Source organism: Ammodytes marinus, assembly GCF_949987685.1.
Source record: "Ammodytes marinus genome assembly, chromosome: 5".
NCBI classification, from domain to species: Eukaryota; Metazoa; Chordata; class Actinopteri; order Uranoscopiformes; family Ammodytidae; genus Ammodytes; species Ammodytes marinus.
Genome location: NC_137234.1, coordinates 29,529,037 through 29,586,493, shown reverse-complemented (window position 1 = coordinate 29,586,493; position 57,457 = coordinate 29,529,037). Strand labels below are relative to the sequence as shown.

General features: G+C 40.4%; 2 protein-coding genes across 2 annotated transcripts in view; one reads left to right on the top strand and one right to left on the bottom strand.

Moving 5' to 3' along the window:
- The first annotated feature begins 3,950 nt into the window (after positions 1 to 3,950).
- LOC307250905 (1-phosphatidylinositol 4,5-bisphosphate phosphodiesterase gamma-2-like) lies at positions 3,951 to 43,424 on the top strand. The gene is made up of 33 exons (XM_080028175.1): positions 3,951 to 4,090; positions 14,953 to 15,138; positions 16,159 to 16,308; positions 16,982 to 17,075; positions 17,227 to 17,274; positions 18,981 to 19,065; positions 19,340 to 19,420; positions 19,511 to 19,554; positions 20,065 to 20,137; positions 21,281 to 21,382; positions 21,707 to 21,825; positions 22,227 to 22,312; positions 22,508 to 22,625; positions 24,595 to 24,763; positions 25,078 to 25,173; positions 25,779 to 25,865; positions 26,465 to 26,634; positions 27,378 to 27,578; positions 29,142 to 29,264; positions 29,372 to 29,552; positions 30,470 to 30,538; positions 30,657 to 30,766; positions 31,105 to 31,201; positions 31,300 to 31,372; positions 33,315 to 33,487; positions 33,822 to 33,924; positions 36,141 to 36,344; positions 36,863 to 37,002; positions 37,948 to 38,056; positions 38,507 to 38,674; positions 39,798 to 39,886; positions 40,533 to 40,705; positions 42,797 to 43,424. The coding sequence occupies exons 2-33, from the start codon at positions 14,955 to 14,957 to the stop codon at positions 42,831 to 42,833; spliced, it is 3,756 nt and encodes a 1,251-aa protein (XP_079884301.1). The 5' UTR covers positions 3,951 to 4,090; positions 14,953 to 14,954; the 3' UTR covers positions 42,834 to 43,424.
- An 8,962-nt stretch (positions 43,425 to 52,386) lies between these two features.
- Positions 52,387 to 57,457, bottom strand: part of cmip (c-Maf inducing protein) — a gene marked incomplete at its 5' end in the record, with an annotated part of 47,476 nt that continues 42,405 nt past the window's right edge. Inside the window, one exon of the mRNA XM_080027724.1 lies at positions 52,387 to 57,457. This exon is cut by the window's right edge and continues 385 nt beyond it.

Below are 57,457 nucleotides of genomic sequence, written 5' to 3'. Positions count from 1 at the left end.
TTTGTTCAATAAAATGTGAATCATACTTTTAACGGTTGATGACTTAAATTATACTGACTGTCATTAGCATCGACTATTTAGGAAAATCTGAGAAAAATATCATATGCATAATAATTTGGAACGCACTGTATATTACAGATAAATATGTCCCGTAAAAGAAAAAGAGCACCAAGCCCAACCCAGAGGATGCATAATATCTTATTTTAAATTAATATTTTTTATGGAAAATTCTTTATTATCTTTCTTCAATAGCTTCTAATTCATCCGACCCAGTGTCTCCAAATTATTTGTTCACATAAAATTCCTCAGATTTAGCCTCTTAATTTTCCTCTCAAAGCACCAGATTCATAGCCTGGAAATCCAGACCCTGATATCTTGAACGATAGAGGGTCTGGCCACGATCAATAGTAATTTCCAACTCAAGGGGCGGCTCCTACTCGTGCATTTCAAATGCCACTGCACGCAGTTGGATAGCACTACAACCAATCAGAGCGATGCACAAGGCGACGTAAGCCCCTTTCGTTTAGCGAACAGCTGTTAAACTGTTAAATTAAACGTTTGCCGTTGTCGGTCGGCAAAACAGAACATTCCACTTACTTGCTAATGAAAGATTTGAGTGCCGTCTTCCAAATCGTTAAGGGTCGAGGCCAAAGCAGTCTCAAACTCACACAACATATCCGCAGCCATCGTTGATGTTTACTATCACGGCTTCGACGTCGCATGCACGACACTGTCGTCATCCGGTTACGTCCTCCCCAGAGTACCATATAAGGGGCTCTGGCGCGCCCGCCAGATTTCTGGCTTTCTTGATAAAGCTTCAACGGAGCGTGTCCAGACCAACACGCGCAGCAAATTTAATTTGCCAGCACCTAGTGGCAGGTCTGGGAATGCCAGGCTACCAGATTCATGCATTTCACTTTAAAAAGGTAAAAAATAATATCTCCGGGGGCATACCCCCTGACCACCCTAGGAGGGTCTGGTTTTGCGCTCAGTACTATTTTCACCCAGCAGGACATTGGAGGCACTAGTGAAAAAACACTGGGTGTGTGAAGGTCATTCAACAATAGTCAATAATTTGGGCAAGTCTGTCTGCCTATCTTTCTCACTCCACTGCACACTCAATCACTACTATCCATGCTTAAAGGAAGCAGAATTAAACCACTGGATTAAGATATTCAAATGTATTTCAAAAAAGAAAAACACAAAATATGTTTAAAATGTGTAGAATAGGAACAGGGCTGTTTAAAATGTGTATAATAATTAAAAGATATTTCAAAACACACAGGGATTTAGAACTTTTTTTTTGGGGGGGGGGCTCAGCTGAAATGTGTTCTCTGGGGGGGGGCTCACTCTCTCACACTTTGAAAACCCCTGACATGGAGGATTCTAAATACTTTATCTGTCCCTGTGGATAAACTTCAGGAATACCAGGTACAAAAACCTCTTCTCACTTCTCTATTCATCTATTAAATACAGACTACGCACATCAAGATCTGTGGCTATGTCACCCTCTGTAGCTTGGTTTGTCTCTGGTGAATGCAAAAGATGAAGGTGTATCATTTTAAAAGACCTGTACAGACGCACCACTGCATGTTATTGTGTTATTGTTTTAAGTCAATAATATTTATCAAGGACAATTGAGTCTGATGGACTAAATCAACTTGTCTGTGGAAGAACCATGGAATGGACAAATAAAGTCACAAGCTTGGAACATACTATATACTTGAAATACATCCATCCACCTATACCCATCTTCATCTGCTTATCAGGGGTCTGGGTCGTGGGGGGGCAACAGTTCCAGCAGGGGACCCCAAACTATACTATGTCACTGTATGTTCAACAGTTGAAAACCTAGTGAAACATCAGGTCAAGTGGCATTGTTTTAATTTTTTCTCAACCTCCATTTGAAAAGGGAATTTAAAAACAAAGTACCTGTTATTCAAGTAAAACAGTATCACTTAGTCATTATTACTGTGGTCATTTGGTAAAGTTTTTATGGCCTCTAACAATAATTTCAGTTGTCATGGAACATGGTTTTTGAGGTTGATTACAGATATTATGTGTGTATGTGGCCAATAAATGTTTTGCAGTGTTCCTTTTATCAAAGTAAGAGGGCGTATAAAGGGATGCTGTGTGTACATTTGATTGTGATCTGACTTTGCCAAACAGGGCGATAAAATGTTGCAAAAAAAGACAAGATCTTCACTCACTAATACAAACACCTGTTCAGAGGCTGAAAGGTAACTCTGTACTCACCCCCCCCCCCCCCCTCCTCCTCTACTGATATCATGCAAATGACCCAGGCAAGTCACACATGCAAATCTTCTATATAATCTTGCAGTAATTCACACAGTAGCGTCAAAGACATAGTTAAATACTTTTTGTATACCTTTTTATATTTGTGTATTAAAATGATTGTATTACTTTATTCAGAGATATGTGATAATATAGATAGAGCAATTGGATCACTATCATTATGGGCTCTTCGTTACTCTCAAAAGTGAGTTACTAAAGTGAGCCCATTCCATTTTTTCTCCTGTGATGATGTAATATAAGGTAATGAAATGTGTGATACGCTGTCTTACTACAAGTCTTACTGAAGTAGCCCCTCTGGTAACATAAAGTCATCCAGTTATTTGCTAGACAAATTCCTGTCCGTCTGAAATGAAATGGGGAATTAAATGCTATCTCTTCCACTGATACTCTCATCCACAGTATCAGCCTGTTATTTTTGTTCTCATTTTGTACACATGTTGTACTACATAACTGTCTGGCAAATACAGAGAGGGAAAGGAAGGAGTTAAAATGTATCTATAGAGCCTATAACAATACAGTTCAATTAGCCTAGGTAACAAGCTGTAGTTCGAATTTTATAGACTTAATCAATAATAATAACTACTGTAATGTGAACACTGAAATATCAAATAAATAAATAAAAATAATAGTTGTAGCCTAATAATAGCCTAGTAGCCTCATCCATAACATAATTAAAACAGATTAAAGCAATAATGTTGTGGAAACGGGCTAGACATAGACCATGGAGGTCATCCTTTATGGTCTCAGGACCAGGGGCACTTTTTAGGGCTAGGCCTCCCTAAACCTAGCACCGATAGAAATTAATTGTAAAAAAAAAGATGAAAGAAAGTCTGCGTTTGAGGAGCTCCCCCGAGTTCAGTTTATGAGCCACAGCAGAGATTTGGGTAAGACCTGAAAATACATATCCAGTCCAACAGGTGTGTCCAACAGGGTGTCAATCCTGTTATGATAACACGCTGGGAAGTGGGGGTAACATGCTAATCACAGCTCCTCATTAAACTCTAGACCTAGAATCAAGACACCTAGACCATTCAGAAATAAATTCTGAGCCATTTTCAGAAAGTAGTGCTCGTTAGTTAGTCAACATTGCACAAATCTCCAAAATCCGATTCATCAACCCCCCAGAACAGCCAGATTCAGATGAGAGAGTAAAGTAAAAAAAATATATATATTTCAAATGTTATTTATGTTTATCTAAAAAGGGTGCCAGGCACCTGTACATCTCAGATCCTAGAATCGCCCCTGTTCAGGACGATCTGGACCGGCGTGTCCCGGGGAGGAGACACCTGTCACACATCATGTTGATGTACTTTAATCTCTTTCACTCTTAACACAATCTTCAAAGCTCGGAAGCTTCAAACTATTCATATTAAAAGAAAATGAAGTCTTCATCATCATGGCAGTTCAAAGTGGCAGCTCCAAAACTCTCGTCTGATGCCACTTGCCTAGTTTGCATAGATAGCCTACCGTCCATGCTTCCGGCCTCTCTCTCTCTCTCTCTCTCTCTCTCTCTCTCTCTCTCTCTCTCTCTCTCTCTCTCTCTCTCTCTCTCTCTCTCTCTCTCTCTGCAACCTACAGCATATGCCTATAATGCAAGTTAACTTTTACTTCCTTGTACACACAGATAGAGGAACTGACCGTTTTGTGGCTGGCCTTTTTTTTGTCAACACTCCACATCCTCTCTTCGGCTTCATTTCATAACTTTCAAATCATGATCAGATAGAAAACGAGCGGCACCCTCGTCAAGCTGAACAGAGGCGATCACACTTGTAAGGTAAGAAGGGCTTTTTTCTTTATTAAGTTTGTTGATGCGGCTTAGAGGAGGAGGTAGTCGCCCTTTGAACGCTGTCATGTAGCCTACCACCGGCTGCGCACAGGCACACGCACACACGAACACAAACACACACACACACGCACGCACACACACACACACACACACACACACACACACACACACACACACACACACACACACACACACACACACACACACACACACACACACATTTGGTTCCATGTCCCTCTGAAAGCATAGGCTTGTGAAAAATAATGTAGGCCTATAGCATAAATAACGGTTGTTCGGTAATGAGGATATAGCTTTCGCGCGTGTCCCTCTGTGGGCTATATAAGAATTGTGTATTATTTCTAGGCAGAGGTATAATGTAACCAAGTAAGCATAGGTTACATTTTACTCAAGGACCCTACAGTAGGCTTCACCTTTGAGGTATAAAGTAGGCCTACTTTACTTGAATATGTTCTATTCATGCTACTTTATCCTCCACTCCACTACAATTAAGAGGGAAATATCCTACGTTTTACTCCACTACATGTATCTGAAAAGGTTTACTTTACCAATTAAGATGTTTGCACATGAAACATATGAAGATTGTATAAGATATTGTGCACTACCCAACAGTAAAAAGGCCTACAAGCCTAGATGAAACAAAAATGTATCGGCTTAGGCTAAAGTAGTTACTTTGATGATAGTCATTTTTCTATGCAATTATGCCAAAAATATCATGGTTCCAGTTTCTCTCAAACTAAGCTGCTGGTGTATGTGTGTGTGTGAATGGATTGGGGATGGGAACAGGTCTCCCTTGAAAAGAGTCTCCGGTCTCAATGGGATTTTACTGTATAATAAAGGTTACAAATCTTTAACAAAAAATATATATACAGTAACCTACATATTTCTACTTAGGTAACGTAGATGCAGGACTGTTACTTGTACCAGAGTATTTCTTGAGCATACATTTCATACAAGCTAAATACTCTGATACTTAAATACTTTTAAAATCAGATACTTTTGTACTTTCACTCAAGTGATATTGTAATAGGTGACTTGTAAGGAGTCATGTTTCTAGTAAGGGATCTCTACTCTTACTCAAGTATGGTTTCCATGTAGCCTACTCTTTTGTGTATGTAGAACACTTTTGCTTAATTTTTGTTTTACATTGTTTAATATTGTAGGCTAGTATGCTTTGCTGCTGAGCGGTGGTGTAAAGAATACCTGAAAATCATACATGAGTAAGAGAGATGAAAAGAAAAATTAATCCCTTACAAGTCTCCTACTGCAATAGGCTACCGCTTGAGTAAAGTACAAAAGTATTAGATGTTAAAGGGATTTAAGGATCAAGAGTATTTAGCTCATGATGTAGGCTCAAAGTGATGCAAAACTGTAAAAATACTCTGGTACAAGTAAATGTCCTGCATTTACATTCCCTAAGTAGAAGTAGGCTATGTAATTATAATCAGGAAAATGTACTTTAACTTAAGTATAAAAAGCCATTACATATTTGCATTAAAAATGACTGCCATCACTCATTAACAGATTAATTTTATTTCAGTGTTGGGTATTTTATAAACTCTGTTTGGTGTGCAAACATCTTAATTGTTAAAGTAACTAGTACCTTAAGTTATCTAATATAGGGGAGTAAAAAGTAGAATATGTCCCACTGAATTGTAGTGGAGTAGAAGTATTAAGTAGCATGTAAAGAAAATATTCAAGTCCCTCAATCGGGTACTATAGTACAGTCATCATCATCATCATCATCATCATCTTCAACCGCTTATTCAAAGCCAGGTCGCGGGGTCAGCAGCTCAAACATGGGACCCATTGACCAGTTCTGACTGGGGGATCCCGAGGCGTTCCCAGGCCAGCTTGCAGATATAATCTCTCCACCTACTGTAGTCCTGGGTCTTTCAGTACAGTAATTGAGTTAATGTACTCAGTTACACTACACCTCTACTGTTGAATGGTCTTGTGCTAAACTGATATGTATCGATTCATTGACATGTCTAGTTATTTAGTTGACCTCATGTGATTTCCACTACGGTTGAAGAAAAGGTTTTCCAGTCGGAATCACTTATGCAAGTATCAAGAGTCTTTTTTCTTCTTCCTTCAACACTTGAAGCCCTGTTCCCCATGGACAGGAGTGTGGTGGAGGGAGTGGAAAGTAGGTTGCTTACCAGAGGAACATAGTGGATGAACAGGTGTGAAAAGCTGTAGAAGGTTAGAAAGATAGTAGAAAGATAGGGAGGATCCAAGCCATGGAGAGATTGAAAAATTAGGCAAAGGACTTTAAAATCAATGTGGAATTTGACTGTGAGCCAGTGTAAATGATGAGTGATGTGTTTCTGGATGTGATGAAGGCATGTATAAATTAAGTTACTGTATCTGTTTTAGTCAATTTACACAAGGCACATTGATATTAAGGATGATTATCCCCTCTCAAGTTACCACACTTCGGAGGGGGTCAGAGCGCAGGGTCAGCCATAGTTCAGCGTCCCTGGAGCAGGTCGAGGTTAATTGTCTTGCTCAAGGGATGGCAGTGGGGCTATTGTTGGCACAAAGACTTTTAATACCTATAAAACAGTAAAACAAATCATCTTCATTTGACCTCTTTCCAACACATCGATGTTAAACAACTAACAAGCTCTCCCCTCACCTAGTCTCCTTCTAGCTTTATCTAATTTACCTAACCTCGTCCTCATGACCTGCTTCATCAATCAGTCTTACAGTGGGGCACAACATTGAGTGAATGAATAAATGGAGGGTATACACTGGGGGTAATAGCAGCCATTTTTAAACAGGTGGAGACACAGCCAGACATGAGAGATGCATTGATTATTTTTGTCAGTATCATGTTGTCATGATTGTAAGTTTATGTTATGAACGATGATTGAGATGTCATTGTCTCACATTATAATTTGAGTCAAATATGTGTTCACTTCTCAGTTTGAACCCTTTGTCTAGTTGTAACCCGAGTCCTACGTAAATACATTGCCTATAAATAGCAAAAATATACACTTTGTACTTATGAATACTTAAGTATTTTTAGAAGAATATGCTCTGGTACTTTAACTTGAGTAAAAATTTGAGGTGGTAACTGTCACTTGTATTTGAGTATTTGACCAGTAGTATCTATATAACGTTCTAAGTACTGCGGTTGAGTACGTGCAAAAAGAGTCTGCATACCCATAACCACTGTTAATTATTTTTAAAACGATTCATATAGCTTTAAGTTTTCATACGATCGTTTTTTTGTCATTAGGTTATTACAGCTGTTCTCATGTGCACATGTATTGTTAACACACAATAATGAATGAAATGAATATCTTAAACCTGTGTTACACACACACACAGCTTCATTTGAGCTTTCATCTAAAAACACATTGAGGAAGCGTGGACACTGCAGCACAGTGAACTGTGGTGAAACTATTACTTTTGGTTTAGCCCACAGAAATATAAAAAGAAGTCACTTTACGGACCAATCTGTTAACACTTTAACTTCTGTTACATCCATTCTTCTGACCTTCCCACACTGGTTTCATGAACAAGGGGGAAATAAAGATGTTTCGACCTGGCCATTTGTGTCATTTAACACGCAGTAGGGCTGTGTATCGGCAAGGACTTCACGATACGATACTCATCATGATGCATGGGTCACGATATGGTATATATTATGAAGCATTGCGATTCGATGCATATTGCGATATATTGCAATATTCCTCATATAGTTCCCTGAAAATGTAAACACAGAGCTGAAAAACAAGTTGCTTTGTAAGATCTGGGTGGTCTTAATACATCACATTATATTGATAACTCAGCGGACAAATTGAGTCAAAACTATTTAATTCAAAACTTTAATTCAAATTCAAAACCCGTACTCCGACATCTACAGGAGCGGAGGTGTACTTCCAACCTGTTAAAAACTTGAATTTTCTTTTTTTCAAAATATCGATTTTGGAGCTGATGTTACGCTACAGATATCACAAAAACAAATATCATGATATATTGCCATATCGATTCTGAGCACAGCCCTAACACCCAGTGCAACCAGAAAAGAGTTATTGTATTTGTGTAGAGCGCACATGTTGAAGTGCAGCATCATTGGTCCATACTCACACAGTATATGTGTGTAATGTATGTGGGCTGCACCAGTATGAATACATTTGTTTTTCCAAATACAGGCTGCATTGATCCCAGTAGGGACAGTCCCTACATAGGAGTGACAGTGTCAGCAAGGCAGTAGTTGTGTTATTTTGTCAGTTAGTCATTCATTTCACTTAACAACACAGAACATAAACAACCTAACATAAAGGGGGAGAGAGTGGAGAGACAGTATGCACAGTACAGCTTCTTTTAAATTCATTTTTCTTAACACAGTTTGGTTTCAACAGAAGTCCTCCTGTGGCAGTGTTTTGTTTTGGTATCTCTCCAGTCATTTGCAAGTTAAATATTAGGCATGGTGTCCTCCCACACCAACAATGACTGCTCTCAACTCCACCGGAATATGTGTACACTATCTAGAATCAACTTTTATTTCTTAATTACACTATGACATTGCACTGCACATTCCCAGTCTGTTTGCAGTGCACCATGTCATGGAAAACTAAATATCCTTGTTTAACCATTAACCCTAGCCCCTGATAAAATGCTGGCTAACTTTCTGCCACTGCTTTTTGAATCGACTGTTGTGTGCTATCCCCATCTCAAATCAAAACCACCCCCATCCTCGTTACCACCAACAGCTGTCTAACTCGTCTACCTCAACATCATGGATTTATTTCTTAATACAATGTGATCTGCAGGTATAACAAAACATTATTGACATAGGGAAGAGATTGTATTGAAACAAAGGCAAGAGACTGGGGCATAAAGAGAGCATGGCCAGATTATGATATGCATCTGAGCTGGAACATTTGCATGTGATATTAATACTGCTGTCATACGTGAGGAAAAGTGGGTGACAACTGGAGAGGACACACACAGACATACCGGTGGGCAGGAGAGCGGGAGTGTCAATCATTTTAAAGGGGATCTCCACAGATTTAGTTGAGTTTAAGGTGAGCCTGCAGGTAAATAGGGTCAAATGTAAACTTATTGATATCTATCATGAAACATTTTACAGTACATTAAAATGACAACTTTTCACAAATGTTTGAATAAATATGCAAATTTGGCAATATCTGACTGATTACTCGTATGTGTAAATTTGCAACTTTAATAAAAACCTAAAAATGTACATATTGGATTTGGAAAGTTTTAACTGAACAGATTTTGGACACTGCCTTTTTTCATTTCATAAATCAAAAAATACAAAGTACAGGTTTGAAATGTTTTCATTTTCAGCATGTTTTTATGAAGAGAATGTATGATAAATCATACAATTAACAACATATGAACTAGGGGTGTGAACGTTTACAAAAATGTCTAACCGTGTACACGACGGAATTTTTTTTATTTGAAAGGCCATGTATAGGTACTCAGACAAGTGACGCGGTCCGTTCGAGTGGCAAGTTCGGTATATGTGATAATCCAATCCAGTTGTCCCATGTAAACGCACCATCAGATACAGTATGTAAAGGAAACATGGAAGTAACAGCTTTGGCCTTCTAAATGTAAACTAAAGCTCAAAAAGTTGATGTGCTATGATATTTATAGTTACTTAATAGATAGTTAGGAAGTTTTTGGAGATTGACTCAAATTCAGGATATTTTTAACTCTTTTCACTTTCACTCCATTCTTTTTTGAAATCTGAAAGAAAGAAAGGAGAAGAAAAGGAGGGAACTGGTCGTGGTCAGGACTTTAGATGTGTCAGTCCATCATGTGTTAAAGGTGCTGTAAGCGGAATGGTTCTTTTAGCTAATGTGGTGGCCGAATCCCCCATGGCGACCAAGACAAAGGGTGAGGCCTGGACAGCATCATTGTGTTTCAGAGAGGTTTATTTCAGGAGATTCATCAGGACATTTACAGAGGATTTCATGGAGCATCGAAGCAGCGGGCTGGAGGCCGCAATGGCACTACTGATTAGTTACAGAACAGTGTCTTATATTCTCATGTGTGGGGGGTATCAAGTGTATCATATCTACAAATAGACAGATCGTTTCATCATTTGTGCAATACCAAGTCAAACACACGTCCATCTAGGGAGGTTCTACTTCTTCCTTGTGACCTTAACCTTTAAGACTATCTGCTCAGCAACTCTGGTGAATAGAAGCTATTCAAATATACCACATTCCTCCATTTTGATGACACTTCATCAACCAAAAACAAGATGTAACCAAACATATATGAATGGCCTAACAGAAACCTCCAACAAAACACAGAAACAGTCTTTATGAGTAATGTAGAATACAATGCATAGGTGTAACCAGGGCCGCCTTAATGCACGGGCTTACCTGGGCTGAAGCCCCAGGGCCTACAAGGATCAGGGGCCTCTAAAAAAAAAAAAAAAAAAAGAAAATGTATTTTTTTTTTTTTTTTTTACTGTCTCAATATAGGCCCCTGATCTAAGAAGGCCCCGCACATTGTCATTTAAATAAATTATTGACTGGCTCATGATAGGCCACTGATCTTAGGGGGGCGTAGAGAGATCAGGGGCCCATCATGAACCAGTAAAGAAAAAGGAAAAAAAATCACATTATTTTTGACCTACGAAGATCAAGGGGCCTATCATTCACCAGTACATTTTTGTTATTTTTGTTTAAATAACATTGTTCGGGGCAACGCAGATCAAGGGCCTATATTGAGATGAGCCATTAAAAACAAAATGAAGAATTCAAAGAGAGAAGTAGCTTTGGGATAAGGGATTATAAAAAAAAAATTGGAATGCTGACTGACTGGATTTATATATTTATATTTTTGTTTCTGCTTTTTGGTATTTCTGTGTCTCCAAATGATTTCAGAAAATAGCTCACATAGGACACAGTTGATTTAGCCTTAGTTTTCTTCTCAAAGTGCACCAGATTGATGCATTTTACTTTAAAAGGTTCACATTTTTCTTCCGGGGGGGCATGCCCCCGGACCCCCCTAGAAGGTCCTGGGTCCCCACCGCTGTCTCTTCAATAACTTGGAAAAACACTGTAACCAACCATGTGTGTTTGGTTATTAAAAGTCACTAGACCAGGACGGGTTTAAGTACATGTTACCTTAAGTGATTTTGTATTTCATCAATAGAGATATTGTGGTGTAGACTAACATGGCTTTAACGCATCTGTATTGTAAGACCGCCGCCCGGGGGGGCCTACAAAACCTCTCAGCCCCAGGGCCTAATGGCAGGTAAAAGCAGCCCTGGGTGTAACACATTACTGCAGCAAACTACAAATAAATAGGACCAACAAGGCAAAAAGTCAAACACTGAACGATGATAAATAGAGGCAGTAAGAAGAGAGTCTTCTTTTTGACGACAGCACATTAAAAACAGCTGTGTCACAGTCTCAAGTTCAGAAATATGAACACATGATCAGCTCGCATGGAGATGTAGTCCAACCAACTTTGGCACAGAGGATGTCCTCCATTTCATAATTGGCAGACTCCGCCAGACGTGGAATTTCGGTGGCCAGCGGCCCAGGAAAGTCCAAGCTGGTATGCGGTTGGTATGCGCGTGGCCTTCTCCTCTATCAGCATGATCACAGCCTTGCACTTGTGACTGCGCGGGGAGCAGTAACCCCGAACAGTCTGAACTAACGATGACACTGAAGTTGGTCTCCAAACTTGACACTCTTTCTAATGTCTTTATTCCCTTTTTCTTAGCGTACATAAAGCACAGAGCGACGCAACAAGCTTGAATCCAGTCCAGCCTTTTTCCCAAAGTCTTAGTCAATAAAACTGCACACGGTTCTTTGTTATAACAGTGGAACTACGTGGATACCTGGCCATAACGGAGCCTCTGTGCAGTCCCCCAGACCGGACACTCATGCCGTGACCTTGAACTTGGCACAGAGCACTATCAGCCGTTTACACATTATCTCCCATCGCAGTTCTCAGTTACTTTTAGATACTGGAACAGACAAGCACTTTTCAACAGCAACAGTCCATCTGATCTCATTCCAACAGATGTGTCCCGAAGTGTACAGGTAGTCTCTCATCATGTTCCTGTTATATCCGTCATCGTGACGCCAAATGTGGTGGCCGAATTGTTCCCCAGGCTGACAAAGACAAAGGCGGCAGACTGGACTTTTCATCAGTGATCAGGTTTATTCAGAGGAGATTTCATCATGGCATACAGAGGATTTCATGGAGCATCGAAGCAGCGGGCTGGAGGCCGCAATGGCACTACTCATTAGTTACAGAACAGTGTCTTATATTCTCATGTGTGGGGGGTATCAAGTGTATCATATCTACAAATAGACAGATCGTTTCATCATTTGTGCAATACCAAGTCAAACACACGTCCATCTAGGGAGGTTCTACTTCTTCCTCGTGACCTTAACCTTTAAGACTATCTGCTCAGCAACTCTGGTGAATAGAAGCTATTCAAATATACCACACTAACTTCCTGTCAGTTACTGCAGTTAGCAGTCCCCTCGCTCGTCCCTACGTCACCACATTAATGCACAGCAAGTTATCTAGCATCATCTCAGATCCATAAGTGTGATAAAACATGATAAAATCCATCAAAACAGACATTGGGAAGGATTTGTACCTGCTCCGCCATTGTAGGCGCATACACATTCACCCATCTGTTGCTCTGGCGTGCACCGGCAGTGAGACCATGGAGTGTATATAGTATATATGAGTGAGACGAGTGTTGGTTTGTAGCGTTCTCTCTTCTGATTGGATAAAAATTTCGGGATACTCCAATAAGTTTATTTGCCGATAACATGCAAAGCAGCTGACTGAGAGATCGGCTTTATGAAACGCGCACATTATGTAAGTGATCACTGTTTGAATAAAGAGCAATTTAACACTTATATTAACATAAATAAACCGCTTACTTCACCTTTAAGCTGATAATCAGTGACCCAATTCCAATAGTGATAACCCTAGATTCATCTTTGTTAATTTTCTTACAACCTTATTTAACTGTTGCCCAGAGCTCTGCTTGTCTCATTTTGCATTTTCAGTTTTCAGTCTTTTCAAACCATTGAACAGCATTTTGTATATTATTTACAATTTACTCTATGTCTTCAGTTGTTTTCAGTCATCACACTCTTTAAGGGTTAGACCTATAAAAGTCTGTGGCAAAGCAAAAACTAGAGCTCTGTGGATCTGGGGATTTGGTGTTAAGACTTTCACCAACTCATCAGAACATCAGTTAGTGACATCCTCTGCCTTCTTAAGGAGAAATACAGACACCGTGAAGAAATATGTAACGGTCATCACGGCTCAGTTTGTGAATTTCTGTAGAAGGAGTGGGATGTGAGCGACAGTGGTGTGGTGTGTGGAACATCATGGAGGTTGAACTTCTGAGTCAGCGGTTAGGTTTCTGTTGTTTCTCTCCTTTGCCAAAACCAGAATGTGTTGGGCACAACTGAAGTGACTCATTGATTGATTAATGATGATCACCTATTGTGCAAAATGCACTTTTCCATCTTTTATTAACATTACTGTGTCCCTAGTGGGACTAGAGATGCCCACAGTATTTAAAAAAGAACACAAATACACCAGGGCATGATAGGCCCCTGCGAAGGTCAGGGGCCTATGATGAGCCAGTCAATTATTATTTTTTTTTAATAGGCCCCTAATTCGCGGACGCTCTAGCGATGGCTCCCCACTTTGAGAACGCCTGTTTTAAAGAAGTCATCACATTATTTTGTAATAAATGGTGGGTTAGTGGTTGCTGAACAACCTGTTCCTCTGCTGTATAGGCTTGAGCTTGGAGTGTATGTAGTTTATCCCTGTAAAATGTGTTGGTATTTTGCACACTTGCACTGTAAGTCACACAGCAAATGGCTATGTATGTATTTGGCATTCAACTGTCAGAAACTTTGCCTGGGCTGGATTTCATTTGTTTTTCGAGTAATTTGATATTAGGGGCACTGATATAAAACACAATAATTATCAAAATAAAACAGAAAAGGCTGAGATATCATGAATTTTAGTCTCTATGACTATCTCCAAAAAATCTGGACTGTTCTCGATGGTTATTGTACTAGTGCGTAGTTAAAGGTGCTACGAGGAACTTTTAAATATTTCTGAAACGGCCTAATTTTTCCTCTGATGATCATAAATTACATGTAACAGCAAATAAGACCATCAATGCAAAGAATGCTATTTTAATTTGGTTTTTCTTGATGCTTTTGTCATGGGTCCCTCACCCTGGAACTATAGCTGGCGTAGTAAAAACACTACCGCTTTTGTCCAAAGGGGGTGCAAGAATGAACAAAAGCTTAAAGTTCCTCGGAGCCCCTTTAGGGGTGGAGTCAGTGATTCTGGAGAATGCTTGTTGTTGTCAAGATCGCTTTTGGTCAAAATCAGTGAATATCTCCTGGCGATCTGCTACCTGTATGTACTGTGTCTGCGCTGGGAAAACAAATCTGGTGTTAAAACACAGCCTAGACTCTGTAAAAGGGTATGTCAAAAAAGAGGGGGGCCCATTTAAAGCTATTTAAAGCTTCTAAGATCTCAAAATGTTTGACCCTTATAGCGCATATACTCAAAAAATAGTATTGAAGCATAACAAAAAAAACACTTCAGGTCACGTTAACGTGTGTGCAGACCAGCTGACGCCTGCGCCTCACGGGGCTGGTGGAGACAACGGCATAGATTAACGTCAGAGCGTTTTCCGCTCGTGTAAAAAAACGCCTCCGAAACGCTTTTGTTGGAGACTATAGGGGTAAGCCTGTTACACTGTCAGCTGCGCTGAGCCGCCTGCCGGTGACATGTCCGTCTGTGTGTCTGTCCTGTGTCAGAGATGGCGTGTGCGGGGCAGCAGGGGGAGATGACTGAGTACAAGAAGATCCTGATCAAACGGGAGCTGGAGATGGGCGTGGTGATGACAGTGTTCAGACAGAAAGCTGAGCGGCTCACTGTGCAGCTCATCATGGAGACCAGGCAGGTGGCATGGACTCGCACCGCCGACAAGAACGACGGTGTCTGTGAGTACATTACTCATAAAGAAAAACAATACTAACCATTTGTATTGTCTTCTAGGTTTATGTAGTATTGCAACCCTATTCATGATATTTTAAGGTTCCCTGTGGAGTGATGCTATTAAAGGTGAGTCAGCAATTCTGGAGAACGCTTGTTGTCAAAATCACTTTTTTGATAAAATCAGTGAATAGATCTTCATGATCCAATACCTGCCCTAACTGTGAGTACAGTGTTGTAGTAAGACAACAAGCTCTCTCCAGAATCGCTTACTCCACCTTTAAGCAATGATTTTATAAGTGGCCCCAGTTTTGTTTGTATATCGCACACAGACAACCACACTAACGTTTCACTCTCTTTCCACTGAAAGGAATGAAATGTACACAATACAATGTACACAGGTTGTGAGGTTTCAGGGATACACACAATTTGTTGGACAAACGTAAACAGAACTCTAGAAGAAAACTCAACAGGGCACCTATAATGTTAGTGAGCCCCTTTAAGGTTCAGCACTTTAAATCACAAACTATTTACCACAATCAAAATGATTATACATTGTTATAGTGGGAGAAGTCTCGTAGGGGATATACTGTAAATACCCTGCAAACTATTAGCATACCACTAGGGCTTTGTGGGATTTATTTTCTCCAAATTTGGGCTGAACAACCCTTGAAGTTGTGCATTGAGTTGTGCAGTCAAAAACTGCACAAGCCTCTGAGAAAGAATGAAAAAGAGTCAGAAAGTGTGATTCATGGATTCAGCAATGGCACTGTGAAAAATATAAAGGCACCAAACCATGACAACAGTTTCTAGTAAACCCAGTAGCAATTTTTAACCTGAAAATTAGCATAATATGTGACCTTTAATATATCCGCTTCATAGCATCGTAGTGTGTCAAACTATGAAAATGCTATGCCATGCTAGAATGCTAACCATAGCTACTAGTGACCATGGTATAAGTCTGTGTTGAAAATCGGACTACAGATGAGATGAAAACATGAACCTGTAGGATGTGTGCTGTGTTTCAGTGGACCTGTTTGAGATCAGAGAGGTTCGTCCAGGGAGGAACTCCAAGGACTTTGAGCGCTTTAAAGATGGCAAGGATAAACACAATGAAAACACCTGCTTCACAATCTTCTACGGCTCACAGTTTGTTCTCAACACCCTCAGCCTCGGTGGTGAGTTCTCTATAAACGTGTGTTTTAAGCCTTGTGTTAAAATCAGATGCAGTTTTTCTATTTACTTTTCATCAAAATATGTGTAGTATTCTGTTTAAAAATAGATAAATACATTCATTTGTAGGTCTCGGATATAGTCTATGTTTTGCAGGCCAATACCAAAACTGCTGATTTTTGGTATTTTTGTCAATTTTACCATTCTTTATCATTGAGAGGATTAGTTCAACATATCCTACACAGTATATTTTCATTATTAATTATGTTCTACTTTTAAGTTAATCATGTGCTTTGATACAATATACAGTACATTATGTTCACATCCTCTGTTCAGCGCGCCAGGAGATGCGTGTTCACAATTTCAGAAACTCTATGTGAACTTTCACACATGCACTGTGAGATGTATGTACACAAATGTCAAGGTAAATTGACCCTGACTAAAGGAGCTCGGGATGGGTGTAATATGTGAATGTGCCCTACACCCACAACCTCCTGCTTGAGTGCTGCATATGTGAAAGGGTTGATCCTGGCATTCTCCGGGTCAGATTCTATGGGTCCTTTCCGGGGTTCATGTGTGAAAGGGTGTGAAAGGGTGCCAAGTATGTCCTAGACAGCAGATCTCATGTCGATTATTTGTAAAGCAGCTGCTAAATGTTTGCGTTGCTCATTTTTCTAGCTGATTCTGAGGAAGAGGCACAGAAATGGCTCCTAGGACTAGAACTGCTGCGGGAAGAGACACTGGCTGCTCCCACTCCTGTTCTTATAGAGAGGTGGACACACACACACACACACACACACACACACACACACACACACACACACACACACACACACACACACACACACACATTCACCAAGGTATTTGTGATCAAGACACATCCAATCACTCATTGACCTCTGTTTGTTTTTTCTTCCCTCCAGTTGGCTGAGGAAGCAGATGTATTCTGTCAATCAGACCAAAACAAACAGGTATTAATGTGTGTGTGTGTGTGTGTGTGTGTGTGTGTGTGTGTGTGTGTGTGTGTGTGTGTGTGTACTAGGTATTAAGGCTGGGTATTAGCAAGTACTTCACAATAAGATGTGCATTATGATACATGTTTCACGATATGATACATCACGATCAGTGTTGCCACAGTTACTTTGAAAAAGTAATCCGATTACTGATTACTAGTTACTCCTTAAAATAGTAACTTAGTTACTTTACTGATTACTTGATGTTAAAAGTAACTAAGTTAGATTACAAGTTACTTTAAACGTTACTTTACAGGTTTTGAAACCCATCTCAGTTTAAAACATGCACATATTAAGGATCATTGAAAATATATAAAATAAAGCTTGTAGGCTAGTAGCCTATAGGCGTACTGTTTTCAATATAATAAAAATTATGGTTTGAAAAATGTAATAAAAAAAAAAAACTTTTTCCCCCATGAAAATAAATGCATTCCTCCAAAGTGCAAAGACAGTAGCAGTGTCATTAAACTTAACTTGCTTGGCCCTTCACTCTCATGCATTCATTTGACTTTTCTCTGCGATGTCTCATGTGTTGATAGACTGGGTGTGTCCACCGGTCGCCACGTGACTATACGTTTCCAAGTTTTAAACACTTCTATCTCTTCAACGTCACCGTAGCCGAATCCTAAATATCCCCATAGCAGATGCTATATTTCGGGGGGGGGGGGGGTAGGAACGTTTGTTTTGCGCCACAGTTCAGCTTAGACTCGGCCGTAATGCTGCTGCACACACACACACACACAGACAAACACCACACACACGCTGCATGTCCGAGAGACGAGGGGCGCTACCATAAAGACGAGAGGAGCGGTTGGAGCAGTTGGAGCGTTTAGAGACACATGCGCGCGCATTTATTTACATTAAATCGCAATCGCAGTCATTTGTGCAGTTATGTAAAATGTTTCACTAAGGAAAATGACAGAAAAAGTAACGCACAGTGACTTTGATGAGTAACTTTAATCTGATTACTGGTTTGGAGATAGTAACGCGTTAGATTACTCGTTACTGAAAAAAGAGGTCCGATGCCGGTAACGCGTTACTAAGTAACGCGTTACCGGCATCACTGATCACGATACATTGCAAAACGATGCATAATGCGATATTCCACATAGTTCACTGAAAATGTAAAAACAGAGCAAGTCTGGGTGGTCATAATACATCTGATGACATCAGGATTTATATTGGTATTAATTCAGTGGGCAAATTGACTTAGAACAACTTAATTCAAAACTTTAATTCTAACTCAAAACCTAACCATTCCAGGTAACTAGCCGTACTGCACATCGACAGGAGCTTGTAGTTTAAAGCTTTTCAAAAAAAAGCATTCTGATTTTATAATACCAATAATATCACACTTTATTGACACATACATTTTTTAGCACAGCGCCATTTTTTTCAAGTTTGAAAGGATTTTGAGCTACAACCTGGTTATTTTCCCTGAATTGCTCAATTTGGCATCTGAATTAAAGTTTTGAATCTGCAATAATGTATCACAATATCCATCGTATCGCAATGCATCGCAATACATATCATTCCATAACCCATGTATCGTTATACGTATCGTATCGTGACGTCATTGGCAATACACATCCCTAGCAAAAACTGTGTTTTCTAAGACCTCAATACAAACCTCAAAGCGTACGGTCTCTTTGTGTCCTCCCCAGCATCTCCATGAAGGAGCTGAAGGCTCTGCTTCCTTTGCTCAACTACAAGGCCCCCAGCTCTCGTGCTCTCAAAGACAAATTCCAGGTAAGCTGCTGCTCTTTCTCAGGTCCTCAGCGTTGTGTGTAATTCTAATGAACTCATTCTTTTACTTTTACTATTTACTTTTTACAGGCCCATAAAACATGGCTCCATGACTAAACCTAATTAGACACAGACAACATAGACAACATAGAACAGTGGACTATTCATCTCTTCCATGATAAAAACTGATTCATTTTGTTTCACATCAGAGTTTAACGCTAACTGAATATACATTTGGAAATGAAGATTTCGGTGCTCCTGTGTTCTGCTTTCACAGGAAGTGGGAGCAAAGAAAGACCGCCTGGACTTTGAGCAGTTTCATAAATTCTACAACCACGTAATGTTTGAACAGAATGAGGTGAGGAAGGAATACGTACTGCATATATTGTTGCACATTTTGTTTTTCCAGCATTTTTTGATTCATGGTATTCTCTTATTAAAAACTCAGATCCTTGACGAGTTCAAAAAGGAATCATGCGCTTTTATTCTAGGGTGAGCCCTGTTTTACTTCCCTCATCTTTGCACCACACCTTTAAGTTTCAATGTTCACACTGCACATATTTATGATCTTCACCAATCATAAGTCATAATCTGTACACATCGCATATACATATTTTTGATTTTATTTAACATTGTTCTGTTGCATGTACAGTATCCTATTTCACTACAATTATTATTATTGTCATTCCATGTTCAGTATTCTATTTTGTCTACATTTAATTTAATATAATTTTGCATTCTAAAGTTACCTTATCTGTGTATCAGTTCCTACCTGCATTGTGTCCTTGCACTACTTTTGTGTTAATTTGCTTTGTTCACTTGTGTTTTTTAATTTTTTTTAATTGCATTATTGAGAGGAGCCTAGGACTTCAAAATGTCTTTACCAATGACTGCTGCTTTAATCGTTGTGCATATGACAAATACAACACCTTGAATCTTGAATCCGCTTGTAAAGAAATGCAGTTTATTTGACCGGGTATTTGCTCTCTCCCTGATACACAGTAACACAGAGAAACCCGACGGATCGGCAGTTTTGCTGCACGACTTCCAAAGATTTCTCATCTACGAGCAAAAGGTAAAAAGGAGTTCCAGTGAATAATCAGTCACCAGACAGACAGGAGAGGGATTGTTGTAACTTTGCATGATGGCTGACTCATTGTTGATCTCCTCCTTTGTGCCAGTCAAACAACTACTCTCTCATACGCTTCCCAAGTTCATTTGTATAGTTATCTATATTCTGATGTAGCTGTAAAATCAGGTGACTGTGGGATGTTTGCAATGTTCTATTCGAGCACCTTTTTTCTTTTATTAAAAAAAGAAAAGAAAATGCTGTTTCCTTTCCATCAATGAAAGTGTCCCTGTTTTCATTGGCTGTGAAAGACACTGATTTGGTGTGATTTTAGAAGAGACAGACATCATTTTGTTAATAATAGCCTAAATGAGTTTTTGCCTTGTTTTTGTTTGAATGAAGCTTTACTATAATATTCTCAATAATTCCCAATCCCTCTCTCTGATTGATTGAAATGTATTTAGAACATGTAAAAGAAAACAGAAATGGTCACAGAAAATAATGATGTTACACAAAATATAAACATGCATCCAAAATATATCATTTTACCTACGAAGTATCCTGCAAATACAATGTATTACTTATATGTTCCTATTAAATATATACTATAACCTCTTGCATATTTCTCAACAAATAACACAGTATATTTATATATTTTTTCTTTTCTCACTATTGATATATTCTAGAATCAAAACTATAATTTTGTTAAGAAAGTCCAAAATAAATAGATAAAATAAAAAGCGGAAATAAATAAATAATAAATTATTTAGAATACATAACTAAATAAATAAACAATGAACACCCAATGATAATCAAACACCTTCACCCTTGTATGCGAGGATCATTTTTTTTAAATACTTTCTTTTTCTTTTTTTCTTTTTTAAAGAACACAAACACACAACTGAAAAAGTGAACACAAAAGCAAAAGACAAAACCAAATAAACAACTAACATGGCGTACTCTACTTAACCGGTTTCTAAGACATTGTTTAGCTTAAAGGCAAAAGTTGAGAAAAAAAAAATTAAAAGTCAAAAAGGTATCATGAAGGTCACTTCAACGCTGCTATAAAGTCCAGTAAAAAGGCTGCCATATCTGTTTAAATGTTTGATTGTGCCTCTCTGCATGTGTGCCTCCTCCTCATCCCTTCAGGAACCCTGGGCCAGCGATCTGAACCAGGTCAGAGAACTGATGACCACCTTCATCGACGACACCATGAGAAAAACCAACGACCCAGAGTTCACCGTCAGCGAGGTAGATCCTGCAATGTGTTGTGTGTGAGACCGCAGATGGAACAGGCTTAGATGGAACTGAACGCACTGTGTTACGGCAAATGTATTGACAAAAGTTGCTGAGTTTTCTTATACCCTGTAACACTGTGCGGAATTTGGCAGGAAACGGTAGGCTAACTAGTTATTTGTACAGGGAGGCAGCCCAAAATGATGGGTAAGATGTATGATGGTAACAGTTTGGCTTGAAAAATAATGCTTTTTTTTTGTAGTTGTATTATTTCTAAAAATGAATCACTATAGTAACTTTATTTGCTTACTGTTAATCCAAAGCCTTCTTCTCTTCTAGTTCCTGGGTTTCCTGTTTTCCAAGGAGAACTCTGTGTGGGACAAGAAGGTCTCTGAGATCAGCAACCTGGACATGAACAACCCTCTGTCTCATTACTGGATCAGCTCATCACACAACACGTAGGAGGCCACACACACACATGCACGGACACAGCCACACACACACACACACACACACACACACACACACACACACACACACACACACACACACACACACACACACACACACACACACACACACACACACACACACACACACACAGGCACACACACACACACACACACACACACACACACACACACACACTACGCAAGTAATGCTTGATATAACTGATCTTTAAAACATTAGACAATATAAAACCTTAAAGTAGAATGTGGTGCCAGATGTCTTGATAAATAGCGGCCAGGCTCCAACAGTGGACACAGAGAACACATGAGCAAGGTTTTGATTATATTATATAATATATATAATATCATGTATTATAAATATTCTTATTGTTTGGTGTGTGCTTCAACAGCTACCTGACAGGCGATCAGCTCCGTAGTGAGTCGTCTACAGAGGCCTATGTGCGCTGTCTGCGGCTGGGATGTCGCTGTGTTGAATGTAAGTATATAAAAGCTTCACCCATGTCTTGGTTGTCCGTTCACATTTGACAGTTCCGTTAACAGCGCTGGTCTCATTTTGGGCAAATAGATTTGTTTATTGGGGGGGGGGGGCTAACAGATAAACAAGGCTTTATTTTTATATCAACAACACCTGTTCATTGTGTGTGTTTCCTGTGGTGCTGAATGTGTCCAGTGGACTGCTGGGAAGGGCCCGGGGAGCCCATCATCTACCACGGATGGACCAGAACCACCAAGATCAAGTTTGAGGACGTGGTCAAAGCCATCAACGATCACGCCTTTGTCACGTCAGAGTAAGAATCACCCAAGAAAACAAAAACGCACGCACACACACACACACACTACAATGAAAGCTTTCACTGATGACTTTCCATCTGATACTAAGTCCATGTAAAACAACCTAACAGTATGATGACCATTTACTCTCTTTTCCTCACAATTCTTCTTTGTTTAACTTTGTGAAACTGCACAGAGCTCTCTTGGGTCCATTCAATTTTATTTGGGGATTTTATCTAAAAATGTAGTAACGTACCTCCTCGCCCACACTACTGATTTTACTCTAAATACAGGTCCTTCTCATATAATTAGCATATTGTGATAAAGTTCAATATGTTCTGTAATGTACTGATAAACATTAGACTTTCATATATTTTAGATTCATTACACACAACTGAAGTAGTTCAAGCCTTTTATTGTTTTAATATTGATGATTTTGGCAAAAAAGTAAAGAAAAACCAAAAATCCCTATCTCAAAAAATTAGCATATTTCATCCGACCAATAAAAGAAAAGTGTTTTTAATACAAAAAAGTCAACCTTCAAATAATTATGTTCAGTTATGCACTCAATACTTGGTCGGGAATCCTTTCGCAGAAATGACTGCTTCAATGCGGCGTGGCATGGAGGCAATCAGCCTGTGGCACTGCTGAGGTGTTATGGAGGCCCAGGATGCTTCGATAGCAGCCTTAAGCTCATCCACAGTGTTGGGTCTGGTGTCTCTCAACTTCCTCTTCACAATATCCCACAGATTCTCTATGGGGTTCAGGTCAGGAGAGTTGGCAGGCCAATTGAGCACAGTAATACCATGGTCAGTAAACCATTTACCAGTGGCTTTGGCACTGTGAGCAGGTGCCAGGTCTTGTTGAAAAATGAAATCTTCATCTCCATAAAGCTTTTCAGCAGATGGAAGCATGAAGTGCTCCAAAATCTCCTGATAGCTAGCTGCATTGACCCTGCCTTTGATAAAACACAGTGGACCAACACCAGCAGCTGACATGGCACCCCAGACCATCACTGACTGTGGGTACTTGACACTGGACTTCAGGCATTTTGGCATTTCCTTCTCCCCAGTCTTCCTCCAGACTCTGGCACCTTGATTTCCGAATGACATGCAAAATTTGCTTTCATCCGAAAAAAGTACTTTGGACCACTGAGCAACAGTCCAGTGCTGCTTCTCTGTAGCCCAGGTCAGGCGCTTCTGCCGCTGTTTCTGGTTCAAAAGTGGCTTGACCTGGGGAATGCGGCACCTGTAGCCCATTTCCTGCACACGCCTGTGCACGGTGGCTCTGGATGTTTCTACTCCAGACTCAGTCCACTGCTTCCGCAGGTCCCCCAAGGTCTGGAATCGGCCCTTCTCCACAATCCTCCTCAGGGTCCGGTCACCTCTTCTGGTTGTGCAGCGTTTTCTGCCACACTTTTTCCTTCCCACAGACTTCCCACTGAGGTGCCTTGATACAGCACTCTGGGAACAGCCTATTCGCTCAGAAATGTATTTCTGTGTCTTACCCTCTTGCTTGAGGGTGTCAATGATGGCCTTCTGGACAGCAGTCAGGTCGGCAGTCTTACCCATGATTGCGGTTTTGAGTAATGAACCAGGCTGGGAGTTTTTAAAAGCCTCAGGAATCTTTTGCAGGTGTTTAGAGTTAATTAGTTGATTCAGATGATTAGGTTAAGAGCTTGTTTAGAGTACCTTTTCATGATATGCTAATTTTTTGAGATAGGAATTTGGGGTTTTCATGAGCTGTATGCCAAAATCATCAGTATTAAAACAACAAAAGACCTGAAATATTTCAGTTGGTGTGCAATGAATCTAAAATATATGAAAGTTCAATTATTATCATTACTTTATGGAAAATAATCAACTTTATCACAATATGCTAATTATATGAGAAGGACCTGAATATATCTAGCTAACAAAATGTTTATTGATTACATGAAGCTATCTATGTAAGATACCCCATTACACCCGCCCTTCTCTCCCTCAGTTTCCCAGTCATCCTGTCCATAGAGGAGCATTGCCCTTTGGAGCAGCAGAGACAGATGGCTCGCATCTTCAGGGAAGTGTTAGGAGACAAACTGCTGATTGACCCGGTGGAGCATATGGCTGAGCATCTACCCTCACCTACACAACTCAAGGGCAAGATCATACTCAAGGTACTACTGTGTGTGTGTGTGTGTGTGTGTGTGTGTGTGTGTGTGTGTGTGTGTGTGTGTGTGTGTGTGTGTGTGCGCGCGTGTGTGTGACCTGTTTTCCTTTCCCACGTTACCATTCACACACACATTCATACACCGATAGCAGGCTAACTATCGACATTCACTCCTTATCTCGTAATGACTAACTAACTGTCAAGAGTGGTGTGTGTGTGTGTGTGTGTCTTTACATACTGTTGTGTATGTGGACTCGGTGTATCAATAAGAAGAGCTTTGGTTTTGTTGTGTCTCGTCTTTCCATTGTTGTCCATGTGCAGCACAAGAAGCTGACGGTGGAGGGAGCAGGCATCAGTAAAGACTTCAGGAAGGGCCAGAAACAGGGAGATCTGGAGATCTGGGACCCTGTGGACAAGGTACCGTCATAGGGGCACACATGGGTAAAGCAGGGTAACTGAAGCCTGTATTTCCTAACAAACTGGTCTAAACCATATACAGTATAGTACATCCAATGGATGTAGCATCCGGGCTGTTCTCAGTTATTTCAACTGCATCCAATCGTCCTGTCCTATGCCATCTTGTCAGAGTTTGACTCTGCTTTATTTCTTCTTACCAAAAAAGGGCATTGATGTGACGTTGGGTGGAGGGAAATTCGCCCATCTAGCTGATGTATCCCTCCGAGGCGAAGTGAGAGCCAGTGGCTAGATGACGCTCAAGAGGCCGCGGCCCTAATTATAAATACGTTCTAACCTCTAATAGAATAAAAACTAGCCTGGTCCAAAACAATTCACCCGACTCAGTGTTGTCATGGAGAACATAGATTATAATGTTTTTTTGGGACCAGGCCTTAAATAGGTTTAATCATGCTGTGACAACTGCCTATTTAACATGGGAGTCAATCTCGAGTATGAATAACGGTTAAATAAATAATTAAATGAAATGTATATATTTCAACTTATGGGATAAGCTCACTGTGTGCATGTGAAGTCACAAATGTACATTTTCATTTGTCTTGTTTCAGCGCTGGAACAAGCACTACTGTGTGATCTCTGATGACAAGCTGTACTATGCAGAGGAGTACGAGGAGGAGGAAGAAGATCCCAGGAAGGTATGAGACAAAGAAGAAAGTTTGACAGTAGTTTTTTATACATACACAGGTACATCTAAAACAAATAGAATATCAATGAAAAGTTCATTTTCTTCTGTAATTTAATTCAAAAACAGAAACTTTCATATATTCTAAATTCATTACAAATTAGGTGAAATAAATCTAGAGTAAAAATACTTTGCAGAAGGTTGACATTTCTGTACTATTAAATCTATTTTCTGATTTTATTTTATTTTTCTAATATTTTGAGATGCTGGACTTTACAGCTGTAAACTGTAATCATCCAAATTAAAACAAAATAATTAAACTGACATATTTCACTTTGATGTAAGGAATCTAGAATATGAACGTTTCACCTTTTTGAATGGACTTTTTCCATGATATTTTTTTTTTGAGATGCACCTGTATGTAAAATCAATTATCTGTAAGTTGGTTCACTGTGAAATATCCACAGTTTCACAATTGGGTCGCTCAAATCATAAAGATCAGTAAAACATAAGATACATATTGGAACGACTGTCAGGTTCAACAAGGTGTGTGTGTGGGCCTAAAACCAATGTGTATGTGTTAGAAAGCAGTGGTGCTCTTGTGTTCCTCAGTACCAGGACCTCCACACTTCAGAGCCATGGTTCCATGGTCGCATAAAGGAGGGCAGGCTGATGGCAGAGCGCCTCATCCAGGATTACTGTGCCGAGACCGGGGGAAGAGACGGCACCTTCTTGGTCCGAGAGAGTGACAGATACGTCACAGACTTCACCCTATCCTTCTGGTATGACCTTCCAGTTTTGTTTTTTATTTCAAGGCATAGCGGAGCCAAAAACATGAAGATTTAAGTGTGGTTTATGATACAAGGATCCAACCCATTGCAGTCCAAGAGCAACCTAACTTGTATGTACGGAGTGTGTAACAATGACACCGTCCTGTTGTCATCTGTGAGCTCACTTCCAATTTGAAATGAAACCACCACCGTTTATTAATTGTTTCTGTAATTTTGAGAAAATATTTTAAAATGTATTGAAATGTATTTCTTAAGAGGAAAAATCCATCCATTCTATGAACTCTAATGGTTTCAAAAGTGGAAAAGATGGGCTCGACAGTTTTAACAACATGAATGACATGGATATTTCCCAAACCGTATCCCAATCCCCAGCAAAAACCCGTCTACTTTTAGGAATGCTTTTTGCTTTAATTTCTTTGAGTTATAAAAAATGTTTAGTGTAATTTATAGTAGCTCTGAGTTAGTGTTTATTGTAGCTGCCCCTTTGGACAGAAGCGGTAGTGTTTTTATGACGCCAGCTGTTGTTCCTGGGTGAACATACCTATGACAAAGGCATTAAGAAAAACTATATAAAAATAGCATTCTTTGCACTGATGGTCTTGTTTGCTGCTACATATCATTTATGATCATCCGAGGAAGACAAATATGGTTTCCGAAATATCTTAAAGTTCCTTGTAGCTACTTTAAGCACAAGGTGCCTATGTAAATTCATGTCATTTGCGTGTGTATTTCAGGCGCAGTGGGAGAGTCCAGCACTGTCGTATTCGCTCTGGTTCTGAAGGCGGACACACATACTACTACCTGACACCTAACCTGCACTTTCCCAGCGTGTACTTCCTCATCCAGCACTACAGAGACAACCCGCTGCGCTGCCAGGACTTTGAACTGCGCCTCACTGAAGCCGTACCGCGGCCCGACCCACACCTACATGAAGGGTTGGTCCTATGTTAACAACACTCTGATACAACCACAAGGGGACTGGATACACTCGCTTAGAAATCACAACACGAAAGCAATTAGTTACAATACCTTGGTAAAAAAGTTTTAAAATTAAAGGTGGGGTAAGCGAGTCTGGAGAATGTTTGTTCAAAATCAGTGAATATCTCCTCATAATCTGCTACCTGGCCGTACTGTGTGTGCGCTGGAGAAATAAATAAGCTAGTGTTGATAAACTGCCTAGGCTCTGTAAACTGGGATGTAAACAAAGGGAAGATAAACCAATCGGGCCTGCTCAACAAACATTCTCCAGAATTGCTTACCCCACCTTCAAACCGCTTATTCTGAAAGTGTGAAAACCAGATATGAGCTACATCAATTCATCTGTCCAGGAATGAGATACTGAAGGTCGGAGAGCAGTCTTAGCCTAGCACACCAAACGTCTTACAACACCTTCCAATTGATGCAGCAGAACCAGAGATATCAGCTTTTTATTATTCTAAGGGTTCCTCTTCCTTTCATAACACCTGGCACCCAAAATGCATCTCCACCGCCAACAGTTCGGGGTAGATTTGCGTCTGCTATGCTAGTAGCTGCTAATGTAGCGTTCTGATAAGCTCCAAGTTTTACAATCCAGCAACCCAGGATTTTTTTTTTCATTTTCATTTTCTTGTGGTCTGTTTAGCCCCAGCCGACGCTGTAGCAGTGTACCCGACTTTTCTTAGGAAATTACACATTACAGCTTTAAATTGACCAGAAACATATCACAAAGACACAAGTAAAGATTAAAAAAAATAAAAACCAACAAGTTACTTTCAACACTGAGATGATGGGATTGTGTGTAAAACTCCCTCTGGAGAAGAAAAAAGGCTTCATACGACTTCAATTATTTTTTTATTTTTTTACATACGCAGTAGTTCCAACCTGCATACACGCAACAGATTTAAAGTAGGGCCCTGGATACATGCTCACACATGACTGCTGATGTACTGTACATGTGTGTACTCATGTTTAGAAAAGTTTAAAATATTGTATGTGTAAAACAGAATTAGCAAGCCGAATATATGTATGGCTTGTTAATATTAATCCTGACCAAACTGATATTCTTCATGACTTTATTCTATTCTTATATTGGTTTAGTAAAGCTATACCCCTCACACTCACTTTGTATCGACCACACGTGTGTTCACTTTCACTCTTATACACCCACGGTATCTCTCCCTCTTTCCCTCTCTCGCTCTCCTAAGTTTGTTTTGAAAATATTTGCATAATGCTTTATAGGCATGAAGCAGTAAATAGCACAATCCCTTTTCCAAAGCAGCAAACTGTACTGGAAACTTGATACATTCCAACTGACATATTTGTGTATTGTATTGTACATTATTTCTGATAACCATCTTCACTCCGACAAAATGCCCTCACTTTACAAAAGTGTCTTCACTCTGGTGGTTAAATGCTAAAGTCCTCACAAAGCGGCCTGTACAAGTACACCACACACACACACACACACACACACACACACACACACACACTCAAAATGTAACCGTCTGTGTGTTGTGCAGGTGGTTCTACTGTAGCCTGAGCAGAGGTCAGGCAGAGGACTACCTGCTGAGGATTCCCAGAGACGGAGCTTTCCTTATACGAGAGAGAGAAGGAGAACCAGACTCCTACGCCATCACATTCAGGTGCAGTGACACTCTTCTGTCTGCGTTGTGTGTGCATGTGTGCGTGTGTGTGTGTGTGTGTGTGTGTGTGTGTGTGTTTGTATATTCAAGTTGTCTCTGGGTTTCAGAGGTGACGGTATGGTGAAACACTGCCGTATCCAGAAGGAGGGCAGCATGTACCTGCTTGGCACCACCACAGAGTTTGAGAGCCTGGTGGAGCTGGTCAACTACTTCAGGAAGAAGCCCCTGTACCGCAAGATCAAGCTGCGCTACCCAGTCACCCCAGAGCTGGTGGACCGCTTCAGCACAGTAAGTGGAAAAAATCTAAATCAATCCTTGCTGTTCTGAGTTCACACCTCCATGGTTGAATGCATTGGAAGTGGCTTTGGATAAAAGCGTCAGTGAAATAATAATGGATAGGATTTATATAGCGCTTTATTCCCTAAGGACTCAAAGCGCTTACAGGGTTCCAGGTTCCATTCATTCACAAACAGTCATACCGGTGGTGATAAACTACAATAGTAGCCACAGCTGCCCTGGGGCAGACTGACGGAGGCGTGGCTGCCATTCCGCGCCAACGGCCCCTCCGATCACCACCTCAACCACACAGCAGTCATACACATTCACACCAGGCAAGGTGGGTGAAGTGTCTTGCCCAAGGACACAACAACCGTGACATAGGTGGCCGGGCGGGGATCGAACCGCCAACCCTTGGATCATATTATAGACATTTACCCAACAAGTTACAACTTGGGGTGGTAGGATGGCCTAGACTCTCTAGGCCCTAGAGGAAGAGGGGCCGACCAGTAACCATGAGGTCGCTGGTTTGATCCCTGGCACCGGACAGGAGAGTTTTATTTGTAAAACTAGTGGTGGCTGGTATTACATGTATCACTGCCTCATTGAGCAAGGCAGTTTACCCAGAACTGCCCCAGGGGCACTGTACTATGGCTGATTCTGCACTCTGCCATCCCCAGCATCCCACTGTTAATGTGACTGATGAGACTGAGAGCTGATATAAGAAAAAATGTGAAAAACATTCGATTGCCTTCAAAGCATTACATGTTGTGTGCTGCAGCAAATTTAGTCACAAATGAATCTGAAAATACCAAATTTCCTTTGATTTTTATCCATGTTTATAGCCCCACTACTGGACAACTGAGGCCAAAACTAGTTCTATATGTGTTTTTCTAAACCCGATAATAACATGTCCTGTGCCCTGACAGGAGAAAGACTGTGCCTTTCTGTACGAGGTGAAGACTTACGTGGAACCCAATGAGATCGAGCCCTCACTGGTATGTACTGTATTATGCCACTAGATACTCTGTCATCTACTGTACTAGGTCCACCTGTTGTCTTGTGCAGTTTTTGTTGATAAATATTTTTAAGTTTTAATTTATTTTTTAATTTTAGCCTAAAAGTACAGTAAGGGCCCTATATAGCTACCAGGCTAAAAGAGCAGATGAGCTCAACTTCAATAAAGGAGCTCTGATACACAATGTGTCAAAGGAGGACAACGGATGGTGAGTACACGCACACACACACACGCACATGCACACATGCAAACACACACACACACACACACACACACACACACACACACACACACACACACACACACACACACACACACACACACACACACACACACAGAGGCAGATCAGGCTATTTATCAACAAGGACTGTTAATGGTTCTTTGCCATATCTTAGGGATTAGTCACTTACTTTATGCCACTGCATCATGCATGCTCATCTGCAAATACAGTACTTATCTTAGCTATCTTGGCCTATCGCAAGCACACTCAAATGTCAAACAATGACTGTTGACTTCCTCCTTGTCATTCTACCCTACTCACTCCAGGTGGAAAGGTGACCATGGTGGGAAGTTGCAGCTGTTCTTCCCATCCAATTATGTAGAGGAAGTGTCCAATAACACCATACCTGAGACCAAAGACCTGGTAAAAGATTAGACATTGAGACACTGTTTACCTGTTAAATGAATCAGCGACAGAAAAATAATCCCTTGTGTTTGTCATGTGTGTTAATTAAAAAACAGGACATGGAAGACAACCCACTAGGTGAACTATGTAAGGGTGTTGTGGACATCTCCAAATGCACCATCCAAAACTGTGAGTGTTATTATCCTATACTGTCTGACGCATGCTTGACATTCATATACATAAGGTTTGGTGCAGACATGAGTTAAAAAAAAAAATCATAAAAAAAAACATTATTTACAGTTTAGTTTTTACAATCTTTAAACAGGAATTACCTTTTGCATGTAAGTCAAACACATCAACAATACAAATTAAGAACAGCAAAGCCATGAAAAAAAGAAGACGATAAGACATGAATTTTAACTATCCTCACAACACTGATGTTGCTCTTCCCAGTGGTTGAATTATTTATTAGCAAGGGGCTGCAAACTAACAACTACAAATACAGCAGCTGTGTTTCAACTCAACGCTCTAAATGTCAGGTAAATAGGACCATTTTCTTTAACGGACAAGTCTAAAGTCCTGCCAGTTTTTCACCCAGAGGCTCCAGTGTTCATGACTCTTCGTAGAAAAAAAAACATCCCTACGTTTTAATCCCCATACTTCCCTGCTATTACTGTAAGTTTGGTAGAAAAAGATTTAGGATATCCCAATTCCTGTGGTCAGATGGAGCATGCTTATAAATAGCTTGTGGCCTACTACATTCGGTCGAGATTTTTAGTGTTGAAATCAGCATGCTTTCTGGGCTATTCTGACCCACAATCCACTGCGCACTGGAATTGATGTCACATGGACGGAGCCTTGGAGTGAAAAGAACCAGCGATGCAATGGATATATAAGCAAGAGCCAAGTTCAAGGCGCAATGTTATGATGAAATAAACAAGTAAAAGCATGTCCCAAATGTAGCATACTGCATGCTAACTACATACTTTTTTTGGTATGTAGAATATAAAAAAAGATAGAGCATGCGACGTGGAACGCAGCCCATCTTCTTCTTTCCTGCCTGTCGTTTGCACATTGCCTCATTTCCTGACAATGGGACCACAGTCTGTCAGTCAGAAGAATAGCATTAGGCCATTGGTAGGAGTGTGTATCGCGTCATCACTGTGCTTGTGCATGAACCCATGAGTTTCCCTTGTGGTTTGTATTGTGTGCGCAGGCTGCTGTAAACCTGATTCTCAAAGCATTGTTCCTCTAGTGGTCACAAAACCCAAAGGCTGACTTTTTTAAAGGCATTTTGCCTTTAACATAGGTCACAGTAAAGACGACATCGGGTCCCTATGTTGCCATTACATATCTTGTAGTTTTTGTTTTAAAGTTAATGTGTTTTATTTTGTCCTGTTTGGATGTGATATGATGCGTTTCAATGTCCCCTTTTTAATAGAAGATTTCTGCAAATTATTTTCTATTTTATTCTATTGTAATTTGGCTTATTTCCCATCGATATGGCCATTTGTGACTCTGCTAGTTGTGCTAACTTTGCTAACTCACCACCCAAATGTCAGATTCAGGGAAACCTGGACACAATTACAACCTACTGTATACTGGGGCAAGCTGTGCAAGCCTCCTTAGGGTTTTCAAATAAAGAGTTGATCCTAAAAGTTTTGAAAAGTGACTGAAAATTATCTCTTGCATGTCATTCAGAGTATTCGCTGTTAAGGATGAAGTATTTGTGTGAAGCGCTTGTGGTGTAATGGTTAGAACGCCTCCCCCCGTCCCCCGTCCCCCCCCCGTCCCATAGAGGCTCAGGCCTTGTGGCAGAAGACTTGTTCTCTGCATGTCATTCCCCTCTCTGCCCCATTTAATCTCTCTCCAACCTGTCCGATAAAAAAGCAAAAAATGCCCCAAAAAATTTATTTCAAAATAACAAGAAAGTATTTGCCTTTGGAGTGCTGGGCATGCAGTCATCTCAAAGCTGGCGTCCCGAAGTTCAACCTGTTAACGTCAAGGGGACTGAATCCCAAATTTAGAATAGGATTGGAATTTGAATTGCCTTTTAAAAGATATACAAGTTGTGCATCCCTCTTTTGCCCTCCATAACTATACCTCTTTCTGTCCCTCCCTTGTTCCCTAGTGAAGAATGGCAAGAATGGGAAGTGTCATGTGCTGACCCTGCAGGACATGGAGCAGGACAGCCTGCAGTTTGAGCTGTCTGCAGACACTCTGGAGGAGCTGTTTGAATGGTACAAGGTGGGCTGGGACATCACACAGAGGGAGATGAGCAAGCAGTACCACAGGGAACAAGAGGTCAGTATATACAATGTATACATATCTCCTAATGTATGTAGTGGTGGAAGGACACACCTAAATGGCTAATCTGGACTATGTTGTCAGAAGTATTGAAATTATATATGCATCATATCATTACTGTCTGGAGGAAACCTTGTATGTACATTTTTTGACATTTTTAGAAAAAACTCAGTGTTTCCGCTTTGCATGAAATATAATCGGTCTGCGCCTCAAAACAGACTACATCTGCGCACAGCGTATGACTGACTGTATACCAGTCAACCACAATGGTCTTGTCAGCGTCACCGTGCAAACAGGAAGTGGCTGTGTTTTTTTTGCTGTCCAATCACAGATCAGACAGCAGGAGGAAGTGGAGAAGAAGGCCGAGGTTGCCATGGAGATGTCAGACCTGGTGGTGTACTGTCAGCCACGCAGCAAGGAGAAGGATCGCTTTGGTAAAACACATGCACACAGCCAACACAGGGACACATGCTGCGGTCAACTTTACTGTGTTACATTGGTAATAGGCTCCACAGCACAACACCTTCTTTCAACAGGCAATTAGCATTTTATAGCACTTTTATAATCCCATATGGTCCCACTCATGGTGTAGTATTCTGTCAGTACGCTTATTGACAGATTGATGATTCTTTCATTTGTTTCAGAGGTTTAGATCACAAATCCTTTTTTAAACCTGAACATGAACATAAGATGAAATGTCTGCATGTGTAACAATTAAGCGACTACTTACTGAACTTTCAATAGAGCAAGTCCACTAAATTGAATAGTCCACATTAGTAGGTCAGGTTTCAGACGGTAAGAAGCCTTTGGGAAAGTTGTATGCAGCTCACAATCACTGGGTTTATCATCTGTGTGAATGAGCATAGGGCCACAATTGAATTCAGCCAATAACATTATTTGAATGTCTTTTTTTACTATGATTTATATGGACATGATGGGTAAACTAGAAAGGCAGAAGTGTAAAACTTGTAAATAGCAACTAAGGTTGTGTTCACCAGTTGAGAGCGGATACATTTTGTTTTGTTTTTTAGATGTTTCCGTTCTCGTTCACAAAGGCAAAATTCAAACGGACTATACATTGTAAACAAAAGTCACGTGCACGGAAACGCTGTCAGACAGTTCGGCGAGTAAAAATGCAAATCGCTCGATATTTCGTCCGTCGCCTACATCACAGCGCATTGGCTGGTTATTTTCATGCTTAATGTAGTGGAGCGCATATTGTAACAGCCAGAATCTATTAAATGTAGTGCTACTTTCCTCTGTCAGCCCACTTTACACTAGCAGCAGACTGTGGCGGGCGGAGCATATGGGCGTATGCTCTGACAACGTGCGCAAAAAAAATAAAAAACACGTGCATTTAAAGCCACTACGAGTAACTTTGTCACTTGGCGGCCCCTTTGGACAAAAACGGTAGTATTTTTATGACGCCAGCTGTTGTAAAGCTGTTTTCTAGCGTGTGCCGGCCGTGATGATTAGGACGCAATATAGTGCATGTCCGTAAAGTGTGGAGGTTTGGTCTGAGGCATTTGTGCTGTATTGGACTGATTCATTTGTAAGAAATGGATGTCAAGTACTGAATGCTCAGACGTAAGGCTCCCCTACCCCTACCCCTACCTGAGGATGTACCTTCACTGTTGTTACACCACAAACCAAGTTCTGTCAGCAAACAGGATGTCATCAAAAGGAAATATCTAAAGACTAGACAGCTTCCTGTGTTAAACTGTTCTAAATTTGGAAATGCATTGAATGGCACACCACCTACATCCACACCGCAACAGTTTTTGTGACTCTGATTCTGGTAAGAAAATGTTTGGGCATTTTTTTTTTTTAAGATATTTTTTGGGCATTTTTATGCTTTATTGATAGTGCAGAGAGACAGAGTTGAAATGGGGCAGAGAGGGGAGTGACATGCAGAGAACGACCGCGGGCTGGAATCGAACCCGGGTCCGCTGCTGGCCGAGTCCCATGGGGGGGGACGCCCTACCAACAGAGCTAAGGGCGTCCCCTGCCATTTTTGCTTTTTTTTATTAAACAGTTTGGAGAGACAGATAATGAAATGAGGTAGAGAGGGGAACGACATGCAGAGAACGACCCGGGCTGGATTTCTAACCCGGGTCTGCTGTGAAGAGGACTGAGCCTATATTGGGGGGGACGCTCTAACCACTACCCGACGAGCGCTGATCCAGTGTTTATACACAGCCTAGGCTCTGTAAATGACCACGTTAAGAAAAGGTATGTTAACAAAGGGGGCCCACCGTAGCTAGATACGTGCACGTTTACAGAGCCAAGGCTGTGTATTAATACTCTGGTTTAAGCGCAAAAAAGGTGGTGTATTGTCAGGAGATATTCACTGACTTGCACTGAAAAAGTGATTTTGACTACAAGCATTCTCTATCATTAACCACATACAGTATGTCATCCTAAAGCTATTCATTGTATCCACAGTTTCAATCCAGTTCATTTGGTATCAACTGATAGGAAACTTCTTACCTAACCTGCCTCTCTCTCTCTCTCTCTCTCTCTCTCTCTCTCTCTCTCTCTCTCTCTCTCTCTCTCTCTCTCTCTCTCTCTCTCTCTCTCTCTCTCTCTCTCTCTCTCTCTCTCTCTTCTCTCTCTCTCTCTCTCTCTCTCTCTCTCTCTTTCTCTCCAGACGGCTACAGCTACAAAGAGATCCGCTCCTTTGTGGAGAACAAGATACCTGGAAAGAGCCGCACCAAGGAGTTCCTACAGTACAACCGCAAGGCTCTGAGTAGAATCTACCCAAAGGGCCAGCGTGTAGAGTCTTCTAACTATGACCCTTACTCCCTGTGGGCCTCGGGCTGTCACATGGTGTCTCTCAACTTCCAGACTGCAGGTAACAATGGGATTTCCCTGTTTACCATAAATAAAGGTTGAAAAAATAATAGAGAAGTTACCACAAAGGACTACTGTAGATGAAAATGGTGTGTGTTACTGTATACATGCCCTATTCAACAAATCCTTCTGGACTCACCTTCAGAATTGTGCTGAGAATGATTATGGAATGTTTAGTTGATGTGAGTGCTTTAGAAGTTGAGATTTGTGGTTCAGAGTATTGAAAAGAAAATAATGTTAAGATAATGGCCGTTAGAGATGGTTGTATAGAAGAGATATACAGACAAAAAGCGACACGTTTTAGTCAAATGAACACCTAAATGTACATTTTGATTTATACTAACTCATAAGTACTTATTCCACACCTTAAAAATACTATATCCGGGGTGGACTTTTGCATTTACACCATTACTAACTATGTTCATGTATTTAAGTATAATTAGAAAAGTGTATTTAAGGTTTTAAATGGAAAGTATTCTAAGCAGAAAGAAATGTGAATAAAATGTTATGTCCACCCAGATAAATACACCCAGTTAAACAGCGCCCTCTTCAGTCTGAATGGACGTACTGGTTATGTGCTGCAGCCGGAGCTCCTGCGCTCTGATAGCTATGACCCACAGCTGGAGAAGAAGAAGGTCAAGTACAACATTGTGGTCAGGGTACGTTTATGAACACACACACACACACACACACACACACACACACACACACACACACACACACACACACACACACACACACACACACACACACACACACACCAGTGTTGGGGAGTAGGGAACTAGAAATACATGTTAGGTAGTTAAATTACTACTTTGCCATGTTTTGTGTAGTTAAGTACTGAAACTACAAACATTGTTGGTCAATAATATTAATGGAATTTATTATTATTTGAATGTTACCATTGGTTCTTTAATTTAACCTGCATTGAGGGGCCCCAGGTAAGAGAAAGTCCAGATGGCACTGTTTTATTAGGGACCGGTTTGGATGATAGCGCTATTCACCTTCCAGGATGGATTGTCAGCTCACCTGTGCAAATGTTTCTTTATTGTTTTTAATAAGTTTAGTCTGAATTGATTATTTATTAACAGATATTATTTGAATTTTATTCATGGTTTATGTTTGACCCGTAGAGAGCAAGTTGGCACTTTTTAGTTTCTGCAATAAACTCAGTGGAATTTTTTGTTGGCATGAGACTTTTTTTGTATTATATTTTGTTATAATTTCATTTCATTTGATACTTCATTATGAAGTAGTTGGAACTACCTTCTCTAAGTAGCTTTAGTTTACCAGACATTATTTCTCCCTTTGGTAGTTTTGCTCTCGTTCAACATCTTCCACTGTGAAGTAAGTGGTTTGGAAAGCTATGATTTCAAAATAGCTTCCCCAACACTGTCACACACAAACACTCTCACTCAGAAGTATTAAAACTGATACCAATACCAAGGCTCATATTGAGCCAAACTACATGGTCATGTAAGAGGTACATGCTGCTGCTGTGATCTCTATATTGTAATGAAGACAGTAAATAAAGGATGAATAGTAGCATACTAACACTCTGCCACAAGTTTAGCTCAGCAGCCATGTTTGTTTGTCTTGTGCAGGTGATCGGTGCCAGACATCTTCCCAAGCCTGGCCGCAGCATCGCCAGTCCATTCGTGGAGATCGAGCTGTGCGGACACACAGAAGAGAAGTCCAAGACCGTTGTCTATCGTAAGCAAAAGGGTGTGGGGGTGCGGTTGTGTGTGTGTGTGTGTGTGTGTGTGTGGGGGGGGGGGGGGGGGTGCATATTTCAAAATATTGCAATATACCACAAATAGTTCAATGAAAATGTAAAAACAGCTGAAATGCAACTTGGTGTGTAAGATCTGGGTGGGTCTTCTTAATACATCATATGAAATTATACTGTAAACTCAAACCTGAATTGAATTTCAAAACCCAGCGAAGAGGCAACTAGCCGTACTGCGACGTCTACATGAGCGTGGGTTGTTGTTCAAATCCCTTTGAAAACCTGATGTTTCTTTTCTCTAAAATATCGATACTGGAGTTGACGATATAATACAGATATCACGAAAAAAATCACAATATATTGCCGTATCAATATTTTAGCACAGCCCTACGAGTCACGTGAGCAACAGTGCTGTTTGTGTGTGGGCTGTGCAGGTGACAACGGCCTGAACCCGGTGTGGAAAGCCCCAGCAGAGCCCATAGTCTTCACTGTGTACGAGCCAGAGCTCACCTTCCTACGCTTTGTGGTCAACGAGGAGGACATGTTCTCAGACCCCAACTTCCTGGCCCAGGCCACCTTTCCTGTCAAAGGCCTCCGCTCAGGTGGGAACACACACACACACACACACACACACACACACACACACACACACACACACACACACAGCACACACACACAGCACACTGATAATAGTACTACTCATTATCAAGCAAGAGTATTAGTATACCTTTTGTGGTATATTTGAATAGCTTCTATTCACCAGAGTTGCTGAGCAGATAGTCTTAAAGGTTAAGGTCACGAGGAAGAAGTAGAACCTCCCTAGATGGACGTGTGTTTGACTTGGTATTGCACAAATGATGAAACGATCTGTCTATTTGTAGATATGATACACTTGATACCCCCCACACATGAGAATATAAGACACTGTTCTGTAACTAATGAGGAGTGCCATTGCGGCCTCCAGCCCGCTGCTTCGATGCTCCATGAAATCCTCTGTAAATGTCCTGATGAATCTCCTGAAATAAACCTCTCTGAAACACAATGATGATTGTCCAGGCCTCACCCTTTGTCTTGGTCGCCATGGGGGATTCGGCCACCACATTTTCCCTAGAGGGAGTGAGGGACGCTGTACTTACCGGACTGGGTTCAGTTTCACCCTCTCATGTACCTCTTGGTTTAAAATCCATACAGTAAAGAGTAACGAGATGTTGTGGTGGTTTGAATACTGTCACCCAAGGAATGTCAACTATTACATGCTATGCTAGTACATGCATTATGTATAAATAGTATCCTGTTCAACTATGGTTACACTACAGCATACAAACCCTTCTAAATCTCCTCACAATTTTCTACCAGTCTGTACTGTGTGTCTGAAAAAATGGTGTTAATACATAACCTATGCTCTGTAAACTGGTATGTAGAGGGGTATGTAAACAAAGGCAGCCCACTATAGCTATCAACATGCCGGTTTATAGAGTCTAGGCTGTGTATTAACACTGGATTTTATTTCAGCACACACAGTGCAGCGAATGGGATGAATGGGAGTCATTGGAGGCCTACAGCTCCTTTTTGCCATGTGGCCCCCTTTCAGCTGTAGTAGTTCATCAAAAAACACCAAAATGCTACTTCATTTACACAGTTTAATACTGTTGACATTGGTTACTATTGGTTGATTGGTTGATATCATGTGTGCACAGCTGAGAGATTTCTGTTTTTTCCCAACAGGTTATCGCTGTGTACCTCTCAAGAACGGCTACAGTGAAAACCTAGAGTTAGCATCTCTGCTAGTCTACATCAATGTACAGCAAGCAGGGGTGAGCAAACACACACACTCAGCACACATCAATGCAGCTTGACTTCAGAATGACGCAAAAACAATGTAGTAAACATGAAAACTAAACGTGTTACAACATGGTTTTTCTACCTAAGTAACCTGACATGGCTGCTTCCTCAGCTAGGGAGTTTCTCAGCAGAACTGGCAAAAGTATCAAAAGATAAGTGCAGAAAGTAATATTACTGCTCGCCAATGGCAGTCAGAGCACAGCTGCCCCGACACTTTTTAAAGTAGGGTAACTGGACACCACCCACCACCACCAAGACCAATAATAGCAGGTGGGTTTTTTTAGCAGGTGGGAATTTCCTCATGCATTAGACATCTGTTGATAAGCAGGGGAATATTTCTCTTGAGTTGTGATTTTTACACATGTCAGGATGGCCGAGCGGTCTAAGGCGCTGCGTTCAGGTCGCAGTCTCCTCTGGAGGCGTGGGTTCGAATCCCACTTCTGACAAAAGTGTTTTGATCTGAAGCCCAACCGGGTGACGGTCATGGGACTAAATGTCTCACATAATAAATAAATGACTTGGGTATACTCTGGGTGAGCTGTCTGTGCTAACACAAATGAATATGAATATATGGTCTGGTATGGTAATGGTGAGACCTATATGATTATGTTGATTCAGAAAGCAGAGGAGGAGCTGTACTCGTCATCCAGCCAGCTGAAGAAGATGCAGGCTGAGTTCGGTGGCAGCGCTGAAGGCTTCCTGTACGACACACACACCAACATCCAGCGCTCGGCCCCCCCTCGCACACTAAACACCCTGACCAGAGAGTACAGCACCAGCCACAAGCAAAGGTCTGCCCCACACTCTGTGGCTGTGGGGGGGGGGGGGGGGGGCTAGAGGGTAAAGTTGGAGTGAGTTGGGTGCTCCGGTGGTGTAGTGGATAGAGCGCGTACCATGTTTATTCAGGCCTCATTGCAGTTGTCACAGATTCAAATCCGACCCGTGGACCTTTACTGCATATCATCCCCCCTCTCTCTCTGTCTCCCCATTTCAACTCTGTACAATCAAATAAAACTTGAAAAAGAATTATCTTTATAAAAAAAAGGTGGAGTGAGGGATTCAGGAGAACGCTTGTTGTCAAAATCACTTTTTGTCAAAATCAGTGAATATCTCCTCACAACCCGCTACCTGTCTGTACTGTGTGTGCGCGCGCTGAAAAAACAATTGTGTTAATACACAGCCTAGGCTTTGTAAAACTATATAAACTTGTATGTAAACAAACTTTATTTAAAAACGGGGGCCAACCATAGCTAGCGACATGCCCGTTTACAGAGCCTAGGCTGTGTATTCACTCTGCATTTTTTCCCACACTCACAGTACGGACCGGTAGCGGATCGTGAGGAGATATTCACTGATTTTGACAAAGTGATTTTGAAAACAAGCTTTCTCCAGAATCCCTGACTCCACCCTTAAAGCTCCCATATTATACACTTTTCTGTTCTATTATACACCATATTATATGGTCTTAGTGGTTCCTAATACGTTTTTCTTTAATTGTTTGCTGAAAAAAACTTTCAGACAATTTATTGTACTATGCTGATGTTCAGCTAATCTCACAATGGCCTATTTTTTTAAAAAGAGCTGCAGCTCCCCTCGTAAATATACAATCTTTGAGCTCCCCCCGCCCCCTGTCCGGAAGCGAAGCCAGGGGCCTATCCGAAAAGTCCAATCTCCTAACCTATAAGCCTCCTTTCCTATGCCTTAACCCCTAAACGTCATCGGGGTTAAGGAGAGATGAAAGGTGCTTCCTATCGAACATAGGAAAGGACAGCGCTGTTTCAAATGAATTCGACTCCACTTTTCCTAACCGACGTCATTGCGCGACGGCAAGTATTGCTGACGTGAGTCACTAGCGTGAAACTACACTATAGCCTATTCTCCGAAAATTGACCACAACAAGCGCTCGTTTGATCCATGCGTTCTTTTCATATTGATTTTAATCAGGTTGTCGCCAACAGAGTGAGAATCACTCCCATATATCCCAATTCACATGTGGAATAAAAAGAGGCTACACTTGTGTTGATGTTGAAATGAACTGCCCCCAGTAACTTCATTAAATGTGAAGTTGGTATTTTATTTCCTTATGGTGTAAATTATGTGCTACGAAAATAACTATTATGATGTTGGTCTTTTATGAGTTCTTTATTATCTTTAGCCTGTGTTTGTGTGTGTGTGGGGGGGGGGGTATGTTTGTTTTAGCCGAGTTAAATCTTCCTCTCTTCTCCTCTCCTCTCTTCTGTTTTACCTCTCGTTCGTATTCGTGTAGAGTCGGTAAACTCCGGCGGTGGCCTGTTGCTTTAAATCTTGCCGCCGTAAAGGATTATGGGATACCACTATCTCCTTTCCTTTAGCATAGGTTGGTCAGGAGTAACCTATGCTAAAGGAGGGTTAAAGGATGAATCGAGGCTCCTTTCCTATGCCTTTCCTAAGCATTTGGAGAATTCGGATCACCTATCCGCCGAGTACTTCCGGTTCATCTCGATAGGAAAGGAAATTTCCTATGCAAAAAAAAGTTTTCGGATAGGCCCCAGATATGCCTCGCCCTCTGTCTGTCAGGGCCGTGGACCAATAAGAAATAGGTGTGTGGGCTGCACAGTGGAAGCTTCTGACTTTCCAGTTTTTGAGGTCAGAAAAGAGGAGAATTCTGACTGGAGTATATTGGGGGGGAGGGGTGGGGGTTTCAGAAAGGGGGAGAGTGAGAAAAGGAGAGATTGTTATTTTTTTTTATATATTGGCAGTCTCTAGGCACACCGTGGACCCATGGATATGTTAGAACACATTTAAAAAGTGCATTTAGCATAATATGTGACCTTTAAATAAGATAACATAGCCAATGTGCCGAGTCTCTAATTATTTCATTTATTGTTTTCTTTGTGCTCTAGGACAAAAGAGAAGAAGATGAGTAAGTTCTACTCCTGAGGGCCTCACCTGTCCACGTCCTTCTTGCCTGTGTGCTGGAGAAATGCTGCCTGCAGATCTACTGTCCCCACTATCGGTTCACTCATGGATTTGTGATCTGTGCAGTTAAAGGTGCACTATGTTACTTTGGGTGTGTCGGAGAAGTCAACATTTTCTAAGATACATTCTCATAACTGAATAAACAAACTTTACTCACAGGAAAATTGGATCCCTGGAACACTGCTTGAAGTTACAAAGCTGCCGTAAAAAGTTACTGTTTCACTGTTGTTGTTTACAGCAGCAGGGCCCACAGTTTGGTTTACAAACCAATTCTAGTCTTGTGTTTGGTTCCAGGCGCCTCAAAATTATCTTGTTTGGATTAATGTTGAAATAATTATTCAACACAAAGGACAACATGTGGATAAAAAAGGTTTTGTAAACTAACTCTAAGGCTCTGCAAATGTAAACAAACCCCCCTCCCCTGAAACAGCATAGTGCACCTTTAAAAGAGCTTTCCAATTGTGACGGTTCATATTTCACTTCCATACCAAAAATGACAAAAACCCAATGTTTAAACGAAATTTCTTCCTTATTTATTCAATCGCTCCTAATATTTTTATCAGATATGGACATATTAAAGAATATGTTGATATAATTCCCAGGGGGGTTATACTTCTCTAAAGGCCTTCTGGGAAATGAAGGAACCCGTACATTGAGGAGGAGGGGGGGGGGGGGGGATCTGTGATGACAGATAAGATGTGAAGTTGTAACATCATGTTAGCGGTGGCCAACACTGATCCTTACATGATATTTATTTTGTGTGTGAACACTGAAATATTAGTTTCACTGCAGTACACTCATCTTTAGTGGGTCTGATGTAGAACAACTGATATGGACCGTGGTACACTGGTGACATAGAAAAGTCTGTATCACTCTACAATAAGAGTGCATTAATTTACTCTTAGTTAATGCTAAGTTAATGCTGTAAACAGTTAGTTAATGCCTAATTAATGCTTATTAACTAACCGTTAATTCTTTGTTTTTAACGGTTAGTTAATGCTTGGTAAATCTATGCTTAGCTGACTAACACTTAGTTAAGCATTGACTAAGCACAACAGTTAGTTAATGCTTAGTTAATGCTTATTTGGCATTAACCAAGCAGATATTAAAGCTGTGGTATATGATTTGGGAGAAAATAGCAGTTGGGATAGAGATTCAAATCCAAATACCTCAACTGCTCCACTTGTTCTCTTTGGTCCCTCCCTGACACGCTCTACACCAACAACGTCGGTGCCAAAGTGAATGGACAGTCCCAACAGCCAATAAGAACAGAGAATCGGAGCCTTGCTCTGATTGGTCAAAGTGTACATGAGCGGTGGCAATTTTTGGGGCCAGCACACAGAGGCAGGGAGAGCAAAGTGATGAGTAGATATTCTCAGACCACTTCACCTACATATAGCTGAATGGCTAATATGACACTTTTGCCAAATATTACAGTGAAAGAGTTACCCACCCCAGCTTTAATGGTGAGCAAATGGTTAGATATTGCTTTTTAAGCATTAAATACACATTAACAGTTAATAATGAACCATTATAGTAAAGTGTTACAGAAAAGTTAAATTTTTTTGCTGTGTATTTACACCAGTGTGTTGTTATTGTTTTTTGTGTGGTAATGTGTGTGTGAGTGTGTATGTGTGTGTGTGTGTGTGTGTGTGTGTGTGTGTCTGAAAAAAAAGTCAGTTTAATGAAAACAAGTGACTTCATCCCATGTAATAAGAACCTGTCATGTATTTAATCTGAAGCCAGAATGATGTTTATAACTTTTTCTATAATTCCTCTGTATGAATTGTGTCAATAAAGTATGCTTGGTGAGTGATAGATTGTATACCCTTAGATACTAAGCATGTATTGATGTTGTCCACTTTGAGATCAAATGTTTAGTCAGTGTAAGTCATTTGTTATTCAGCACATCTCAAAACAGAACATTACAAAGTGCCTCCCCGTTTAAACAGGCGTATTGAAATGAATGAGAACGTAAATACAATACAAAATAAATTACAGATTAATTTGGTTGCATTTCAGTACAAAAAAGTGTAGATTGGAAATTATAAACTAGTCGCCAATGGAAGTCAGTGCACTACAACTGCCCCAACACTTTTTAAAGTAGGGTAAATGGACACCACCCACCACTGAGACCAAAATAGCTTGTGGTTTTTCAATTTCCTCATGCATTAGCCATCTGTTGATAAGCAGGGGAATTTAACTCTTGAGTTGTGACTGTTATACAAGTCAGGATGGCTGAGCGGTCTAAGGCGCTCCTCTGGAAGCGTGGGTTCAAATCCCACTTCTGATAGAAGCGTTTTGAACTGAAACTGAACTGGGTTGTGTCACGAGTCACATGACACAAAACATGTGCTGCATGCTTGCTTATCATACATCTAAAATGTGGCAATCAGTATTAGTCATGCAGGCCTAAAGAAAACCCCAAAGGATGATAACTTAAAGTGGGGTGAGGCAAGAAAGAAAGGCAACAGTAACTCAAATAACCACTCGTGGTATGCAGAATACCATCTCTGAACGCACAACACGTCTAACCTTGAAGCAGATGGGCTTTAGCAGCAGAAGACCCCATCTGGTGCCACTCTTGTCAGCTTAGAACAGGAAACTAGAGGCTACAATTCGCACAGGCTCACCAAAATTGATAAAATAAGATTGAAACAATGTTGCCTGGTCTGATGAGTCTCTATTTCAGTTGCATCATTAAGATGGTAGGGTCAGAATTTGGAATCATCCTGCTGTGCACCATCAACTATGCCATGTTAATAGTCACTTAAATATACAGTGTGTTCCAAATTATTATGCAAATTATATTTTTCTCAGATCATCCTAAATAGTTGATGCAAATGACAGTCAGTATAATTTTCAAGTCATCAACTGTTAAAGTATGATTCAAATTTTATTGAACAAACCTCCAAATGATAACGGTATTTTTTTCAAAAATAAAAAACTCAAAATGTGCCGTTTCAAAACATTTTATAAGTTGTAAAGAAATAAAAATGGTAATTTGTTGAATTTGCAGGATGTGAAGGTCATATTTAGTGAAATCAAAAGCTATTTAAATCAAAAACATCTTAACAGGCCAAGTTACATGTTAACATAGGACCCCTTCTTTGATATCACCTTCACAATTCTTGCATCCATTGAACTTGTGAGTTTTTGGAGAGTTTCTGCTTGAATATCTTTGCAGGATGCCAGAATAGCCTCCCATAGCTGCTGTTTTGATGTGAACTGCCTCACAACCTCATAGATGTTTTGCTTGAGGATGCTCCAAAGGTTCTCAATAGGGTTAAGGTCAGGGGAAGATGGGGCCACACCATGAGGTTCTCTCCTTTTATGCCCATAGCAGCCAATGACACAGAGGTATTCTTTGCTGCATGAGATGGTGCATTGTGATGCATGAAGATGATTTTACTACGGAAGGCACTGTCCTTCTTTTTGTACCACGGAAGAAAGTGGTCAGTCAGAAACTAAACACACTTTGCCGAGGTCATTTTCACACCGTCAGGGACCCTAAAGGGGCCTACCAGCTCTCTCCCCATGATTCCGGCCCAAAACATGACTCCGCCACCTCCTTGCTGACATTGCAGCCTTGTTGGGACATGGTGGCCATTCACGAACCATCCACTCCATCCATCTGGACCATCCAGGGTTGTACGGCACTCATCAGTAAACAAGACTGTTTGAAGATGAGTCATCATGTATTTCTGAGCCCAGTGCAAACGTTTCTGCTTGTGAGCATTGTTTAGGGGTGGCCGAATAATAGGTTTATGCACAACTGCAAACCTCTGGAGGATCCTACACCTTGAGATTCGCTGGACTCCAGAGGCACCAGAAGCTTCAAATACCTGTCTGCTGCTCTGTAACGGCATTTTAGCAGCTGCTCTCCTATTCCGATGAATTTGTCTAGCAGAAACCTTCCTCATTGTGCCTTTATCTGCACAAGCCCGTCTGTGCTCTGAATCAGCCACAAATCTCTTCACAGTACGATGATCACGCTTAAGTTTCTTTGAAATATATGTTTAAATACCTTATCCAAGGTATTGCACTATTTGACGCTTTTCGGCAGCAGAGATCCTTTTTCTTTCCCATATTGCATGAAACATGTGGCCTGCTTAATAATGAGGAACGTCCTTCTTAAGTAGTTTTTCCTTTGATTGGGCTCACATGGCAAACTAATTATCACAGGTGTATGAGATTAATTTCAATGATCCAAGGCGCCCTGAGACACAATATCATACATGAGTTTAATTGAAAAACAAAAAATTTAAAGTTTATGATGCTTCAATTCAATTTGCATAATAATTTGGAACACGGTGTATATATATATATATACATTGATTGTGTGCAAAATTTTTAGGCAAGTTGTATTTTTGAGGATTCATTTTATCATTGAACAACTACAGTGCTCTCGGTCAATCCAAAATGTTAAAGAACCTAAACCTGAATGTTTACGAAAGTAAAAGTGAGGTTTTGTCTTTCTTACGAGAATATAGGGGAGAACGGGGGAATCTGAGGCATCGGGTAATGTGAGCCACCCCCTGTATCTAGGCAACGGAAAACATTTTTGGTCATGTGAGATATATGTTTTCAAGCCCCTCTCATTTCCCCATGGCCCTGAAAGAGAGGACCTCATGGTGCTGTGGTAAGCATGTTTTTTTCACCAAAATAGGTATTTTGCATGTAAAAGTAAATGTTCTTGCTGTCAACTTAATCAACTGTTGTGCCAAAGCAAATGTATTCACGTAGAAAAACTTCTATCATACGTGTTGATGAACTACCAACATATGAAACCATGTGATGCTGATAACTGAAGATTAGCCTGAAATGCTAAGAGAGGTACTTTTTTCTCAAATTGTGGTGGTGGGGGAAAGTGAGCCAAATGCTGTGGGGGAAAGTGAGCCACTATCTCACTTTCCCCCACCATGAGGCACAAGTTAAGTTTAGTCTTAAACATATTTTAATGTAATATTACATAACATATGTTTTATTTTAATGTCATACACATTGTAGAAAAGCCATCATGCCAAGGAAATACACCAGGAAGACGACCTGGGGCAACCACACGGAAAGAGCACCTTCTCATCTTTCCCTGTAACCTTCAGGGCTGGAATGTAGAGTAGGCATAGTTGTAGAGTATGACAGGCTGATGTTATAATCCAGTTGGGTCTTCTCCTGTGTTCTGAGTCCCAGGCTGTTCTCGCTGGTTCTGATTTTCCTATGCTTTGACCCCCAGACACAAGCTGGCTCTAAGGGTCCTGTGTTCTGACCCCCAGACTGTGTTCTAATCTAACTGGTTCTATCTTTCATTTGAATCTTATTAAAACCTTTTGAATTATAATGTGTTGTTTTTTATTTTGTTCAGAGTTACTTTCAAGTGTTTAGAAAATTTGCTTTGCTTAATTGACCAAACCCCATCATTCTTTTACTAGTCCGACATTAGTTCTGGAATGTGTGGCTAGCTTCCAGGATTCTTACTGTTACAATGTGTTGTTATGGTAGTTTCAGAGTGGAAAAAGTAAGTGGATCAGTTTACCCCAGAGCTGGGGTAAAGTGAGCCACATGACAACTTTTTTTAAAACAATAATATTTTCACTGCCCTTTGTCTTGAAACAATTCTGCTAATGCCCATTTCTAGGAAACATCCTGAATTAATGGGAAATGTGTAAATTTGAGTGATAAATCATTTTAGCTCGCTTAGAGGGGAGCAAATGTAAAAAGTGGCTCAGATTACCCCGTTCTCCCCTATATATATATATATATATATATATATATATATGTGTGTGTATTATATAAATACATATTTGCATTTTCATTGCATTCAAATAAAAAATAAAATCTATAAAAAGAACCATACTAAAACTAGACAAATGTGAGCATAATTGGTTATTTACAATCCATTTCTTGGTTTTCGTGAAAACAAATAGAAATTTGCATAAAAGTTCCATTGTTTTAATTTTGACTTGTTTGCCTGAGACCAACCGGCTATACAATAGTAGATATGAAAAATTGCATTGGATTTATTTATTTTATTTATTTGTTTCAGGACAATGCACATTAATGAACATGTAGAGCAGTACACATAAAAATGCCAGATTGTAGCCCAGGCAGGTTGATGTTACATGTGGCCCTTGCTGTGAGCCAGATAAAGGGAGTAATGGGAAGTCTGACATCAGTTTCAGAAGCCCTGACAATGGCAAATTACGCTTCAAAACCTGTGTTTGAAGCACCATGTGAGGCAGCAGACGACCCAGCTGAGGAGTCACGTCTAACTCCTGTAACTCTTTTTAAAGAGGAGACATCAAAAAAAGTTTCTTCAGAGGGAAGCATCTTCAATACAACTACAGAAGCTGTGAAAAACATCCTGGAGAATCGATCAACAAATAGCAATCTCATTCATTATGATAAAAACATCTTAAAGGAGGAATATGACCAGCTTGTTTCCAGTACCTCAAAGGATACAGAGGCAGCAGCCTCTGAGATTGTCAAGCAAATATTGGAAGACCTTAATTTGGAGACAGATGGATCACCCAAGATGAAATCCCTATCAGAGACAACCTCTTACAACACTTCCAGCTGGAAGACGGTAGTAGGTAAAGTCAAAGCCTTTTTTGTCCACAAATATGCAAAAGAATCAATCTTCAGCTCTGTGGCAAAACTGAGGATTAGCCTCGACAGCGTCCCACTAAAACAAGTCAACATTTGAGTCTTTTATTATTGGTGTGGATGGCCTGGTGGGGGACATGATCCCTGTAGAGAAAGACAGAAAGACAAGAGGCAGCACAGAGGAACTGTGCTTTTACGACAGTCCACAGTCGACCCATCTGCATATAGGCCCTAAGTACACCCTGTCCATAAGTGGGATGAACTGAGCTGCGTAAATATGGTGTCTGGGCTGGTCAATCAGATTTGTAGAGATCAGCCCATTAATCTATGCGGTAATACCACTAGAAATACAATCAAGACATTGAAAGAAACACTTTGTGCAGAAATCGCAGGTTCTGACATTGCTGTCAAACCAAATGGTCGCCATATTAAGAGGACAATCAGGGCGGTGCACAAGGACCTGTGCAAGAAGATGGGCAGTGCAGGGGTGCTAAGGATGAATCTCATGTCACAGGATCCCTTAGTCTATCAATACATCATTGAGACTCTCAAACAGCACATCGTGACACCAAAAAAGATGAGTGCCATTAACAGGTTCATAAAATCTGTTTTTAACACCATGGCCAAACCATTTTCTGCCTGCTTCAGAAGTGACCACGATTTGTAATCATCAGTGGTCAGGTTGGGAGGGTAGGGTCCTTTTTAACAGCATTCCAAATCTCTGCTATAAAAAGGTATTTTGGGGCCTGGAGTCCCGAATCATGTCTATCTTATTCTCTGTGCTACCAGCCTCGGTTTGGCTTGTACGCTCAGAGTTTAACCTGGATATGACACACAGGACTCCAGGTCTCTTAAGCCCAGTTCAGACCAAATATTCGCCTCGCAACGAGACGCAACTGCAACTGCTCGCAACGAGCTGGCCTGGACATTCTAAAACTTGACCTTGCGATTTGACATGTTGAATCTTTGGCGACTGCTTGCAACGCGCTGCAACGAGCAGCTCACAATGCTGCGACTTCTTCCCCAGGACGTTCTAAAACCGTCTCGTTGCAAGTCGTTGCGAGGCAAATCTTTGGTCTGAACTGGGCTTTACAGGGCCGCCCAGGTGCCTCAGTGTTCAATGCTGTGGCCTCACAGCAATAAGATGAGGGTTCAAATCTGGGCCTTAACCCCTTTTCTGTGAGGAGTTTACACCAAATCACTGTGTTGGCGTGGGTTTTCTCCGAAGTCTTTGGTTTCCTCCCACATTAAAATAAAAAAAGGATATGTTCCAAAAGACTTGAATAGCAGAAAAGAGAGAAAAAAACAAAAGGATTAACTGTTTCAGATTTTGCAGCAAATTTGAATCATCAGTGGTCGGCGTGGATGGGTAGATGTGTGGGACCGACCTTTTTCACAGCAGTCAAAATCTACGCTTTGAAAAGGTCTATTGGGGCCTGAAGGCCGAAATCATGTCTAGCTTATTCTCTGTGCTACCAGCCTCAGGTTGGCTTGTACACTCAGAGTTTAACCTGGATATGATACAGTACTCCTGGTCTCTTAAAGGGCTACACAGGTGCCTCAGTGTTCAACGTTGTGGCCTTGGAGCAATAAGGTAAGAGGTCCGAATCTGGGCCTTTAACCCCTTGCTGTGAGGAGTGCACACCAGTTCACTGTGTTAGCGTGGGTTTTCTCCGAGGTCTTCGGTTTCCTCCCACATTAAAATAAAAAATCATAATTTAAAAAAAATCTAAACATCAGATTAAAAAAATAAAAACAATAAAAAATTAGACATCAACATTTCTGTTTTAGAACCTTTATTTTCTGCTTCAAAACTGCATATAGGTTTATGTGTAACTCAGACTAAAGCTCTGCTGATTAAAATATAACTCACAATAAAACACACTAGAATTTACTAAATTTAAGGCAACCGAAATGCACTATATCTTTCTAACTATGTTATTTAAATCCTGGCAAATGTTCTAGACCAGACAGATCAGTAATATTTTACTCAACATTCATCATTTTGTCATTCAGTGAAATTATTGATTGTTCATAAAATCAAAACTTGATAAAGTTCTACTTGCAAATAAATCTGTTCAAATGTTATGTTTTTTTAATTGTATGATTGATGTCTGCCTATGACAAAACATAATGTTTATATGTTTAGATTTATGTTTGGATATGAAACAGATTATTTAAATTACCGCCATTTAGTTAATTCCTATAATGCCCAATTTTGAATATTCCCAAAATTCCAGAGCAAAAGTTCCCTAGAAAATTTCCAGAAATTTACCGAAAACATTGCACCCTTTTGCAACCTTAGGTATAATAGATTAGAGCATGTCCTTTGTAACCAAGGATTCAGATTAATCTTTTATCAAGCTCCACAAAACACTTGTTCCTACATTTCCCAGAATACAACTCAATGGTGTCTTTTTATTTAAATTTTTAGAACCTGGTAAATCAGATGACCAAAGTTTGAAATACAGGCTTTTCGATAAAGTTCGAAGACTCAAGATCAATCTGAGGTTATTATTTTGTTTTAGTTTAATATACTCTTAGTTTCTTTTACTGAAATATTGATATACTATAAACGCTATACTCATGTTGTTTTATTATTTTGCGTGTGTTATGAGAATGGCCCACTGGGCAGTGAACCAACATGCATAAAAAAAAAAAAAAAAACGTCATGACTGTCAGGTTGCTTGTACCATTTTAAGTGAGTTACAATCAATCAACACTATTGAAGTTGTTATCTGGGTGTTAAATGATTGTAGTCAGTTAACTTTCTCGGTGAGCGGTGCATAATTCTTTAGTTTCACAATGAAGTTTGCCTTATATGAAGAAAAGAACACACGTGCCACACACACGGCTGAAACATATTCACAGACAATTTATTTTTTTATTTGAAATTATTTCACATCATAGTTGTTATTTTTCCTGTTGGAGATCTTTGTATTTTTATTACAACAGCCACAGAGGAGCAGCAGCAGCAGCAATAATAACAATAAGATTATTAATAAGAATAACCCAGCAGGAGAAGAAGCAGATCAATGCAGAGAAAGGACTGAAAAAGAGAGAGAGAAACGTGATGGGAAACGCCCCTTTTCCAGCTGCCAAAAGAAAAAAGATTTGACTACAATGATGGGAAAGAGAGTTGTTGATGTTTTCAGTCTGTCAGATGAGTCAGGCTGTGCCCATGTACAGTCTAAGGCCCACATCTGACCTTCTATAACAACTGTTAAGACTCCAGCACAGCTGTTCACCACTAGGGACAAGGTACAAACTCTTTACAGTTTGTGTATAATAAAAAAAAACACACATCAAAGATTATAGACAAGAGGGAGGGATAGGGATGGGACAGGTAAGCACAGCACAGTGAAATCCACTGCATACAGAGAGAAGAGAAGAGGCGTTTCTATTCAACCATTACATGTTCTACAGTGCTACAGAAAAACCTTCCATTATAAACTCAAGGTGCTATGCTAGCCGGGGCAAGTGGCAGCTCCCAATGATTTACAGACTGTGGGATGAAGTTTTGTGGCAGGATTCCCACGGCAAAAGGTGTGATTTGGGGGAAATATGCATACTCGCTTTCATTGATACCACTCTGATGCATGTTTAAGCACAGCCAACAGCCAGTTAGTTTAGCTTAGCTTAAAAGGTGGAGTCAGTGATTGTGGAAAATTGTCAAAATATGTTAATACCTCCTCACAATCCGCAACCTGAAATATTGATATATTTATAGATAGGGCCTATTCAATGACTTTGACAAAAAAATGCTTTTGACAGCAAGCATTCTCCAGAATCACTGACTCCACCTTTAAAGCATGGGAAAAGGGGAAAGGGCTACCCACGCTCTGTCCAAAGGTATCAAAATGGAGACCAGCCAGCCACTGTAAATCTCACTTAACAAAGGGAAGTGTAAAAAGGACACATTGTGGTTTCAGTATAGGTTTATGTGCCGGACTGTTCCTTAGCTAGGTCCAGTGAATAGCTTGTCTTCACTGAGAGGTTGCCAGGCAAGGTGACAGAGACTTCTTCCACTTTACTTGTGTGGAACAGATATACACTCAACAAAAATATAAACGCAACACTTTTGTTTTTGCTCCCATTTTTCATGAGATGGACTTAAAGATCTAAAATTCATTCCAGATACACACTTGTACCATTTCTCTCAAACATTGTTCACAAATCTGTCTAAATGTGTGATAGTGAGCACTTCTGCTTTGCTGAGATAATCCATCCCACCTCACAGGTGTGCCACATCAAGATGCTGATCTGACATCATGATTAGTGCACAGGTGTGCCTTAGACTGTCCACAATAAAAGGCCACTCAGCAAAGCAGAAGTGCTCACTATCACGCATTTAGACAGATTTGTGAACAATGTTTGAGAGAAATGGTACAATTGTGTATCTGGAATGAATTTTAGATCTTTAAGTCCATCTCATGAAAAATGGGAGCAAAAACAAAAGTGTTGCGTTTATATTTTTGTTGAGTGTAGATATACAGTATAATATGGGAATGAGAAACAGTTGCTGGTAAACGTTTTTTTTTTATACCTTTGGACATAGTCCGGCCAGCTGTTTACCCCAATCTTTACGCTAAGCAAAGCTAAGCTAGCCAGATGCTGACTGTACCTTCATCTTAAATGCATAGACATTAGCCTACAGTACATTGATATCAACCTCTTTATCTAAATCTCATCAAAAACACGAGAAAGCCTATTTTCCTTTAAAATATCAGAACAGAACATTGTTTTATAAGGTACAAAAAACAAAACTTTAGTAAAGTTACATTAAATGATCAATGTGCTGATGTGTGGAACCAACAACCTTCATAAAAATAAAAAAAATTATAATGGCCAGTCTGTGTGGTCCACATCTGATATGATCATTCAGCAGGACTAGAACTTAAGTCTTAGGGGAAACAAAGAAATATCTGCATTGTTTGATATCCAAATGGTCAAACTTATATGATTGAATCCCCGCTAGGAGCAGCTGCAGTCCAAAAGTACCAGCATTGGTATTGGCATTCTAGAAAAAAATCTATAATCAATCGAACCCAAAATGTCTCGACCAATAGGATGTGTCAATGCTCATTGGGTAAGATCCTGGCAACAACCAATCGGGGATCAAGTTAGATGGGATCTCTCCATTTCAGTCCTTAACCTCAGTGAGATAGTGATCAGACCCTTTATCATATTTCAAAAACCTTTTATAAAACACAATTACAAAATAAAAATAACCAGATGACGCTGCAACATGTACATGCAAAAAAAAACAAGGATAAACAAAAAACGACTAAACAACAAGAACAAAGGAAAAATAAATGTTTGCTTAAAGTGATCAAAATCAAAGAGGTCGGAAACTTAAAAAGGATATCATGAAAACATCATTTTGTTAGATTACAGTGCACTATGTGTGAAAAACAACAACCACACACACGTTAAGATGAAGGCAACGGCAGCCTGCCCACGAAGGGAGGCCCAGAGAAAAATTACAGAAAAGGAAGAAGGAAAAAAGTAGGGATTTAATAGGAATTCAAAAAAATGGTTTCAAAGAGAGGAGGGAGGAGGAGACGACTATATACACTGGTATATACATCATACAGGATATGAAAGAGAGCACATAAGGTCCTAAAAGCCAGACCCAACAATGGCCCGTACACAAACCCCAGTCTTCGGGCCAAAACAGAAAAAAACTGCCATGGCACCCAATAAATAGGAAACAGAGTATATCTCATAGTGGACGGCATCCTGTCCTCTGCTGAAGCTTCGTCTTGATTCGACAACAAGCATTCTGAAAGGTCCACACAGGAATAAATAAAAATGGATGGATGTATTGTGTGGACCTGTCTTTTGGGGGGGGGGGGGGGGGGGTGGGGGGCGCCAACACGAGATAAAAATCAACCCCCAAAAACACATAGGCAGAGAAGAAGAAAAATGTAGATGGATCTCCACAGCCTTGCAGTGTGAAAGGGCAGTTACCAACAACGGTGTAAAATTCTTGTCACAATAAAACAGGCAACTTTTTGAGGGGAATGTAGACGGGAAAATTTAGGAAAGCCTCTTCTTTCCAATCTCTTTGTCCCTTTTATAGCCCCAGTGTGGTAGAATATGTACAATAGATTGAACTTATTCATCCATACACAGCCTAAAAATGTCACCCAAATGTATTATGGCCTCATATAAATATAGCGGAACAATTGAAAAACAAGAGCAATTTCGTCCAGCGCTCATCTGCAGTATAGGCACTGTGAGCCCACACAGTGTTGAGTGTTCTATCCACAGAGAGCTTCCACTAACAGACACCAATCAGTTCACCAAAGGAACAGTTCATTTGAATGAAGATGTTTGGCAAAGTGTCCTTTCCTCTTTTTCCAAAAATAACCAACCCTTAAAACAGATCCAAAAAAATAGCAAGAGGATATGGAAAATCCACAACTTTCTCAGCTGGTGGTGGTGAGTGAGTCTCTGTTAAAAAGGTCCATTGTAGAATCAACTGCAGTCCACTTTGCAGGTTCTACCTTAACCAGGTAAAGGTTACAGAGAGATCCATGTATGGGCGCCCCCCCCCCCCCCCCCCCTCTTTGTTGGCTTCTTGTGTAAATAGGTGACAAAAGAAATGAACAGGGCCTGTGTACTTCATTGGGATCCAGGAGAGAGAGAGAGAGACTGAGTAAATGGAGGTTTGAAAAAAGAGAAAACTTTTATAAATATTAGGCAGTCCCAGACCGCCCAAGCTACTGCTACACAATTGTCCTATTATTAAATAGCAAATGGGAGATCATGTACACTGAAAACAAATGAAAAAAAAAAGGAAAAGAAAATGTTCGCTGTTCCGACTCCCGAAAACAGTTCTGAAATGTCATCATGACTTGGGCTTATCTTCATATATGTTTATTTTTATATATGAAACACACAATATATGAAAAGCACAGATGTCTGAAAAAATATGCTCATTCGAGTTGATAAAAACCTTTTTCTAGTTTTTCTTTTTTCTCTCCTTTTTTTTTGTGCGTGAAACGTGTGGTGAATGAGGAAATAGGCACAGTCTCGCAACTGGTTTCTTCTGAGGTAGCGCCTCACCTAAACAACTACAGTAAAGCAGGTAGTGAGGGGCTGAAGTGACTTGACGCTTCACAGAGCTACATATATATATAGTGGGTCAGATTGGATTAGACAAACTGGAATGTGAAAATACAGGAGAGCCCTGATTGGCTGATTCAGGTTTTTTCCTCAAGACATGGACACGCCCAGACGTATGTGTGTGTGTGTGGGGGGTGGGGTGGGGGTTAACGCCTGGAGGGCTGGACTGACCCCCCTGTCTACACCCAGGGCGTCTAGGATGAGTTTTTTAACACACGCGAGGAAATTAAAACGCTCTAATGTTCATCTATGCAACCAACAGCAACAGCCAAAAAATGAACTGAATTGATACATACTGTATGTGTATCTACATTTTGCAACCTCGGCTATTCATTATTTCAAATCTCCTCCGAGGCTAACAACAATTCACTGTATGTTAGGAGTTTGATCATTTTACCAATGTGATTTAAACTTTGATTAAAATTGTTATTTTATCATCTGACCTTGTGTGTGATGGCATGTTTTTCTCCTTTGTTATGGTTCATTTATTGATTCTATAGGCTATTGTTTCTTCCTTATCTTAAAGTGTCAAGCGATCTATTTTTGAAAAGTGCTAAACAACTTCAGTGTACTTATTATGAATGAAATGTCTATCATATGCACCAGCATTGATAGAGAAAAATTAAAAGGAATACTCACACAAACAGTATCAAAGGATACTGCTTTGTTTCTCAACACTTTGAAATGCACGGACGAGCCAGTGTTGCCTTCACGGGCGCGTGTAAATTTCGGTGCACACACGAGACACTCACGGTGGTAGACAAGGGGGTTATTATGGACTGAGTATGAAAATTGAGAGACTGTATATGAAAGACGGGGTGAGACACAGAGTGACAAATGGGGTCCCT

Coding starts and splice junctions, on each gene's coding strand:
- LOC307250905 (XM_080028175.1), top strand. CDS start 14,955: ATGGCGTGTGCGGGGCAGCAGGGGGAGATGACTGAGTACAAGAAGATC. Junction 19,555..20,064: donor TCATGCGCTTTTATTCTAGG/GTGAGCCCTGTT, acceptor CCTGATACACAG/TAACACAGAGAAACCCGACG. Junction 20,138..21,280: donor TTCTCATCTACGAGCAAAAG/GTAAAAAGGAGT, acceptor TCATCCCTTCAG/GAACCCTGGGCCAGCGATCT.